The sequence below is a fragment of the Ambystoma mexicanum genome, chromosome 12 (assembly GCF_040938575.1).
Source record: "Ambystoma mexicanum isolate Mex_15411 chromosome 12, UKY_AmexF1_1, whole genome shotgun sequence".
NCBI lineage: Eukaryota > Metazoa > Chordata > Amphibia > Caudata > Ambystomatidae > Ambystoma > Ambystoma mexicanum.
The window spans coordinates 705,460,993-705,533,081 of NC_090936.1; positions in this window are offsets into that span (position 1 = coordinate 705,460,993).

A 72,089-nucleotide genomic window follows, 5' to 3' on the forward strand; every position below is an offset into this window, starting at 1 on the left:
AGCTCATGTCTGTCTGTTCGTGGGAACGGGCTCTCAGCGGAACTGCCAGAGAGCTGTAGCGACAGGGATAATTGAAACTCTCCAAGAGTGGGGGCCGTGCTGCAGTGCACAGGGCTCAAACCATCTTTATTAGACAAAATGGTTTCCAGGGCCTAGCTAAATTCAGCAGGTTTGGTCAATGTCTTCAGCCAGTGGCCCATCCACCACCTGGGCCCTGGTGGCAGGGGGGACCCCTGACAAGCCATGGACCTCACCGTGGGAGAGGATGCAGGGGAGGGGGGTCTCTTGGACCAATCCTCCCATACATTTACCAGGTGAGAATAGATATGAAGTACTTACTTCAATGGGAGATTTCGCTAGCGTTAACAATGCACCTTTAACTATACCACCCTTTACCAATGTGTCTAATGACAACAACTACCATTCCACTTTGATGGTAATAACCCCACATTGTAAATTTATTTTGTGAAATATTGCGGGAATATGCACAAAGTTCCAGCAACATGACCTGACATGCTTCCTCTTGCATTTTGATGCAATCTTACTTCAGGAATCCCTGTCCTTAACACCACCGCCATTGGATGGTTATGCTATGAATGAAAATAAGGCCAAAGTAAATAGAAGGGGAAGAAGTTAATGTAGATTATTAATTTGGCTATCTATGACTTTATACTGTAACATTAAGATTATAGAGTATGACAGCCCAGATGTTATATGTGTTAAACTCACTGCACCATACATTCATAGTAAGACTATATTTAATGATAATAGCCTGGGAAAAACCTGTACCAATAACATTTTGTACGTGGAACAAATCCATGTAGAGAAGTGTGCAAGCAATAAAAGGGCCGAGTTTTAATACACACAGGTGAGTTTAATTTGAAATTGGAGAATAGCCCATCAGAGAGTTATTTTATGACAAACAGGATAGGGTCTGGAATATTCCTGAAGCCATGTTGATCGATCCCCTCTTGGGTTAAAATTGCATTTATTTTGCATGAATGGGTTTTGAGGTCAGTGAATGGAGGGAGAGTCTTGGATTCTCCTGTAAAGTGTACTTATTCGAATCTGAGATCAAGTTCAACCATTGGCTATTTTAAAGTCTAGTGTGATGACTGGTCCCAAATTGATTATCGTGGGGTTATTGTGCAATGGGAAAACTATCACAACCCCCTCAAATTCACTTTATATCTTTATTATTATTTTTTTGTATTTGTAAAGCCCAGAGGCATTGAGGCGCTGTTGCAAGGAAATTACTTATCTTGATTTCAGTATTTCCTTTTCCATAAATTGTACTTCATCAAGTGTGTGTTTGTTTGTTTGTTTATTTGGTGATGCACACCAAATCCTGAGGTAGCTGGGCACAGCAGTTACAAGAATATTTGAGGCTTAGTTATAATCTGAAAGACATTACAATGCATACAAAGTGGGTATAGGGTACAATATACATTATGTATAATTTGGGTATAGGGTAGCATATACAAGGTAAGTACAGTACTAGAGACTATACTGTGTAACATACAGCAACAAGAAGAAGTGTCTAGAGGTCAGAAGCATAGGTTGGTCGAGTAAGTGAGCGACTTGTTAGATGTCCTTGATTCGAAGCCACTTCAGTGTATTGCATCTAAATCTAGAGTATGGCTGTTACGCTCTAAAGGCAGGAAGGAGAGCATTCGAGGCGGGGGTAGCTTTGACTGGGAAACTAGCTCCACCAGCTCTGGATAGTTTAAATTTAGGAATTTCTAGGCAGAGGTGGTTGGATGATCTAGTCTGGTGGGTAGAGATTCTTCTATTCATCCTGGCAGAAAGATAAGGAGGTGCAGTGTTATTGAGGCATTTGAAAGTGAGAGATACCGTTTTATTGTGAGCATTAGTCACAATAACATACATTTTCTTGAATGGGTTGTTTCAAAGTTAAAATAAGGGAAAGTCCTATGTTGAATGTACCAATAACAAACAATATTTGTACACAAAAGGAGAACAGGTACACAATCTTTAGTCTGATAAGTTGCTCATCTGTCTAAATGAAGATGGTTAGTAATGACCCATACCCATTCGTCCTGACAAAATGGACTTGGTGTGCAACACAATTTCATAGATTAGATCATTTCAATTATCATATTCAAATTCAATAAAACATTGTTGAAACAAATTGTTTTAAAACACACTATATAACCCAAGATGTTGGCCCATATGGTGGGTATAACACCAATCTAATGGGGTAAAATATACCACAATTTACAACATATAAAATTCACAGACACATAACAATTACAATCCACTATGCATTTAAACAAAGTGTCAATTAACAACAAACATATCCCGACATGTTTAAGTTCTTTGTTGCTTCTTAATGCTAGAACTTTCTTCAGGGGAGAGACACTTTTTACATCAGTGTTCACCACCATGTAATCCTGAGAAGGGGGTAAGGAGATCCAAAATAGGGCCACCTCTGCAAGTGGTTGTAAGTAGCGCTAATGACACCATCAATCGATTAGCATCCAACTTCTCAAGTCAAGTTTATTTTAGTGGATGGATACTTCAAATCACCCTCCTGGTTCCAAGATCTCCACTATGAGGCTAACACAAGTCTTCACTGTGGGATCTACCTCAGCGTTTACAGAGTAGCTTGTGTGCTGTCAGAAGTGCTAACAACGCTACCTCAAATCTTACACTTGTACGGCACCCGACTCATCTGTAGCCGATCACCGCAGCCCTGACTGAGTGTATCTTATTGCAGATACCAGATATAGCAGTTGCTTGTGCAGTAAACACTTTCTTGAAAGTAGCACTAAGAAAAAGGAGCATAGCCGATGATATTTACATTCAATAAGTGTTCTTTTTTGTATATTTATACGTGGAGAGTTTGGGCATCGTTATGAGTTCGCAGAAAATCAGTGTTAAATCCTCATAAAAAAAAACAGCCCCTCTGGAATTACTGTTACCACCACTTGGCGAGGCAGAATTTCAACTTGATTACAGGTGGTGGTGGCGGTGTGATTCCCCATTTATGTTGGGTCCATTGGAACCAATGGGGCTTTTTTTGTGGAATTCCTGTGGCAGTGTTACTGCTGTGGTAATTCTGCTAATTCTGCCAATTTTTCACATTCAATGGGAAGATTTAGCTCCAGGGTTTTGCTGCAGGTAAATCCTCCACTCAAAACTCAAACCCATAATTTGATGTAGTGATAAAATAAGTGGTAACTCAGTCACTGCCAATTTTACCACTTACCGCCATTGTTGTGATAAGGCTGTTTTTATTTTGACATGGACTTGAACAGGTTTATTTATATGTTTTTCTGTGAATGTTCATTCTAGAATGTGTATTCAATATGTATTCTTTTTACCATCTATATATAAATAATTCCCTAGCATATTGTTGTCGGTGGGTATACCATCAAAGCCCCCATCATATCCAAACATGCTAGTAAAATGGAATTAAACTACATGTCTAGGATTACTGAGTATTCACACTTTAAAATTGATGTTGCTTGTTATTGGATGGCTTTTCTCACGTTATCCTGTAGATATATTAAGGGAGTCAGTAATGGTAACATACCAATGAGAAGATTGATTCCTCTGATCATTTTTCAGAAGGCTTTTAGTTGATATAGAAGTTACCCATACTGATTGGGTAATAGAATGACCAAAAACAGATATTATGTGGGCAGTTGTAATTGTTTTATTTCTAAAATTAAATGTATGAAATAAAGTGTTGTCTGATATGATGTAATGACTTTTGTGCCAAAATAAAGAACATATCGATAAGCTTATATGCAACATTATTTTGGCTGCTCATTAATAATGAAGAAATTATAGACATACAAAACAGATCAATCATCTTTTGGCAAACACATTGCTGGATGGTGTTGCTGCAGTATTTGACATCGCCCAAAATTAGGATGTTTATTTGACAAGTGGAAGATTACATATACAACAAATACAATTTGGAAATTGATAATTTAGTGCAAGTCGTCTGGATTCTTTGGCCCTAGTGGCCAGTCCAAAGCCGCTAGAAAAATGCACTTAGTTATTGGGCAGAAATCTGTTATTGTACATATTTGGGTGGTATCAACACTCATAATATTCCTCTGTTATCGGAAAAAAAGGCATTCTGATCCCATCTACAAGAAGGGGAGTAAAGAAAATCTGCAAAATTACAGCGTAATTGCTATGTGTCTCTGGGCTGGGGAAAATGTTTTACAAATATTGAATGAAACAATCTAGTAAACGTGTTAAATCAAAATGTCAAATTGATTTGCACCTCGAAGACAATATTTTAATATTTACTTAATTGGCTCTTTGAAGTTAATACTTTGCATTGGACAAATGTAAACAAAGATACAACTTAATGCCACACTATTGTAAAACTGACCTCTGTTGTGGTTAATGTTGTCCACTGCTTTTTCTGTATTACACATTCCTGCAGGGGTGGAGCCAGGGTCGGAGGGTGCTCCCCCTTGCTCCCCCCTGGAGCCCACTGTGCCCCCCAGCCACCTACTGGTGCCCTATTATCCGCCCCTTATTATTCGACACTAAAAAGTTGCTCCCACTACTGGCTTGACTGTGACTGAAATGCCATGAGCCTTGAAAATGTAGCTTCTTTCTAAACATCACTCTTAGGGCCAGCACGTAATGCTCCTACAGATGGCTCGATAACATGACATAGAAGACTTTACATATGCTTCATATTCTGCTACCCCAGCTAAAAGCTTTAAAGTGCACAGCATTTATTATGATGTTTGTTCCTGTTTTTACAATTTATGGGGAGAGGATGAAAAGTGTAATGTTTAAGCCCTGACGGAAAGCTAAAATATACTCTCAGTTTGCAAGAAAAATAAAGGGCAACTTCATTTACTTTGGCTGAAAAAAGAAACAAACAAATGACCACAGAGAGGTTGCCTAGATCAAACAAACACTTTGATTTAAACAAAAAAAAATGGCGTCTCTGCCCCTTTAACTGGAAATAGGTGTTTATTTTTTTTGTGAATGCAATTCAAATCAAAATAAAAATTTGAGAAGGACACTGGTCACCACTTGTTTGTGATGCAATGTATGGTTACGTGGATATGGTGGAGATACGTTACTATCAACTCGCATGGTAATGGACTACTGCTCTAACATACTATGTTATTATATGTCAGGAAGCGTTCCTATTTATACATGCTCTGAAGTATCTCTGAAATCTCATTAGCATGTTAGGAAGCAATTGCATTTCAGATTGCAGACACATTAACTTCATGGACTCGAAAGCTAGTTCATCCAATTAGGGTAGTAATTAGTGCTAATTGCTCTGCATTATTTGTGAATAGGACACCCACGACCGTTTATTAGGTGATGATGGCTCTGGAGAACTCCTGCCCGTTATGTTTACAACAAAGGACAAAGAGGTGAAAGATATTGAGCTATTCTACAGTGTGCATCGTTCTATGACAAAATAGAAAGCATTGTACTCAATTATTTCCCAACCTCTAGTTTACTATTCCTTTAAAATATTACCGTAACATTATTTAGCTTGTTGAAGTGTGATTGTGTCACCCTAATATATTGTTTTTTTTCTTTTTTTTCATTTTTTTTCTCAGAAAATGCGCATGCTGAACATTAAACGATGCTTAAACTGCTTTTCATGTATGGCAATTTTTTCTTGGAGTGCTTCAGAATTCACGGTATTTGCATTTTAATTATATTTGAAAAGGAAAAACACAGTAATTACTGCATGGCAGTATTGGTAACATGCGTCTTTACAATTGTTTGTTTTTGTATTTTTTTTGTGAAAGAACTATCCACTAGAGGGTTTTTCAGCAAAGCATTCAGCAGCGTGCAATGATACCGTCTATTTTGGTTAAGGGAGCAATGTCAGGTTTTAGGCCATATGAAGGATAAAGTATTTGGGAAAAGATAGGGTCAGGATTTTAGAAGCCGCTTGAAGGCAATATATATGCTGAGGGACAGGTTTTAAGGTGTAGAATGAACATTAGGATTTTGGTTGATAGACAAGGATCATGAGTTTGGGAAGGGAATAGTCAGAACTTTGGGAAATTTAGAAGAGTTTGGGTTTTTGTAAAGACATATGGGTTATATGTTTTTCAAGGATCAGATGGTTCATTTTTTGAGGGAAAGGGGAGAGTGACAGCTTTGTAGGTGTTAATCTGGGGTTAACTTGTTCGGTTAGTGTAGATTCTTAGATGTGTGTATGATTGCAGATAGTCAAATATTTGGGTGATTCTTTTGATTGACATATGTGAGTCAGGATAGGGTAATGGGGGGGGGGGTTTCCTGTGCATGGGCAAGGGGACAATGTTAGTTTTTTGGGGTGAGGGAGGAGGCTACATTTTTGGTCAACATTGACCTACATGTTAGACAAGGGAGGCTGATCCAAGGTTCAGGAAGGTAAGGGTGACCTGATATTTAGATGGCATGGACTGTTTAATGTATGGCTATTTTCAGTAGAGTGAGATGGTTGGTCGAGGGAAATGGTCATGTTTTATGGGTGAGGAAGAGCGCCAATCATTTTGGTGATGATAAAGGAGTGGCATAACACAAAATGTGAGTGCCCCCATGTGAACCATGCTGAGTGCCCCCACCCCAAGCTCAGCAACAAATCATGGGCTGTGTCACACTTTGTGCTGAACTGAATCACCATGCATGTGCAATGCATTTGATGAACATGCTGCTGCAGGGGCACCCCGTGCACTAAACATGCTGTTGTTGCAGCACAAATGCCTGGCCAACCCCGACACAACAATATTATGATACACTTTATGTCGATGTTTCCCTCAACACCAGTAAAACACGCAATCTTACAGTAAGGATCCATTTCCTTATTTAACTGCACAAACGCCTCCATCCAACATGTAAGAGTTGTCATCGTGTTGGCTTTGCCTTTAGCACCAGTAAATCCTGGAATGCCACAGTGAGAACACATTTACTTCCTGACTGCACAAGTGTTGCCAACCTTCCCATGTCAGAACACACATTATATTTACCTTGCCCATTATATGAGTAAGAAATGCATCCCACAGAAAGAAAATCACAGAAAGAAAATGTCCAGTCCACCTGTCCCACTGTGCTATTAACCCCCCATGCCCAATTCCCCTCCATGTAATACCAGTCATCAAGTTGGCTATGCCAAAATACATCAGTAAAACGTGGAAGAAAACGTCCATGCTCCAATGCTCCTTACCTGCACCCCAGCCTTGTACGCATACAGTCATACCCATTCGCCCATCAGCCACTCACCAAGTGGCGGCTAGTGAATTTCTAAATTGGAGGGGCGTTAACATTTCCCACAAAAATACCAGAGTAACCGAGCATAGTTAGGTTGCCTGAACCAACTAAAAATTAAAAAGGTGTCATGCCCCCCAACCCCAAACAAGAAAGCGTTTTGTATAATGGATTAAAAAGGTAGATTATTGTCATGAGTCAGAATCCCAAGGGCACTTATACCTGTGTTCCCAAGTACCAGCCAGAGAGATAAAATGAACTCCCTAGCCAGTCGTTAGGAACAAAGGTGGAACAGAAAACTACAGCGCTGTGTCCTCTACAGCTGAAAAGGAAACAGCAGTGTTAATACTTAGACCACATGAACCACCCCTGTCAGTGAAATGACAATGGTATCCCCAGCGTAACCTCACCTACCTAATGCTACCAGAAGCCAATGCACCAAGATGTTACTCCAGGGCTAGTGAAAACCAGTTATGGTTGGGACAAGGGTGCATCTACCGGAGCACAGAATAGTAGGAGAATCTACCAAGAGTTCGTAAGAGTCACAGTTCCAGGTGAAGAATGTTAAGAGTTCAAACAAAATCCAATGTCACATAATCCATAAAAACGATCTAGAAGCCAACCAAAAAGAGAAACTTACACAAAAAGGGTCATAAAGAAATGAAAACCAGTTCAACAATGCATCAAGCTAATCCAAGGGCAATCCAGAGGAAAAAGCCAAGTTCAAGCACCAGTTCTCCAGAATCCATAAGAAAAGACCGAAAGCAATCCACTGAAGAAATAGCCAAGGGTACACAATCCAAAGAAGTCAATCAAGGTACACAACAGCACAACAATGAAATGCTAACAACAGGAGTGTTGGGGAGCACTGCTATGTAGGTGCTGTCTCCTTTTATACAGGATGTGATTAGCAGTTTCCTGGTTTGTCATGTGACTCTCAGAGGTCAATTGACCACCTTTGCAATTTTCACGGTCCTGAGTAGGTGCTGACGCACTATATTATCTCCCAGATGCCATGGCAACCCCCAGGGATGGCGTGTTATCAGGGCGACAATGGAGGAACATGGAGCTGCCATGAGCCATGCATGTGTCGTCTCCCATGGGGAAGAACAGGGTGCTGCCACGCCTGCATCTGTGAGTGTTGTGAATACACGACAATTATACAGCACACTTTCTGAGAAAAATTGGGTAAAATGCTAGACAGTTTGCAATTGGCGTTGTTTCCATTCGAAAAATTCAATAGATGCAACTCACCAAAAGTGCATAGGAGTACTTTCCAAATGCATTTTCATGATGTCTTTGTCCACAACATATTCCAGTATAAAAATATGTTCACCCTGGCTGTGGCCACACATGTCCATGATGGCTGTACCAATTTATGCCAGTATTCCCATATGAGAACATACTTGTGTTTGTTTCGTGCAACGTGACAATAATGATACTATACGAAAACATGTCCACGTTGGCTCTGACAATATGTGGCCGTTTCCCCACTTAATGACTTGTTCCTGTTGGCTTTGCCATTGAATTGCCTTGCCTCAGTAAGAGAACATCTCTCAATTGGTTGCACCAAAATGTAGTCTAGCCATAAAATAACACTTATCATAATTACTTTATCACAGAAGCCCAGAAATAAATGCTATGCCACTCTAAGGAATAGCTAGACTAGCTGAACCAAATTGCCAGTCTAGCCACATAATAACACTTATCATGCTTGCTGTATCATGGTTGCCCAGAAGAAATAGCCATGCCATGTCACAAACAGAAATAGCTAGATTCCCTACCCCAAATGCCAGTCTAGCCATGTAATAACGCATACCAATCTTGCTTTGTCATAGATGCCCAGTAATAAATGCTATATCAGATTAAGCCATGGTAAAACGGCTGCTTCCAGATGACAATCTAGTCACATAATAGCACCTAACATGTTTTCCGTATCATGGATGGATGTCCATTAAAAATGAGGCAGTGCTGCATACCACCCCCCATCCCACACCTGCCAAAATCAACTGCTTGGCCCAGCACAAACACACACACTCACACCCATTCACTCACTCACTACTTTTCTCATACATTTGCTCGCTCATTCACATGTGTACCCATACGCTTGCTCATGCACACGCACACCCAGCCACCCATACACCATCCACTCACTCATTCACACACCTTCCATAACATATAACACACTCTTACATGCATACATACATACATACATCATTAATATGCAGCATGCACAGACACACAAATACCTACAAAAAATATGTTTTTTGATACCTGTTATTTACCATCCTGAATCTGCCTTCCCAGAGGGACTCCTCCCCAGGAAAGTCTCTGGCAGCCAGGATCTCATGGTCCAAACTCCACCATGATGACTGGAACCAGGAAGCAGGGGGAACCTCCTGCTTCCTGCCATGTGACGTGGAGTCTGAATGTTGCAACACAATTGGAACATTTCTTCCTGAAGTCAGAGCGCATGCTCCAGTGGGAGGAAGATCATGTATTAGGTCTATCCGTTTTTTTTTTGTGCAAAACGTGTGTAGGACAAGGGCCATGTTTATCATGAGGGTGTTTTTCAGGTTTTGGTTAATGGTAGAAGGCTTGGTTTCTGGTAGATAGAAGTGGATCCCAATTATGAGGAAGCATAGGTAAGTACATACTTTTTGTGGGAGCACACATGGAAGTTTGGTGAGGCGTTTCGGAATTGTCAGTGACATTGGTTTGTTTTTTGGTTAGTTGATGGTTGTGTTTTATATGAGGGAGATTGTATATGAAGGAGGTTGAACATCATGTCTTTAAGTAGATATGGGTATGGTGATTGGGTTAGGACGTGATATGTTTGGGAGGGAAGTGACATGCCTGGGAGTGTCTTTTTGTATGACTGTGTATGGGCAGTGTGTGTGTGTGTGTGTGTGTGTGTGTGTGTGTGTGGGGGGGAGGTGGGGGGGCGGGTGCACGCGGACGGATACATTTTGTTTTTTGTGGAGGGAAGTACAAATACATGGTTACTGTGGATGAATAGATGAATATATAGATCCTTTATGGTGTATGAAAGTGGATGGATGGATGGATGGATGGATGGATGGATGGATGGATGGATGGATGGATGGATGGATGGGGAGTTTGCAAGTGAATACATGGATGGATGATCTGATGGATGCAGCGTGTCTGTGCGGATGGATTGCCAGTTTGTGTGTGATTTGTACCTTTTATGTATGATTAGATTGTGTGTGTGTATATGTGTGTGTGACTGTGCATGTGTTTGTGTGTGTCTGCATTTGTATGTCTGTGTTTTGTGTGAAACCCAATATTTGTGTAAGACAACCTTGTATTATTTTAGTTTGGGAAGCCATTTTCATTTGTGAATCCAGTTTCATTCGGGACACTAGCTGGTTTTGGGAAGGCATGTTCTCTTTTGTTTGGGAAACCTTTTGTTGTGTGATTTTTACTTCAAGAAAGGGGCTGTGTGGGATGATGAAGAAGCTGGGCTGCCCATTAGTGAGCATTCAATCTTGTTATGGGGTTACAGGTGACAGTGTACATTTTGTCTTACTACCACTTATCTGAAGATGGGGAGGAAACATTCTAAAGGCTATTTAGTATGGTGAGGCATACAGATAAGCTGGGCCATCTTCTAACAGATGCATCTTCTGCAGTGGTTCATGGTGGAATTGGTTGTGGCAATGGTGTTGATGCGGTTTTGAGTGGTGGTGGGAATGATGACAATGATGATGTTGAGGGGCAGGATGAGGAGGTGAGAAGTAAGTATCTCTGGTTGTGGTGGTTCCAGAGTTCCTGTCCCAGGGAGCAGGCACACGGAAAAAGTAGCCCGACAGCTTGGAACACACAGCCTTGTGTTTGTGCAGATTATTAGCTAAGATGAAATATTGGAGGTGGCAAGATTGGCTATTTGATGGCAGCATTATAAGATGCCCATACTAACTTCATTCAGATGGAAGTCAATTTATGATATCTACTTTTTATCCCTCCTTTGCTTCTTATAAATGATGACAGAGAAATTCAAAGGATCATAATTTAAAAAATGTAAAAGCCGTGTTGATTGTTGTATTATATAATACAACAAACAATTAGCTAAAGACACTATACATTATGAAATCCATTTTGTTTTTGACATTTCAAAACGCTTTACTCATTTGCTTACCTCTATGCCTTCACGTTTTGAGACAGTGCAATCATTTTCAAGGCTTAGTGAAGTAATCCATAAAATGCAAATGGTATTATTACTTTAACAAAAACACTATTTAAGATAGTTTTTCAGTTCATAACTCAAGAAAGACATGTTTCTCATCATGAAACCGTGCTCCTAAATTATAAAGAAAACAAGATTTGCCTTCAATCAAATAAAATATGATAAATTGAAGTTTCCAACATTACATTCTTCTCATATGAATTCATTCTTCCAATGTACACCTTTTCAGGGTTTACTTCAACTTTCCTTGATATTTCTCATATTTACAAGTTCTGAAGAGCGTCCATTTCAGGTAAATATTTACCATAATGAGGCCCGTTAGCTCGAGTATGTGCACCATTGTAAATGTACAGTGGCCAGAACAACTTTGTTTGACCTAATTAGGAGAAGTAGGGGACTTTTGGATTACCACTTTCACATGGACTCATCAGTAGAAGTCTTAAGATATTAGGGCATTTTTACAACCATTACTAAGCAGAGAGAAGCCAATAATTCCACTTCCTTCTAGTAAGAGATTTGTTATTGTAGTTTGGGTGGATTTATTGTTTTCAGTGATGAATCATAAAGAGACAAATTAGGGGAACATTTGTCAATTGTATTTCAGTGAGCAAAATGACTTTGGCATTGGATAAGAAAGCATGACAAGCATTTTATAGCCTTTTTATCCTCTTTCAGATAGGTGTCCCACCATTTGCAGTCTAAGGAGAGAACCTTTAAATAGGGAGAATTATCTTTCCAAACACTAAAAAGATTAATAGGTATCAGAAGTCAGTGAAGAGGTGCATGACCTACTACTCAATTACTTGTGGCAACATCTTCTCCCCTAGTCCATAACCATAATCATTTCTACTTCATGAGTCCTGGGCCTTTTGGCACACTGCCATTGACAGGGACGATAAGAATGTTGTCAGTTCAAGGACCTGGAAGAATAATGGGAAACAACATCAATATCCTAAGTGGTGTTCCACCCAAATCATTGGTTGAGGGCACTATAGGGCAGTGTCACTCCTTTGCCACTATCTCTTCCAAACCTGGGAATTTCGGGACCAATGTCAGCCAAAGAACAGTGCGCACCACTCTTTGTTTAGGAAGGTTAACCATTACATCTCCAAAAGTATAACTAATTTCTCCCAGAACCCTTGTAATGCACTAAAAGGCATTACATTAATTGCACCACTGCAGTACATCCTGTGGCACTGGGAAATATTTGCAACATCGGTCACTGCTGAGTAGACATGCAATTAACTACAAAATGTTAGCAATAACTCAAACGTATATGCTAAGAAAAATGGTGCAGACCTCGCAGCGGACGTGAGTCTGTGTGCTCCAGAGGGGAAGCAGCAGCACTGAAGCTTTTCTATCTACCTGAGTGTTGAAAGCCGTGTCGCCCGGCAGGATTCATCCCCTGAGGACAGAGCCGCAGCCGGGGGCAGACAAAATGGGACAGATGGATCCTGAAGTGTATTGCGTAGCCCCTTCCAGTGCAATGCTTGTCCCACCTGATGGGCATTGCTGCATCCCTGACACAGCAGAGTATAGCCCATTGTTGTGTTCACCGATGGTGAACCCCTGCAGTGAGAAGGAGCACAGGTGAAGAGGCTTGAGCCATGTTCGGCAGCATTTGGTCTGGGTGGTGCAACAGAGAAGGTGGACGCTGCTTTTCCAAGAACACCTGTAACCCCCAAGGGACCTGGAGTTGGCAAACTGGTTGACTGTGAGTGCTCCCATGATGCAGTAAGCCTGCCGGGATCAGTGGTCAGTGCTGGTGAGCCCCTGGAGGATGGAGGGTTCAAAGAAGTGGGGTTGCGTTACACCCAACATTGCTTGAAAATCTCCGGCAGGCCAGAGGAGTTCGCCATGAAGCACAGAGAAGAGCAGTAAGGAGAAGAAAGCGGAAGGCCAATTGAAGTCACACAATGCATTGTGAAATAGCCTGGTGGGTCAAAGGAGTGCCTCCTGATGCCAGGAGAAGGGACTCATGAGCAGTGAAGGGGGAATCGCGGGAGACCAAGAGCAGTTTGAGGTGGAGCCCAGCCCTGGGCAGGGGGTTTCCCGATTAGTCAAGGGGAAACAAGAGCTACCCGTGGTGGAAGCCCTGAGTAGGGGCTGTGGAACAGCAGTAATCTCTGCGAATGTTAGCACTGAGGAGCAGTGTGATGAGAGGTGCCGTTAAGGTGAGTGCCCCTTGGAGGAGGTGGAGAAGCACATTGAGGAAGCGGCAATAGGAGGCTGTGTGGCTGACCATTGCCAGAAGGGGTCATAAGGCAGTCCTGTGTCACCACAGTAGATAACGAATATTGCACTGTTGGAGGCTCTGGGGATGACTGGAGAGTGGAGCAGCCTTAAGCGATGGGAGGGCACTGCAATACCTTGTGGAGGGCCCACAATGTTTCTGCATTCCTAAGGGCAAGACGAAGGAGAGCGCCACTCACCTAGAGGGCTAGAGGCAGCAAGCTGCACTCCTGGAATCAGGGTGCCACCCCTGAAGGAGGAAACATGGAGAAGTCAGGGGTCGCTGGGACCTGGATTACTAGTACTCCCTGAGCAAACAGGAATGTATGCAATCTCTAGGCTCATTCCAGGATAGATTTATGGATACATTCTAAGAACAATGTGTCTCTCTTAAGGAGGAAATCCAGCAGTCCATTATAGACATCAAAGCTGATGTGGGCTGGGACAATGCAGCATGTGGTGTTGAAGGACTAGGGAGCGGAACCCCCCCCATGGGAGTTCAGTTTCGTGGGTTTTCTTGGAGATGAGGCGGGAGGTAGGGAATTAGAAGAGTGCATTTTCCCCCTGGAGGCGAGGATGGGAGAATCGGTTGCTGTTTATCTCGATTGTGGACGAAAAGGTTCCCAAGGGTTTTTAGAGGGTCAGTTGGTTAACCTTAAACATTAGTTGCTTTGGACTCTATAGGTTTTCCACGACTCAACAGTTTGAGGTTTTGGGGATGTTTTTGGGCAAAGGGTTTCTTTGAAGGGGGGAACAAGGATTCCATGTGGGTACTCATGCAATGAAATGGTTGGCCACTAGAGTGGCTGCAGGGGGCAGCCACAGGGAGGACAGGGAAGGTGACAGCAGGAACAACCCTGTTATAGTAAATGACCATCGGTAGAGGTCTCTAATTAGTAATTTTCTCGCAAAACATTGGGGTCTCAACTACCCAGCCAAACGGAAAAAGTTAGAGCACCATCTCTGTTACCATAACCCTGATCTAGTAACTTTCCAGGAGACGCATATAAAAACGTAGGATAGGCATAGGGTTCAGAAGAAGTATTATCCAACAATTTTCCAAGCTAATAGATCCAACAAAACATGTATGTTTTTGATTTCCCTCAAATATACGGTTGAGTTCAAGCTGTCCAAGATACAGGAGGACAAAGAGGGAGATATGTATTCATTTGCGGCCAGTTAGGGCAGACGGAGAACACGATTGCCACCCTTTACCTCTCAAAACGGGACAAAATGGGTATGCCACCCAGGTATTAGACACACTAGAGGAAGTTGCTGAAAGGGAGGTAATCCTTACAGGGGAATTTTACCTGGCTTGGTAAGGGGACTTAGACAGCAGTGAATCTAGACACGGGGTTTCATGGGTTCCATCTAAATGCCTAGTTGCAGAAATTAACCAGTTAGGGCTCTGAGACTCCTGGAGGGTGGTCCATGGACAGGAGTGTGAATACACCTTCCTTTGTGCAGTCCTTATTACTTTCTACAATATTGACTATATTTGGTTAACCCCAGGGTTAATGGGCCGTGTAGCCACATCAGAGATAGACACCATAGCGGTTTCAGACTATACTCTGGTCGGACTACATTGGAAGTACCAAACTTGATTAATAGGCTGTGGAAATGGAGCTTCCCGAGGGAACTCCAAAAGGATTACATGTTGATAGACGAGATAAGCTAGGAAATCCTGATCTATTTTAAAAACAATCACACTTAACTAACCTCCAAGAGCACCCCATGGGATGCATTTAAGGCAGTGATCAAAGGGAAGCGGGTTGCACTAAAAGCATGGAGCTTTAATCAACTGAGAGGGTTCGGACAAGACTTAGAGGGTCTGTTGAAAAGTACAGGAAGGGAATTAGTGGAACAACCAACCAGAGCTAAGCTTAGGAAGTACAGAAGCGTATTGGACCAACGCAAGCTCCTGCATACTAAAAGACTGAAAAAGCCCTCCTGGGCACAAGACAGTTATTCGTCATAAAGCGGAATAAACCAGGGTGGATGTTAGCTAGGGCATTATGGGAACAGAAGGTCTCAAGGGCAATAAAGGCGATGGAGGACAAAGCAGGTAGGAAGGTGCTACGGAGGCTATACAAGATATATTTGTTGCTTACTAAATCACGTTTTATGTGTCAGACTCCTCTAATGACGAGGCACAATGAAAGTGCTTAAACTTACTTCCCTTCTACACATCTCAGCTGATGGGAAACTTCTTTTGGAGGCTGACATCGCTCTACAGGAGGTGCTCAATGTGAGAAAGGGCTTACCACTGAACAAATCCCCAGGCCCAAATGGTTTCTTCGCCTTATTGTATAAAGACTTTATAACGATCTTAGCCCCTTTCATGGTGCATCACTTTAATTCCTTCCAGACAGGTGAACATGTTGCATTCTCCATGGAGAAGGCCAACATCATACTGCTCCCCAAGCCACAAAAAGACTCTTCCAAATGGGGGTCATGCAGACCAATTGTGCTAATTAACATAGACCAAAAATGTATGCCAAAATTATGTTAAACAGGCTGGAGGGCTTATTTGCGAGGACTAATAGTGGAGGATGAATCGGGATTTGTAAGCATCAGACAAACATAGATAACACCTGTACAGTCTTCCACATCAAAGAAAAAGCACACAAAACAAAGAACCCAATGATTTCATTATCACTTTACACTGAAAAGTCATTTGATAGGGACGAATGGTTGTTCCTTTTCATGACAATGGAGAGGATGGTGTTTGGGATAGGTTTTCTGGTCCTTTCCATTTTGCAGCTGCAAATTTAAAGTCTGCATGTGTCCTGGATTCTATTGGTGCGCTGTCCGCCGGAGATGCTGAGTTTCTCTGTGAGGTACCTGGGTCACTTGAAGGCACTGCCTTATAGATGATGCAGCAAGACTTGAAGGTGATTTGTGCATGCAGTACAAGCCAGTAAAGGTTGATTAGGGCCAGGGTGATGTGGGTGTATCAGCATAGACCCTAGATGAAGTATGCAGCTACATTCAGGATGTTTCTCAGGGGCACCAGGGAGGACGGCAGGAGGCCTTCTAGGAAGGCATTGCCCCCCGTCCAGCTGGGATAGGACAGTGCTTGAACGATGGATCTAGAGCTGTCAGTAGGGAGGAAAGGTTTGACTTTCCACAGGATGAGGAGCTAATACCAAGCTGTCTGAGTTTTCTTAGAATTGTGTGTCTTGAAGGAGAGGTGTTTTTTTATGTGGAACCCAAGGGACTTGACACAGGTGGTGATCTCTGGTGTGAAGCCCTCAGGGTTCATGGTTGATAGCCAGGTCTGTATGTCTGGGTGTTCGGTGTTCTTGGTGAGAAGTAGGAATTCGGTCTTGGAGGGGTTGAACTTCAAGTGTGCACTGGACATCCAAGACTGGATTAGTGAGAGGCAGGTTTTAAGCATGCAATATGTTCCCCAAGGTTCGGACAAAAATAACATGAGCACATTTTCCTGACATCACACAGCTACAAAGTACCTAGCCACTATGCCACCACCGTTTACATTTCAACCCAGTCATCTGTGCCTTTATGGCTCTATCATCATCAAATCCTTGTGTGCACAACATTGCTTACTGGTGGGATAGCATGCTGCTGCAGTGATGACCCTTCTTGCTCCCCAGTGTTGCCACTACACGGAAAGGTGCCCAAATGAAAACCAACTAGTCTGTGTTCAGCTCACTCCTCCAAATGTCTACTGTGAAAATTCTTTTATTCTTTCTCACTGCATGAACTACAATATCATACACCTCTGATTTGACCTTGCATGCAAAATAATTCTAACAAAAAATCTTGCTAATGGGCATCAGCAGCAAAGAAAGGTTTTAGTAATGGCAGGGTAGGAACGGGTATTTGCTAGCAATCTCTCAGTAAATCCTTCAACCGCATCCAGAAATCTTACCATAATCATTCATGAGTATGGCTGATGAATGCAAAGTTATAATGGAGATGATGGCAAGCTAATGATAATAAAAGGATCACTAGTCACCACCTCAACCAACGTGTTTAATGCTCTGATTATGTGTACCCATAGTTGAAGTTCTGCGTATGGTTTCTTCATTTTGCAATACTATGCTGCCACCAATATTCATGCATCCTTACAAATTGCAGCAGCAGCAGTTATTTCTGCAGTAAAGCATTTAATATTTCTACACCTTTTTTTTCCACTCCCAAATGCATTTGAGTATTGCTGCACACAACTCAGACACTGACAGTCTATTGTGCTCTATTCAAGGCTTGGTATTGCTGTGCTGTGCAATCTTGCACTTGGCCTCAGCTACAAAACTGTGCCAAACTTGCCTTTCCTTTGACTTAAAGTGTATTCATACATTTGACAACAACTGCAGGTGCTTATGTTTGTCAGCTATTAGACTCAAACAAGTTGTCTGCGAGCGCACATTGAATCAAGCTGCATGCTGAAATGACGTTTCCCATTCATGCAAAGTGCCATAATGAATTTGGTAAAAAAAGAAGTGATTGTGTGTCTTAGCTACTGCACTCAACCAAGTCCTATGTGAACATGTATTGAATTAAGCAGCCCCATTCACATTCTTTTTCTTTCCAGGAAGGTGCCATGTTGATTCACACACCAAATCACCCTGCCACAAATATCCCAGCGGTATTGATCAGCACAACCATGCAAACTTTTTAACATGCACATCCTGTCAACTTTCCCCCTTTACTTAGTGGGTTCTAATCCATTGACAAGAATACACTTGCTCATTTGTGTCAGCTCATGCAAATTGTGTGTGAATAGGCGTTTTATCAACATCCACAGCCCAATTCCTCCTCCTCTCAGTCAGGTGGCATGTTGCATCGCACACCCAATATCCCTGCCACACAGCACTTTCTGAATGATCAACAAGACCATTGGAACATTTTGTCACAGCACACCCAAAAGATGTTTCCCCTTTGCTCAAAGTGTAATGATGCATTTTATAAGAATATCAAGTGCGTGTCAGCTAAAGCGCTCAGATTTTGTGTGAGCATATGTTCAATTAAGCCAGATGTCCCAAAACATCTTTCCTTTGATCCAAGTGTGATAATAAATTCGAAAAGAAATGTAACATTGTTTGTGTGTATGGGGGCTGGGGGGGTGTGGACCTTTATTCCCCTCAACCAAGTCTTGTGTGAGTGCTCTTTCAATGAAGCTGCATGGGCCAACGCATTTTCCCCTCCACTCAATGCATGCTAATGCAGTTGACAAGAAATTCAAATGCTCATGTGTGTCAGCTATTACACACAACCAAGGCAAGTGTGAGCATGCATACATTCAAGACTCCAGGTCAAATTCCTACATTGTCCAGACAAGTGGTGTGTTGCATCACACACACAAACACCCTGCCACTATTTTCTCTGCCTGAGTGATCAAGCATCTGTTTTACCAGCACAACCCAATGACTTTTCCTCCTTGACAAGAAATGTAAGTGCTAGTGTGTGTCAGCTATTGCCCTAAACCAAGTTGTGTATGAATGCACATTCAATACAGCCCCCTAGTGCAAATTCCTCCTTTGTCCAGTAAGGTTCCATGCTGCATCACTTACCTAATCACTACACGCAGTCCAAATGTATGGAAGACTCAGTGAACCTTTGCAAACATTGTTTTCGTACATCTGCAGCAAAAGGATTATTACTGAAACAAACATGTGCCTATGTCACAGTTTAACAAATAGAAGACTGAAGTTAGTGTGCAAATGGTGATATATGTAATGACCTGTCCAGAAGACCTGACAGATATAATGGGGTCTGCAAGACCCCGCGACACCACTGTTTATATTATTTGTATTGCATGTAGATTCACTTTCTGTATATAGTTCATATGTCGGCCTTTGCAAATGTGTTTTTACCATGGTTATATTTGGCAAATGAAAATGTAAAAGTATATCTGAGTTGAATAGCTAGATAACATTATTTTACGTTGAGAGAAGAAGACTCCTGGTGGAACCGTCTACTGAGCGGAAAGAAAACTAGCTGGACAATCGCAACGGCGAAGATCCTGGAAGCTGCTGTAGCAGAATGTCTCAAAGAAGAAAACTGTACATCTCCGCCTGGAAACACACACACCTAGGAAGAACGCAAAAAAAAGTAATAAAGGAAAAGCAAACAAAGAGAAAGGAACCATTTTGTAAAATCAATAAATTTGATGTACAAAAAAATTATTATTATTTAACTTCATCTGACTGCAATTATTCTTCATTGACTGAATAACGCGTGTGCTTTTTAATCATCACATTCAAAGTTTAAATATTGTAATATTAATCTTTGTATTTTATGTTACTCTCTAGTGCAAATAACGCTTATTAGAATCACTACAACAAACCTTGCCCTGATGTAGCGGTGCACTGGCAGAATATCATTTTTGCACCAATGCCATTTTTGACGTAGTGTGTACTAGTGAACAATGCGTGCATAATTTCACCAGTGCAATGTTTCTGAGGAACATTTTACAAAGATGGTCAAATGAATGTCACGAAGAACACCATAAATGATAGCAACCAGATGCAAGGCTATAACAATATATATATATGTATATATGATCACCACATTAAAATAGTATCACTCTGATGCAGACTATCACAACAACATACAACAACACAAAACTTTCATGACTGTTCAAGAAATGTGGAAGCACCCAGATGCAAATTATAATGTTAACACATGAAATATCAGTGCAATACACATGAAAAGTATAACTAAATCATCGCACATGCTTTAAATAAATACATTTGGGAGAACCCACATTTAAAGTTAAGAGTGGCCACACTTCACCAAGGAAGGGCCTAGCACCTTTGTGAGTATTGATGATGAGATGTAAGAAGCACAGAAAGAAATGTATATCAATGTGAGAGGTAGATCCTGCCGGAGTGTCCACAGCAAACTACACTATTGTTAGGAACACATTTCACAAGCACATTGGTTGTATGTATTGTTGGAGTGTGTCCTGCGGATTGTAGAAATATAATTGCAGTGGTAGAAAACATTTATTTTTGGCAAACAGTTCAGTGTTGGCACACAACATTTAAAGTGTGCCCAATATGCACGGAAGTTAGGTGTCAACACAGCACTATGATCTATTTGTGTGCACCGCAGGGAGCTTACCATTGTCTTGTGATGTTTCATCCTATGATTGTCTTTTGTAACTGCTAAGCAAACTGGTCCCTAACAATCCCACATTGGTAGTGTCCCTGTCCTTATCAATGTCTGTCCTTTTGCAATCATGCCTAGAGAGGGAGAATAAAAGCTTGTTGTTCGTTACTCCATTGTTGGGAATCAACAGAAAAGGCATATGCAAGCTAAACCAATGCAAAAGTCACCCACAAAGTGTGACATATTAACTATTGCATGTATAAATAATTGAAGGAATGAGCCATTAATATAGGAGAGAGCAGTAGGAGCCTGAGCCGAAGGCCCGGTGACAGGAGCCCAATAACCACCTGCTTCCTTGAATTCAAATGAAATTTCCAAAACCGTTCAATTAAATCCGTTTCAATTCAGTAATAGTAATGTCTTGCCAACAAGTTGTATTTTAAACACCCTGTTGTGTTGTATAATGCCTCAGTACACTTACAAGTAAGATACACCCACCCCATACAAACATCTCATGTAAAATGTAAACAGCATATTTGATATAAGGAATACAAGGTTATGAATTATAACTGTGATGTCATGCATGCACCGATATTAATTATACATATATTTGTCTTATATTATTCTTGCTTAAGAAGATAGATGACGAAACAAGTGATTTAATGGCTTTCGTAAAGGAGGGAAGTTAGATCTTGATGAATGTGTTGCTTGCAGTTGAGGCATAACAGTGATCATGCCAATTTTTCTGGGCATGTATTTGGATTGGTCCAGAATGGAGGCCCAGGACAAGACACTTGCAATGGCCTAGTAATAAAGACATTGGTCCTCATTACGAGTCTCCTGGGAATCCAACAATGCTACCGTCGGGTTACCGGCTAACTCGCCTTTCTGTTACTGGCGCCCGATATCTCAGTGTTACTGAAATATTATGTGTGCCGGCAATGGGGATAAGTTCCTATTCGATGGAGTCCAATCGGACTCCATGGAATGGGCTTGCCCCTATCAATGGCACCGGTAGTAGTGGTGCCGGTGATAGGTGCAATTATTTCCTAGTAGCAGCCTGAACTGCTGGCAGGTCAGTCCTGTTGGTAGTTCAATGCCTCTTCTGGCACAGTCGGAGTGAGCCAGTCCAGAAAAAAATACCAGAGTCGTTAATACCAGCATTATTCCTAGCACATTTGTTCTGTACCGGCTTACTCCTATTGGGGCCCATTTTGTTGTTAACAGTTGGAGATTCAATAAGGAATCATTAACTGGAAGAAACAGGAGCTGAGAACAACATTTACTTTACATGTGAGGGAGACATTGCAGTCCATAATGAATCCTAGGTTTTTTATAAAGTTAACTGTTATGGGACATATTCCATTGGGCACTGACACTAATTCCCTCAAACAGAGTGATTCATACCCAACACACATGACCTCCATTTTTGAGGGTTTATTTTGGACCCATTAAATCTCATCAGGAAAGGTATAATGGTGTTTCGTCCTTGGTGTTTTATAAGTCCTTTTGTTTGTCATCAGTGTCCATATTTGGGTAAATCAAGCGAACACATAATGGTTAAAAGTAAATTGAGGTACATGTCAAAAATTAGGGGGATACGGCTGATGTCTTTTAGTCTGACAATTGTAAAAAGATCAGGAGCGTAGAGAAAAGGAGACAGGACAGAGCAGAATCTTTTGATGTTAACCGATAGAGTAGAGTAGATGAGCCAAAGTAATTTAGCGAGAGAGAGAGAAAGAAAGAGAGAGAGGTAGAGAGAGAGAGAGAGAGAGAGAGAGACAGAGACAGAGAGACAGAGACAGAGACACAGAGAGAGAGAGAAGGGTCATAGCCACAGAGGACTGGATTTTCCAAGGAACGTGAATTTCAAATCATTAGCTGGGCCATTATGCACATTTAATCAGATGGCACAGATTTTAGATTGGAAGTAGAGTGCTAGGTCATCCCATAGTTTTAACATGGGGATGTCTGGACCATATGTTTTGAAGGCTCAACACACAGTTTAAAGTGCTAAACATTTTGGAATTACTTAGTCTGGCTGAGTAGCAGATGTTTATTTCCTCATGTAGTGCCGTAGATGTCTTAGGAAATAGGCTCTAGCATCTTTCAAGAGCAGAGAAGAGAAGTCAACCATGATGGTATATGCCTAGCATGACTGTCCAACCTCTATGTGTTATGTGTCAATCCAAACACATGAGAAGAAAACTAGATTTACAGACTCCTAGTATCTAATTCCACCAGGATTATCTCTTGGTGAATGTGGTATAAGCAGTCTTCTAAACGTGGACTTAAGTGTTAACTTTTTTTCGGTCTGCATTTTATTTTTCTCATGAATCCTTTATATTTTAGCCAATATTCAAAAATAAACTTCAGGTTTTCTGGAAAGTAAACCAGTTACTAAAAGCCCTGGATCAGACGTTCTCAAAGGTCGCAAACTTCTGCCAAATCACTTTGCTACTTTCCAGAGTAGACCTGCACCCAGATTGCTAATTGTATAAAAACTCTCTTTTAACACAAGTCAGGCCTGACAAGGAACAAAACATTTAATATTGGTCTACTTCGTCTGAAAAGTGTGTGAATTTCCCAGCCTTATCATTGTTTTTCAATTCTAATTCGGACCCCTGTAATCAGTCTTGTTTTCTGGTCTACATCTCATAAAAAAGCTTACACATGCTGCCAATCCTGGAACAAATCCATCAACGTGCTTTTAGTTTTTTTTGTGTAGTTTTAGCAAGTATCCAACTCTTGTTGACCCCTTTTATGCATCTTTTGGGGAGTCCAATGTAACATGTAGAACATTTTCTTCATCCTCCATCTCATACACACATATTTGGAGCACCAACTGACATTATTATAAACATTTCACAATTATGGTTTACTAATACACGTACAGAGTTTGTCCGTCCATTTGATTTCCCAACCAGGCTTCCGTCATCTATTAGTTTACCAATGGTTTCTCTTATCCATGGCACTTTACAGTTCAGATGGATTTTGAAGGTGGGCAATGTGTTGCACTTATAAGGATAGCTTGTCTATTGCACTAGAAGATATATGATGGTAGCATGTTCTTGCACTTAGAAGATGTATTAGGTTAGCCTGTCTATGGCGCTTGAAGATGAACTAGGATTGCTTGTATTTTGTGATTAGTAGGTTTATTAGGATTGCCTGACTATTGAAGAAGATTCATGAGTTTACCCTGTCTGAGGATAGCCATCAAATTTCACATAGAATCTATATGTGGTAGCCTTTATATTACACTTAGAAGATTTCTAAGGGTAACCTGTCTATTGGGCTTGGAGGACCTCATGAGGGTATCCTGTCTATTATACAGATGATCTGATCACACAGCTACATCAAAGTCAAAGATCCATCTAAGCATCAAGGTCATGTATTCACACAGCACTTGGTGGACATGCATTACAATACAGCGATGAACTATGACATAAATTCAGTCTAGGTGGACACATAATGAGTCTCTTGCACTCGCACACACTCCTGACCACTTCACCACCCATTTACTTGCCTGACCTTCATGGGTACCTTACTTGAGCTCAGTCAGCCCACCTAACACTCTATCCTTGCTAAATGCACACACATACTCTAATCTTTTGACAATTTTCACATAGCTGGACTTGAGTCCCTCAAGGGTGTTCCCACCACAAGCGTGTTGGGACCATACTGTTGGGATAAGTGTGCTATATAAATGACAAACTACTACTACTGCTAATACTACTACTACTCTTTCTGGAGGTAATATGCTCTGCTGATGGCATCATTGGGTTCAAGTATGTTAAGTACACATTATCTGCTTCTCTTAATATGTCCTATTGCATAATTTCATTTTGATATGGAAAATGTATCTGTGCTCTCATTTCATTAAACGATGTGCCGATGATGCATCTGTATGGCCTGTTCAGTCATTTGTGGCACCATATCTGTACCATAGGATTGTACATAGACATTACATTATTTGTGTAATCATCACAAACCTTTTTTTCCAAGTCAAATACTGTACGTAGCATTATTTTATTCAAACATCTCTCCATATACAAGGTTAGCCCAGGTGGTAGTGGGGAAATAATCACTATTGCTAATTCCTTCTTCAGTGCAGCATTTAGATACTCTTAATTTGACATGTTGTTGCTAATGACCACATAAAACTGTCTACAAAACCCTGGTCTCTTAAGTTAACAAACCCATTTCTCTTTCGAGGTGACATTACTGCCTTGGAGCATTTGACATCCCCAGAAGAATTATTAATAGTCCCCCAATAAGTTACTCAGAATCTAATTATTAGACATGTGATCAAATAGTGCAGTTTGGAGTAGAAACCTATTTTGAGAGAGTCCAACCTGCCCCAAAGTGACAAAGATAGCATAGACCACCTACCTATCTTCGATTTGATCTTTGCTGTTAACGTGCCTAATGTAGTTGGATGTTTTTTTCCACTACCTCAGAGAAAATGAAATAATAAGGAGATTGGAGAAGAGTAATTTAATCACATTGTAGATTAAAAAAAAGAAACTGTGTCTTTTTACATTCCCTTAAAAATGTGAATGAATCCAGACTTCTGACAATTCACGTTGCACCCAGCGTGCAATGGATACTGGTAGGCAGTAGATCAGATCTTGAAAAATTCAGATTTTCCATTTGCAGAATTTTATGGAAGGTGTTATGGTGGCTTAGAGGTGAGCAGGGGAGTGGGATTGTGACTGGTATGGTGAGGTGCTCATACTGTGCAATAGAAATAGGCTTGGCAATGATTTGTCTATCCTGTGCGAATGTGAAGACAGGGCAGGGACCAAGGGAGTGTGCAGGTAAGGCGACAAGTTGGATTAGTGAAAGGGAGTCCATGTTTCATATAAAGTCAAGAGTAGCTGGGGTATCCTTTTGGTCTTACCATGTGTTTATGTCACCAACAATGCAAGTATTTCAATAGTTAGCGAGAAGTTGTACCATAAGGACCACCATGTAATTTGGGAATGTGTGATTGGGTTTGGGTGAGAGTGGATGCAGAGGATGATGCTGAATACATTGTTGAGCAAGCATTGATCACAGAAGTATGCAAAGGTCGGGTGGGTGTTAAATTGTATAATTTTGAAAGTTATAGAGGATCAATAAAGACACCTCCGCCACCATAAGCCAACATTATATCATTGAATATTCTATAAGCCTGGGGTACTAGGTCAGGAAGGACATTGGCCAAGAGGTATCACAGCTGCTGGAAACACACCATGAAAAATCATAAATGCTGAAGAGGTACCTGGATTGTCTCTGAGCATGTAGACACAGCCCAGCAATACATAGCATGTTGTGCAACGTCCACGCATCCAAACCTTTAAGAACTGAGGATCACACCCTCTGTAGCAAAGCCCTCGCAGGACAAGGCTGCAGTGTTGTGTGACGCAGGTGTGCAGGAGACCCTGCACTGTGATACGTAGAACTTTGCGCTACGTTTACACCCAAACATTAAGAACCAAGGATCAGACCCTTAGTGGCAAAACCCTTACAGGACCAGGCCACAGTGTTGTGCAATGCAGGTGCACAGGAGACGCTGCCGGCGATATGTAGCACGATGCACTACATCCACCCATCCAAACCTTTAAGAACCGTGGATTGGACCTCTGCGGCAAAACCCTCCAGGACAAGGCCACGATGTTGTGCAATGCCAATGTTTGGCGACGAAGGGGTCAAAACGCAGAGTACGAGCATGCAGCACAACTGTCGACCAGCAGTGACTGCAAGGTAATACAGGTGAGGGCAGAGGGCACAACCATTACTGTGTTAGGGGGAATGCTCCAGAATGGATAATTTCCCTTACCTACTGAGTCCCTCAGCAGCTTTGCTGGATTTATAGGACTTTTTCACCTGGTAAGAGTGTGAGTGTTTTTTCTCACTCTTTTTTATGTTTATGTGTTCATGGACTGTGGAGCGTCACTTACTCCACAGGCATCATCTTTTTACTGTGTGTCACAAAGCACCTTTAGTGCAGTGACACAGGGTTCTCTTTTTAGACTTCCCAACTCAGACTCCATTTTCTGGGACTGACTACTGTCTCCCAGAACATGTAAAGTTGCTATTGACTTTATTAGTCTTTTTAAATTCACAGACCCAGTACAAACTATCTTACATAGAGTTCTGGAAAGGGTTAATAGTCATCCCTTTTTGTCTGTTTCTCGTGGAACATTATTTTGTTCCCTTTCTTTAAGAGTTGGCTGGTGGCAGTGGTATCTACCCTATTCTTCCTACCGCGGTCTATTTAAATAGCCTTGGTACTGTTTTAAGTTAGTAGCCTCGAACTTAAACCTGCTGGACCCCATTGACTTTTATTTGGTTCTAGCTGGGTTTATTCGCCATGTATTTTTGTAAAGGTCTTTCTCGTGCATGCCAAACCAGTCTTGGTTCCTTTGTTCGCCATCCTTTGGCGGGCTTCTGCACAGAAGCCCTCCTTAGGCGCCTGAATGTCTTAGGGGGACAAGTTGTGAGGGAGGGGTTTGAGACTCCCTGCACAGGATCTCCTTGGAGACCCATGTTGCACTCTGTATGAGTTGCTGTGGTGACTGCCGGGACAGCCACCCTGCTGTGTGATTGACAGCCAGGCTATGAATGGGGGAAAACTGCATAAAAAGCAGATCTCTGGGTCTGAGAAGGCAGAGTCTCCACTGGATAGAGAGAACCAAAGAGAAGCTGACAGAAGAGGACCTCTATCACGACTGAACTTCCCGGTGAAGCCCTGCTGCGGGTCCGAATCTCCAAACTTCGATGACGGGGAACCAACCAGTACGCCAAACTACAAGCCAGGCCTCCCTCCTCTGGTCGAATTTGCTGTGCACAGCTACAGTGAACCGGATAGCCAGGAGGACTGGACCCTGCTTGGGTTTTATGGAGCGCACCTTTTATTTGTTGCTTTGCTCTGCTGCTGGTTTCTTCCCTGGGCAGTGCAGGACCCTCCAGTCTTCCTACTTCATGTCAGTCCGACAGTCACTTCAGGAGCAGTGAGCCTAAAGGAACTGCCAGGAACGTCCGCCTCAGCTACAGCCTTCTTCTTCATTTAAAGTACTGTTCAAACCCGGTTCTTCGTTCCGTCCGACCGTGGTGAAAGTGTTTGAAACCTTTCACCAATCCGATGGCTTGTCCTTCTCTATTCTTTAAAGTAACTTTTCATCCGACCAACTTCGTTCTGAACTCTTGGCAAAGGCTTAACCACAAACCCTGAACTGTGTGATCCTCTGCAATGACTCTGGGCCATTGATTTTGGCCCAGGCCTCTTGATTTGATTTCCTCACTGTAGTTACTTTTTCTAGATTGCCCTGCCTACTTACTTGTTGGTGCTGCTCAACTTTTGTCTAACCTTGTCTTTCCCTCCATTTTAAATTGCTGGAGTGCCATTTTGCTCACACTTCATTTTGAGCTTAACTTGTCCAGAATCTATTGGGCAGGGTGTAGTATATTAAGAGTGTGATTTTTCTACTGCTTTACTTTGATGAATTGTTTTACAACTGATGTGTAAATAAATGTATATTATTTTACTCAGAAACCTTGAGTCAGTGTTTGTTTCAACCATAGCAACTGCTTTGTGTAACTATTGGTACTGCTCACTTTACTCTTGAGATAGTTCTGGCTGCTCAGCCATCGCTACTCCTTTACTGTGTAGTACAGGCTTGTACCAATGCTGAAACTGCACTGTCACTTCTATTCTAAATTGTGTGTGGTGTTCCCAAAGGGTACTGTATATGATTCTGCCTAACATACTGCATCCTACTAATCTGCCCTACCTCACGCTTACTTCCATTTCAATGCAAATATCACACAACAATGTCTCTACGTACTCATTAGGCTGCCCATCTCATGGGTAGCAGTACTTTGTTTTCTTTGTCTCTGCAACTGTTTCCCTCAATTTCTCTTGTGTCTTCCACATGTGTTACCCTCTAGGCCAATGTTTTTGGCCTCCATCACTGGTTATCTGGGTTCCCCTGCATTTTTCTGCATTTTTCCTGCTAGGTGAATGTATTGGCCTCTATCACTGTTCTTTGTATTTCTCCTGCATTCTCTGCATTTCTCCTCTAAGCAAGTGTTCCTGCATGTGCTTTTACATGGCATGCTGTGTCCACTAGGTCATTTGTCCTTTCTGTAGGTTCCCTCTTACTCTGTGATCACTATTGTTAGCAACAGGCCTTTTTCCTCTCTAGGTTGATCTGAGCCCAGTTGGCTCCCACGGCTGTTACGACTCACTGCCTGTTGCTGACCTTGTTTACTTGTCTCCATCTGCACTGTGTTTTTGCACATTGTCCCTCAGTTTGCCCCCCTTTCTTTCTCCAAAATTCCCTCCTTGCACACCCTGTGTGGTGCAGCTCTGTGCAGTGTTCTCTTTCTATTCTCCTCCTCTCGTCTGCCCTTTCTCTTTCCTCTATCACACCCACCATGGTGCTCTTAATTTCCCCCATCTTTTCAAACTGCTTTTCTATTTTCTTTCGTTCTCTTCTCACTAAGCCAGGAAGAAGATGCTCAAAAACGACACCCAGGTATCCAATGCAGGCCTTCTCATCATTGACATCTATGTCAGCACTTCCTCTAGACAAACCGACATCCTCTTTGACATTCCTTCTCACAACCTATGGACCCTTCATATGGTCACACTTCTCTCTCCTTCCTCCTTTTCTTCCATTAATGGTGGCTCCCGGTGGGAAGTCCTCTTGGCCTCTGTCCAGTCCTGCAGAGTCATCATGAATATCTATCTAAATGGCACTGTCATGGTTCAAGGCCATCAGCCCAATCTCCTGTTATTAGTCACCTCCCTCTCCTCATCAACTTCCTTCCTTCTCCTGCTATTCCTTGTACTGCTTCTCTGGCTCTGCTGCCACCTCCTTCCTCTACTGCTCCAGTTCCTATGCCATCTACCACCTCTCTGGCTCCTTGGCCACCTCTGTCCTCACCGCTCTGGCTCCCTTGCAATCCGCTACTTCTCTACCTCCTCTGCTGCCTCCGCCTTCCACCTCTCTGGCTCCTTTGTCACTTTCAATGGGTACTCCTCTCCCCTGTACCCTCCACGGAAGTCTTTCAAAAGTGCCAACCTGGTCCACGTTGCAACTCTCAATTCTCGCTCCGCTGTCAAACACTCCCCTGACATCTGCCACCTCCCTGAACTCCTGGACCTGGATGTTTTCGCTCTTACCAAGACATGATTCAAAGCCAGCTCTGTCACAAGTTTTGACACACTCCTCCCTAAGGGCTACAAGATCCTATCCCAGCACAGGCCCAACAGGCCCAGATATTGATCTTTCAATAGTGGATCCCTGCTTCCATCTTCCCCACTCAGAGCTATTCCTCCTTTGAATGCCTGGTCTGCAGGCTCACTATCTCGCATGGCCTCTCTCTGACCTCGGCCACCATCTACAGGCCACCTGGTGAGATCACCCCCTTCCTCTCTGAATGTGCTCACCTCACTTCCTCTCTCCTTTCCTCTGCCTCCAACGTTCTCCTCCTTGCGGATCTCAACATCTACCTGGATCCCCAGACACCTGTGGGCTTTTCTGCAACTGATGCGACTCCCTTTCCCTCTCTATTCTACCCTCTGGTCTGACCCACTCTGCTGGACACACCTTGGATGTTATCATCTCTTCAGATATCCCCCTCTCTAGACCTCTCACTAATCCTCTCTCCTTAACTGACCACTTTCTTCTTTCTTCTACACCTACCCAGGCACTCTACATGGCTCTGGCTTCTCATTTCAGTTGGCTATCTCTCAGATAAACCTCCAAACTGAATATGTTGGTTGTCTCCATGACAATCAGTCTGGTTTCAGAGCAGCCAGAGGCATGGAAAATGCAATCTTGAACACCCATGAACACCCGTGAACACCCGTGAGGATCTGCTCTCCAATAATGTCTCTAGCTCTCTATCTGTCCTTATTATCCTCGATCTTCCTTCTGCATGTGAAATGATCAAACACAACATTCTGATTACTCGTTTCCATGAAACCCTGGGCATAATGGATCAGGCTCTGGCATGGCTGACCTCCTTCCTCCTGGACTGACCGTCACATGTTCAGCTTGGGTCCTTTCACTCCACCACCTCTCCTGCCATATGTGGTGTTCCCCAGGGCTCTATTCTCTCCATCTGGCCCTTCCATGTTTATCTGGCTCCTTTGGCCCATCTGATCTCTAACTTTTCCTCTAACTTTCAATGTTATGCAGATGACAAGCAGCTCTCTCCCTCCCCCTTACTCATCTCTGACTGTCTTTCTGCTAGTCAGACATGGTGTGCCTCTAGCAATCTCTACCCTTGTGTCATTAAGATTGAGATCCTTCCCATTGGAGCCCTGTGTCTGAATTTCCAAACTCACTCTGGCCGCCCTCTTTGGGCCCTCTGCCCTCAACCTGTGATGCAAAAACCCCTGGGGTCATCTTTGACTGAACTCTCTCCTTCTCTCCACACATCACAGACCTTGCCCAAGAGGACCATTTCCAGCTGCACCTCCTTAGACATATTCTCCCTTTCTTACCTTCCCCCAGAAGTTTACTGTCTTCAGAGCCCTGGTTATCTCTAGGCTGGACTACTGCAACAGCCTCTTTCTCAATCTGCATAGCTCTACTCTTCACCCTCTTCAACTCATCAGAACAGGACCACAAGACTTATCCTTGGCCTCAAGGCAAGGGACTGCATCTCTCTGGCCCTGAAATCCCTTCACTGGTTCTCTGTGGATACAAGGATCCAGTTTAAGACCCTCTGCATCATCCACAAGGCTTACTGGGGCCATGGCTCTCACTACCTTAAAAACTTTCTTCCTAAGTAACTTCCTTCTAAAGCCCTCCGCTCTTCTACTAACAACTCTCTGCGGGTGAGTCTCTTCTCCAATCAGAGAATGGGGGTAGATCCCTCACCTCTGCAGGTAAGTCCCTCTGGAATACCCTCCCTGCCTTTCTCCATCTTGCACCAGATCTCCTTAAATTGTGGAAGCTCATCAAGACCCTCCTTTTCTCCTCCACCTTCTCACTCCCTCTCCCATGTTAATCTTCCCTTGCTCCTGCTCCATCTGCTGGCTGGCTTCTCAATGTCCTCTGAGTCTTACATGACATCAGGCCCCCCTGACCATTGCCCCTGCACTTGCTGCCTGGCCCACCTTGTACTGCCGCCTAGCTAACCTTGCACTTCTGGGCTGGAATTGCCCCCTTTTGTCCCAGCCTTCCTTGCACTTTACTCAGGGCTCTGTTGCTCTGGGTGCACTTATCTCATTACCCTCTCCCCTGCACTTCTTGTTGCACACTTGGATGATCTAAATGACACTAGGCTTAATAAGACTGTTTGTCTTGTCTTCCCTTTGTTCCCCCTCCCTTGCATTGTTGCGCCTTGAAACACTTGCACATAGGCGCATAAAAAATAACATATCAATCAATCTCCCCTCTTTCCCACCCAATCTCCATATTCTCCCCTAATTTCCAGTGTTGGGCAGATGACACACAGGTGTTTTTCAAGCTGCCTTCCCCTACCTCCTCCTCCTCCTCCTCCTCCTCCCTCATACCTGACTGCCTGACTGCTATTCTGGCATGGTGCTATGCCAATGATCTCTGACTTAATGCCAGTAAGACAGAGATCCTTCTCATTGGGACAGCTGCTGCTTGTTTCCCCCCACTCCCTGGCCAGATTCCTTGGGTCCTCTCCCCTCACCCACTTGTGAGATAAAAAAAACCTTCAGGATCATCTTTGACTCCTCTTTCTATTTCTCTCCACATCATGGACCTTGCCAAGAAGTAAATTGTTCAGCTTCACCTCCTCAGGGGCATTCTACCTTTCCTCACCTTCCCCCAGAAGCTCAATGTCTCCATAGCCCTGGTTCTCTCTAGGCTGGACTACTGCAACATCATCTTCCTCAACCCGCCTCTTTCATCCCTTCGCCTCCTTTGACTAAATCAGAATAAGACTGCAAGATTTATCCTTGGCCTCGAGTCCAGGGATCGCATCTCTCCAGCCCTAAAATCTCTCTAATGGCTCCCGGTGTCCACAAGGATCGAATTCTAGACCCTTTGCATCATCCACAAGGCTGTTTGGGGCCCAGAATCTCTTGTAACCAGATCAACCTCCCTAAATACCTCCCTTCCAGAGTTCTTCAATCTTCTGTCTCCAACTCTATGCAGGTCAAACATTTCTCCAAGAAGAGAGTGGCAGGTAGATCCCTTTCCTCGGCTGTCTCCTCCCTCTGTGATGGCATTCCTCCCCCCTCAGTCTTGAGCCTGATCTTAAGTTCCAGAAACATCTCAAGACTTTCCTTTCTCCTCTTCCTTCCCTCTCCCCCTCCCTTGCTAACTCCCCATCTGCTTCTGCGGCTTGGGCCTGTTCCCTTAAGAGTCATACAGGAACCAGACCACCCCTACCTGTCCCTCCAGCATCCTTTGCCAGCACTTTACCTCAAACTCCCTTCCCTGGACTAGCCCAACTTGGTCCTCCCTGTCCACCACCCTCATCCTACCTCCCCCCTCTTCACCTGGCACTTGCCACCTTGGCCCACCCAGCACCTGCTGCCCCCTCCCTGGGGGTACCCCACTCCTGGACTACTCCGTCTACCCCCTCCCCCTTGCACTTACCACCTAGTCATGCACTTGCAGGGTAGGATTGTCACAAGGCCAATATAACCATTTTGTTGTTCTAATTTTGTATTCCCATTCACTCCACATCTGCTCCTCGCCCCAATAGTGTCTTGTGGCACATGGAAACAGCTGTGTATAGGCCCCATACAAATGTCCAATAAATAAATAAATAAATAAAATCATGAATGTATTATGAAAATCACAATAGAGTTCAGAAATCTGTGTTACATTATTTGATGCACAAACAAAGGGGGTCATGGGAGTGTCTCTTTGCCGGCCTATATCCCGGGTTAGGCTCTCAACCAGACTCTTTAGCTCACCATCCTTTCACAGAAAAGAAATGTCCACAACATATCAGTCTTTGCCCTGCCCAAGGGCAGTCCTGCACCGAAATGGTAGGCAATTCTGTTCTGAACAAGAGTACCAACAGCAACCCCAGGCACGTGTTTCGGCCTGGTTGGGCCTCGTCAGTGAGGTGGAGCTGTGCCTCTCTAAGAACAGTGAGCAAGGGTTCCACATCTGAATTACCCCAGTAACTGAGGGTGAAAACCCAAAGCTACTTAATAAATTATTTGATATCATATTCTGCATGTTTTCCTGTGAACATCACCATTTGTAGTCTGTAATACTATAACAGTAATGCATGATACACAAAGCAATGGGGAACCAGAATATTTGGCTCGCAATTGAATGATGCATTCATGATTACCTAATAACTTCATGTGTGTGTGCGGGGAGTTTTGTGGTGTTTGGGAGACACACTACATGTTTGCACTAATAATTGGATGGTCGTATAAATCCTGCTATGTGCTATTTTCACTGTCTGCTGCTGCGTGCTGGAAAACCAAACTTGCTCCAGTCTTTTTACGCTCTCCATTCCCACTGCAGCCCTGTGGAGGAGGGCCTTTCTACAAAAACACCTTTAGGCCTGGAGTAGCAGAGTGCTGGGAATGTTATGGTCTTTGGGTGTGCAGGTGGAGAGGGGCGAGCTACAGCTTTTGCCCTGTCAAGTTTGCTTTTTAGGATCAGTGGGCCGAGGTGGTTTTTATACCGATTTCCTCACCCCCATTGCCCCCATCTTCCTCTTGCAAGCATATTATGCTGGGTGCTGGACAGTGAGAATACACAATTCTACCAAGTAATAGGTAAGAGTTGGTTTGTGAGGACAATATTGTTGGAACTTTGGTGCTTGTTGGCGGGATGCACAACGGCCGAGGAGGCACTCTGGGTAAAATCTTTTTGATATAACTGTTTCTATAAATCTGCATGCATATGAAGGGCCTGGGACACAGTAAATATGGACTTCGTAGTAAATTATTGTTATCTGGCAAGTGGGCACGCAGTTCTGTAAGGAGTCATGGTGTGTAAAAGGTGCAGCTCATGCAAAGAAGGGAGCAACATACAAATGTTTGACTAAAATGAGCTTCGCTACACAATCTAAATTACTACATTTGTATCAACTGTGCCTCGACCCTTGTCCCCTCTTCACCTTGAATGCAAATGATCTCCTTCCCTTGATGGATACAGTGGTGGAACTAGTTACTAATCCTGATTTGTCGAATTTTAACAATGTGTTCTTAATAGACAATAAAGGTTCATTATTGAACCTATGTTATTGGTTAAAGAGGAACCCATTGTGTATACCAGCTGCTCATACTGATAGAATAATGGGTTCAAACTTGTCAGCCAGTCCAAATTGTGCACCCATAATATCTAGCTCTGAAGAATCCTTCAAGGGAGATGTTTCAGGGGGAAAAAGATACTGTTAAACTACAGGCGGACACGTTACAGATTATGAAAGACATGTCTTCTAATATTTTGGCCATAGTATTGAGTGGATGCCATATTTTCACTATACACTAACATTGCGCTTGGCCAGCATGCCACAAAGGAGATTGTTGCTAAGGTTGTGGCGTCATCCTGCCGAATAATACCTCATTACAGGTTTCTTTGGATGCAGCTCAGGAGTGCACTGGCCCCAATATTTGTGTCATTCAGGAAGGGGGATTGGTACCCTCATTGAGGGATAAAGCGGAAGGAAGCTTTGATGGAGCCAGAATATGATTATTCATAAAACCAAGATGCCATATTGATTGATTCATTGTATAATGATTCATGGTGCATCACAGCAGAAACTGAAGAAGATGCCCTGGAGTCACTTTGTGAGGAAATATCCTTATTGAATAGCTCTCCTAAGAAAAAGAAGAACAGACAACAATCCTACTAGGCCAGGTGTCATTCAGATCACGCAAGTGCGTGGGAAGGGGGCAGGGACATTGCAGTACAAGATGATAACAATAAGAAAGTAACGGCCAGCAGGTGGTAAGTGCATGGGTAAGTGCGGACATCAGGTGTCAAGGGCTGGTAGGGGGGCTGTTGGGGTACAGAAACAGTCCCCGAGTGCGGGGTCTTCCCAGTGGGCAGTGCAGGTGTGAGACGATGGCTGGGGAGGGACCTGGGCCCGAGATCGGAGGGTCTCCAGGAAGCCAGTGTAGTTCAGGTTTCAGCCATGTGGTCAGCAGAGGAGAGGAGGTGAAAAAGCAGAAGCAAAGAGAAAGGTCTTGCGGTGCTTCCGGAACCGGAGATGGTTCTCCTTAAGTTTAAGGGAGGCAGGAAGGCTGTTCCAGAGGGAGGCACCAGCTGAAGGAAGAGATCTACCACCAACTTGTTGCTTGGAGAAGCGGCTGACCATGAGGGAGTTGGAGGCGGATGAGCGGAGAGCTCGAGAAGGAAGATATTTAGGAAGGGAGAGTTGAAGGTATTGAGGACCCAGGCCCCAGAAGGGATTGTGAATGATGCAGAGGGTTTTGAACGTAATCCCCGAAGCCACTGGGAGCCAGTGCAGAGATTTCAGTCCTGGAGAGATACGATCCCTAGGCTTGGGGCCAAGGACAAGTCTTGCAGTCCTGTTTTGGGTAAGTTGCAGAGGGCGGAGAGTAGAAGCAGGCAGATTTAAAAAGAGGCTGTTGCAATAGTCCAGCCTAGAGAGACCAGAGCTCTCGAGACAGTGAGCTTCTGAGGGAAGGAGAGGAAAGGCCCTGTGGTACAGGAACAATTGGAAGGCGGGATCCTGAAAAATGCCATTTTTGATACTTGGAGGACTAATCAGAGGGTTCTAACAGATAACAATGTGAGGTTGCCCCCTGGAAAGCTGGGCTCTTTGGTTAGGCTAGAAGAACTCCATCCGACGATCCATAGCTCCTTCTTAAATAGGACTAGATTGTTGAATATCTGTGGGAAAATCCCTGGTCTTGCCTTGTTTAAATACAGTGAAATGTGCTGTGTTGAATTACCAAAGTGGGAATGGGTCACTAGTTGGGTTCTTATAAAGTTGATATCCCTGGCTATTTCATCATTATTGTACATGCGCTCGATTGGTATAAGTGAGGCAGGGGTGCAATACTACTCCGGGACATAAACAGTGCTTATATTAACCCAATGAGCCTTATGGCGAACAAGAGAGTGATGGGAGAAACAATGAAAGTTATTGATATTTTTGCACACTTGAAGAGATAAATAGAACAGGAGGGGTCATGGGACTTTCCTGTCTCACTCTAAGGGAGCAATGATCATTGATCAGAGTAAATTATTCCTATTATAAGAGACTTGGTTGGTGAAGGATGTATTTATCGATGGCTATACTACTGTATCAAGACAGGAGGTTGGTGGGAAACAAGGCTGCCCTTCTTGCGGATTAGCATCGGTGCATGTACCCATATGAATCTGACTCCTTCATGTCTGAGCTTACTGGAATATATGGAATTGTTGATTTAATTGTATGTTTTATTATTTTTTTCTATTCTATTTTATTCATGCAGTTTATCCATATGTATTTGTATATGTACTCGTATTATGTATTGATTAAATGTGTGTAAGGTTTATATTAAAGAAATCTGCACAACAAAAAAAAACAATTTAAAAAAAATAATCTCATGTGATGGGTAGCTGAGAAATATTGGTGTCAATTTAATCAACGTGATATGACATGAGTATATTGCTTGCCACATTCGATTTACGTGGTGGCTTTTTTGGTAATGGAACCATATTGATGTTTTAATTCATCAACTACACAAAACGTTTCCTGTTTTTCTTTGAAGATAAAGCAAAACTTGTTTGGCAAACTGAATATCCAAATGCTACCCATGTATTAGGCCCTCTGCCTTGGAAAACGTATGACATGCATGGAAGACAAGACACGTCTTCACGTACGCGTTTCACTTCTGCCACGTTTATGCTTTTGGATTGCCCAGCGCCTCCATAAAGAACCACGACGCTGACCACTTCCTTAAATGGCCGCCTCATTCACCTAAGAGTATGTCCCTGCCTAATACCCCCATCTGCCACCATCCTGAGTTTGGATTGGCCCCGTCTGCATATTTTTGGACCAATCACGCACCATCAGGTGCACGCCGTCCCACCGCACAAAGGCACAAGCACAAAGCCTTGTTACCTGTCCCGAGCCTCATCAGAATAAGCGCGAGCCCATAAGGAGCAGGAGCTCCCTACAGCACTGCCGGAGAAGTGCACCATCAGCTGCATCTCCCATCCACTGCAAGGTAAGCCTGCAGGCTATTTGTAGTAGCCACTGCAACGGCTGTCTGCAGTACGGAAGAACGAGATGACTTTTATGTAGAGAATTACATAAATAGTTTCCATCCAGGAAATAACGCGGGAAAGCATCCACGTTTCACTTCTGCCACAGTTATGCATTTGGATTGCCCAGCGCCGCCATAAAGAACCACGAGTCTGACCACTTCCTAAAATGGCCGCCTCATTCATCCAAGAGTGTGTCCCTGCCTAATACCCCCAATAGCCACCATCCTGAGTTTGGATTAGCCCAGTCTGCATACTTGTGGACCAATCACGCGCTGTCAGGCGCACACCGTCCCACAAGCACAAAGGCATGTTACCTGTCCCGAGCCTGTCCAGACAGTGACCAGAAGTCAAGGCCAGAAACCCTGCTCCTCGGTCTTCACCTTTGTCTACTGATCCCTTTGTATTGCCCAGGAAGCTGTGAAATCACTTTCGGATGACCTGGAAAGCACCACAAATACTCTCCTGATGCATACTCACCCCATGCTTTTCACAATACCCTCTGGCCAACATAAAAGACTAGAAAGTGATGCCTATCTCACCAACTACAGCCTGACACATCCACCTCCCACTACTCCCCGTAACATTATATCTTGGTGTCAACATCTGCAGCCACCTATGCCTACATTATACCAAACTGCTCAGGAGTAACCGTCAACTATAATCTTCTGTCACCAGTGTTCCCTACTCCAGTAAAAAAAAAAAAAAAAAAAACTTGCATGCCTGTTTTGGAGTATTCTCCACCAAGAATGTCCTGGCATTTAGAATCAATGCCAGAATCTCGCTGCCACCTGCCTTAACACAATGTTTGCCTAGGAGCACCCTTTGCATTTGAAATTTCTTCCACTTTGTTCCTTTGGTTGGTTATTGCTTTAGCATACCATAATAGACCTAAGAGTTGCCGTGCTATGCCTACCCCAAACTTCTGACCTACCTGAGACTTCTGTACCACTTGTACTGTACGTGATAATGCCCTGTACTCTAGCCTGATAGAATGCCTATTGCTGTTAATGCCCGTTAATTGCCGGCTGCACCATGCTAATCATTACCATAGCCTATACTAAAGAAACTGAACCTAGGTATACTATAAAGTGACCCACCCCACACTGTTGATTTGTACTCATTGATCCCAGTTTTAAACATTGGTTGGAATTACACCCACCGGTTTGCACATTGCATTTTTAGCCTATACTGTGATTTTTGAATTTAGGTGAGCCCCTATTGTTACAATTGCACCTACCTGTTTGCACATTGCATTTTTAGCCCATACTGTGATTTTTGAATTTAGGTGAACCCCTATTGTTACAATTGCACCTACCTGTTTGCACATTGCATTGTTAGTCCATACCATGATTTTTGAATTTAGGTGAACCCCTATTGCTACAGTTGCACCTACCTGTTTGCACATTGCATTTTGGCCTATACCGTGATTTTTGAATTTAGATGAACCCCTATTGTTACAATTGCACCTACATGTTTGCACATTGCATTTTAGCGTATACTGTGATTTTTGAATTTAGATGAACCCCTATTGCTACAGTTACACCTACCTGTTTGCACATTGCATCTTAGCCTATACTGTGATTTTTGAATTTAGGTGAACACCTATTGCTACAATTGCACCTATCTGTTTCCACATTGCATTTTAGCCTATATTGTGATTTTTGAAGTTAGGTGAACCCCTATTGATACAATTGTTCCTACCTGTTTGCACATTGCTTTTTTAGCCCATACTGCGATGTTTTAATTTAGGTGACCCCCCAGTCCTAAAAACTGCACCTAAAACTGCAACTATCTGTTTGCACATTGCATTTTAGCCCATACTGTGACTCTTGAATTTAGGTGAACCCCTAGTTCTGTACCTACCTACTTGTTTGCACATTGCTTTTTTGCCTTCAATGTGACTCCTGAAACTAGATGAACCCCATTGTCGAAACTGCACCAGCCATTTGTATATCACTCTCCTCAGACCACACAGCGACCTTTGAACCTAGGCACTGCCCCTCAGGGACACCTAACACCAACTGTAACTAACTGTTAGAGTCAGCGCAGCATTCATTACTTACTACCTCTTTGCCTACCATGAGTAAAAACATAATTACCCAGATCGTCCTACTTACGATTGGCCTCTTCGCTCTCATGGCCTTTGCTACCTCGAACACAAGCCCACCCATAGACAGAAATGTGAGATTTAGGGCAAGACTATCCTGCATCTACGAACCTAAAAGAAATAACATATAAACAATACCACTGGACTCCGCGCTACCCATGACTATTTGGCTAAGCATGCACAGGCAACTAAAACAGACACCCCAAACCTTGTGCCTACCCAATCTCACACTAAGAAGCACCCGAGTCAAAATAGACACATATTTAAACCCTCACACAATCCTAATCCTAAGAGTACCCTGATATTAACTGGGTCACTCATCAACGCCAGATCCATGGTAGCCCATGCCACCGAAATTGCAGACATTCTAAGTAACGATAGTCTGGACCTACTTGCCATAAGAGAGACCTTATGTTCAAGAATGTGTCAGTGTTGATGCATTTGTTAATTTAACACACCCCTCTATGTTGGGCCTCACTATGTGTACATTTATTTTCCTTTTTCCACTTTCTTTGCAATTGTAACATGTTAAATGATATTTATTTATTCTTCTGTTCTTTATATGATGGTATTTTCAATAATATCATTTTGATTTTTGAAAACTTGGGGCTAACAATGTGTAATTTGTTCTATATGATTGAATTTAGTAGTAACAACCTTTGTGGTTAAACAGGATTGAACCAGGTAATTGTTTCAAATAATCCACAACGCACCAGTACCGCCTTTTGTTGATATCAGGTATTCTCTCCCCAGACTGTTGCGTCTCCCAAGGGGCAGACCATTGCCACTGGATAGTGGCCCCTTTGTTTGTATATACTGGCTCCATGAGGCGGCAGGACCTACTCTGATGTTAGCTGTACCTAACAGCCCCCATATCCTCAGAGTAAATAGACCTAATGCCAAAGGCGGGGGTCTAGCCATCATCTCCAAAATTACCTTGCCCGTTAGGCTTGCCACCTCACCTCCTTGCTCATCCTGTGAAATACTCACAGCTAAACTGTTGTTATCCAATAACCGTACACTGACCATCCATCTGATTTGCAGACCCCCAGGACCATTAGGAACTTTCGAAGATGACCTCACTAGCCTCATAGCGAATAATACTCACAAGCATTCCCAGACCCTGCTGTTGTGCGATTTCAACATCGACCTTAATGACCCAGACAACAAGCATGCCCACTCAATTACAGCCCAATTGTGGGGAATGCCCAGGAGGTAGTGTATGGGTTCGACTGGTGGCTCAGAGGACTGTGTCAGAGATCAGAGTGTGGCCAGGTGACTAGTGCATTCTCTCAGTCATCCAGGACTCCCGCAGGGAAGAGGAGGAGAGAACGCACAACACATGAGGAAGCATCAGATGTGCCTACAGACCCAGAGAATGTTCACCTCCAGTTCCATTGAGGCAAGGAGGCTGTACCAGAGGGAGGCCCCAGCCGAAGATAGACATTAACCACCAACTCATTGCGAGGAGAAGCTATTTAAGACGATGAGAAGGAAGTGAATATGCAAGATGGAGTAGAAGGAATTGCGGACCCAGGACCCATATGGTCTTGTGGACAATGGACAGGGTTTGGAACTGAACAGTCGTCAACACTCAGATCCAGTGCCATCATCACATTCCTGGGGAGATACAATTCCTGGCCCCAAGGCAAAAGAACAATTCTCACAAACCTGTACTGGATGAGTTGCAGAGGGAAGAGAGTAGAAGCACAGAAATCTTGGTAGAGGCTGTTGCAGTAGGCCGACATATGAATGACCAGTCCTCTGGAACAGTGAGCTGCTGGGGGAAGTAGAGGAAATAAAGAATACCTCTGAAGAGGTGGAGCTGGTAGGGTGACCTCTCAGAGACGTCAGAGATGTGAGGAGAGAAGATGAGTGTGGAGTGGAAGATTATCCCAGGCTATTTGCCATCACAGGTAGGAGCCGAAAGAGGTCCACGAGAGGCTGGACAGAGAGTCACAGGAACGGAGGGAGCAGGTGGCGTGATGAGGATTGTTATGGTGTGTAGCACATTGTTTGTATGCAGTCTGCAGGACAACAAGCCCATGTTAGTCCACCATGACATTGTTCACCCATGTCAGTCATGCAAATGCAGGCATAAGTGCCAGACATCCGTAACACTTCATTCAATCAACGTACACATGTCCTGGATGCACAAGCTTCACCACTCAATGGACATTTCCTCATACATTGGCAGGTCCCCCATTCCTTGGATCTGCTCCACATCATTCATAACACTGATGGCCTCCTCATGTGGAGTAAGTTCATCGTCCCCTCGTGGTGGCCCACCTCCAGTCACTAGAGGCGAAGTTGGCACCCAGCTTCTCTTTGGCTTGGTGCCAGAGGTCATTTCAATGCTTCACTACCTCAGGCGCAGTGTACCTCTCATTGCCCAAGGCGTTGATTCTATCCGTGACATGCTGCCAGTGGGCCATACGCTGAGCAGGCATATGTGTGCTTCCTGCGTGCACAAGTATGTCATAGTCCGTGAGGATCTGGAGTTCTTCATCACTGAAGCTCCTCTTCCTCGACGTGTGGGTCTCCTGTGCCATGCCTTGGGTTTGAGACTGTTCTGCTACTGCACGCTTCGCCTTCTTGGAAGGTCATGCAGACCCTTTGTGGCTGGGACCACTTGGGTCAGTAGGGACTGGAGCACTGGTGGATGGGGCTCTGGCATCACACACTAATGCTGGGACAGTAGGTTGCCTTGCAGGTAGCCATACCTGAGTGCTGGAGCCAGGCCGTTTCACTGGACGTCCCTTCCCCTTGGACACAATGACATCTGGCCCTGCATCCCTGTGGACCAAGGCTGTGACCACTACAGGCCTGGCTGTGGGGACCCTGAGCCTGGGTGGGTGGTGCTGCAGCTGCCCCTGCAGCTCCCTAACCCTGGCTGTGGACAGCAGATGACCCTGCTGCTCCAGGACCCCAGGTGTTGGGGACTGCCGATGACCCTGCTGTGCTGCTCCGGGAACCTGGGCACTGGGGACGTCAGCATCTGCTGCCTCTCCCTGGCCCTGTTGGGTGGGGGGCATGTCTCTCTGCGCATGGCCCTGGGGACCTCGGACACCTCAGACACCTCATCCAACTCCACCTCCTAGGCCACCTCTGCCACCCTTCCCACTTGTTGCCCTCCCTCTCATGGCACTGATGGATTGGTTCTATGAGAGGCGCCTCTATCAATTGTACTGGGCAATTTCAGTGAGGGGGCAGTGTACGTGATGTTAAACGTACCAGTGTGCTCCAGCAAGCCTCAATATAACCCATGGGAAAAAATAAATCAGGACGCATAATGCACAGGCACCCAAAAAAAAAAGTACGTGTACGCGACCCCTCGCTAGCCCACGTGAAAAGAACAAACATTACGCAGTATGCTGTGGCACCCAGCAACACAAAAGATGCGTAAGCGAAGGACTGTGATGTTAAGAATGGGGTACGTGACACACAGGGGCACCCACAGTATGAAAAATGCCTACTCAACTCACTGTTAGCCTCACCAAAAAGGGAAAAGAACATGTGCGTGTGCGCGCAGGCAAATCCCCCACCAAAAGAAAAAGCTTGCACTGTCGCAGTAGTGAAGAGATTGCGTGGAAATGCTATTATGACCGAAGTACACACGTCCATCGGCTATAACTCACACAAGCGTGTGATGTCTCCTACGAATTTTTGTTATCCCAATACTGTACGCAACACCCAACGTTCAGCGCGTGTCACATAACTTATATGCTTAGGCCCTTTCCTCTGATTTCAAGCTAATGCGCTGTTTCCGCACGTGCAGAGTCACTCTGTTTCCGTCTGCCCACGCGAGTACCATGGAAGATCTTTGCTCCTGCCTACCAGCCACTGTACCTGCCTCCAACTGCACTGAGCTGCCTCCTATGAGCCATTTGCTGCTGCCTGCCCACTGTGTGTGCCTGCTGCCCACGTGCCCTACAATTTTGGTGCCTGCTGTACAGCCATTGCCAGTGCTCCTGTCGTTGGACCTGTGACCACTTCTGCTGATCCAGAAGACTCCCAATGTGCCAGGCCACCGCTCCACATCCCAGCCCCAGGACCACCTTGCCCACCTACACCTGCCTCAGGGGTTGCCATGTTTGGACAAACATCATCTGAGGAAGTGGCAACCCCCCCCCCGGCAGCGAGGCAGAGGGCTGTCAGCTTCAGTGCCAAAGAAGTTGACATCCTGATGGAGCAAGTCCTGGGGCATTATGATGCCCTCTTCCGCGGACCAAAGAATGTCGGCAAAAAAGGACAGAGGATGATCTCGGATCACATCGTGGGTGCCATCCACGCAGAGGGGCTGGCACCCCGGGATTTCAACCACATGCACAAGCGCTAGGAGGACCTGAAATCCAGGACATGCAACAAGGCCCAGTGCTTTCTCAGGGCTGGTTTCGAGCAAGGGGGGCACCGGGGCCAGTTGAACACCGCGGGAGTCATCTAGGTTGGTCGGGGTGGAGGCCGAATCAGACCAGTTCATGGGGCCCGGTGGGGGGTGATGAGGTATGTGTAACTATTGCAGTCTAGACTCAGGGGCTTGAGGCAGTGCAGGTTGCCGTTGACGTGCCTGTTCCTTATCCTGCCCCTGGGCCTGTGCCTGCACCAGTATGCACCTGCGGGCATGCCCCAGGCCAGACCCATCCACAGGTGGCGGATGTTTGCACACAAACGGAATCACCAATACCTGCAGATCTCGCCATTCGAGACATGGAGCAACCGGTACTAGCCGGTATCTCGAGGCATACAGACACCATTCGTGATGATGTGCAGGCTTACGGTGGTGGGCTTGCACATCATCACAAGGAGGTCTGACATCTCCAGAACTGGCTAGCTCAGTTACTGGTTTCAAATTGGTTGTGTGGGCTGGACACTTCTGCAACCCCCTCCTTGTCTTCCTCCTCTGTGTGTCAGTCATCTTCCCTGGTGCCTTCCGGCCCAGATACCACCAAGGCCCCTTGTGTACCTCTCCCACACCCGGCGGCCCGTCTGGTGGAGATCACATCCCTGCCAAAGTCAGGAATTGACGTAGGATCAGCCGAGGTGGTCACCACGCCAATCCAGCCGACGACAGGAGCTATGACAATGGAGGAAGAGCTGGCACCAAGTAGCAGGGCATGTGCATGAAGTCACTGTGGGATTTCATCAGCCTGCAGCCTATCCTTAAGGAGCAGGCACCGGGCAATTTGGGAGCAGCAGGCTCGGAGTAGGAGGCTACAGTACTCAGGGCATACCATCTCAGGGAGGTAGGTATCGGGCATCGAGCAGGATGCAAACGTGGACCTTTGCCAAAGGATGTCTTCCATGTTGTAGTGTATGGAGCAGCAAATTGGGGTAGAGCGGCAGCGGGCATGGGAGACAAAACTCACCATGGCCTGGGTGGAGATTTCCCTGCATCTGGCAGAGAGGCGGGCTGAGGTCCTCGAGGAGACTTGCAGGGAGTGGGAGGGGATGGAGAGGATCATGTTGGAGTCCCTGCAAACACTTGAGGAGAGAGTGGAGGCCCGCCTAGAGGAATTGGACACAGTGTTCGATGATGCCCTGGCTGAAACATTGAGGGAGAATGGTGAGAAGGACTAGCCCGCTGCCTTTGTAAATTGTTAATTAGGGATAGATTTACATTTGTTTACTTTTTAATTTGGAGTTTTGGACTATACTCCACTTTTTGTACATAGTAGTTTGTGTGTGATTTCACTTTTCTTGATTTTATGATTTGGAGTGCTCCATGTTTATTTGTACATAGTTTACTTGTGTTTTGTATTTTTGGGATCAAAATAGCGGAATGGATTTTTTTTCTCATTTTGATTATTATTTTGGAACCCGTTTATGGACATGGACCTGTTTTTCAGACTTTTATTTTTTTCATGTACATGATTCGAAGTTTAGTTATGGACAACTGAACATTATATTCATTTGTTATTGTACATATTTTTATTTATGATTTGCAGTGTGTATAGCTCAATACAACTGTATAATATAATTTATTTTGATTACTCACAGTAATAGCTTTTCTAAATGTTCTTTTGCAAAATGTACTGATTTGTTTTCTTGGTTTGGTGTCCCTGGTAAGGACCATTGTTGGTCTTGTCTGTGCTTACTTGCATGCATGTGTCATGTTTACTATCCATTTGCATGGGGCATACATGTGGATGATCAGTGGATGTGTGTGAATGGGGAGTTTGTGTGTGCATGGTGAAGTGTTATTTGCTTTCACTTTTGCAGCATCACTGTGTATTGGTCCTCACTGTGTTTTGGGTGGGTTTGGGGCGGTTGACTGTCGTGTAAAATGTTTGACAAAATCATGCTCATGTTCAAAGGGTTTCTCCTGTGATTTGTCACAACAGTTCTTGAAACAAAAACCTTTGGTATCTTTTCATGAGCAGGGCGCTGCAATCTTTTCTCATGCACTCAAGGTAATAGGTCAGAGGAACCACCTGCGCAAGTGCAGTATGTGTGCACTCGATCCACCATATCTCCCAAACTTTGTGGATTCTCCCTCATTCGAAGCTTCATAATCGGGCCACTCTCATATGAAATGGCAGGGATATCTTCTGACCTCTCACGCTTTATATTGGCATTATTCTCGGCAGGCAATAGTTGTTTACTGGCTGCATTTGAATTAGTTAGGTTTTCTCAGTTGCACTGACCAGCTTCCCCCGGTGTCTTTTGAGGCTTCAGTACATTGTTTGCCTCTAAAAAATATTGGAGCAATCTTAAGGGGATCACATGGAGCCTGAGTCTGACTCCCCAATGTTGTTTTCATTCTCACTATGTTGGAACTTTCCTTAGCAGTAGGTTGTACAGCTTATGCCTTTTTCTTTCTTTTCCCTGTGACAGTGGGTGGGACTGGCCTCTCCTTCTTTAGAGAATCTGTGGCATCAGATTCCACCTGCTTAAGCTTTCGAATAAACTGGTTTGTGTCTGTACTCGTTTTGTTTTGTTTTACTGGTGTTTTGTTTTCTTATTTTCCCCTGTCTGGTTGTATCTCCATATTGGAGTCCACAAGACGTTTCTTCTGTCTCCTTTTGGTTTTGCCATTAGGTCTATTAGCTTTATTACAAGGTTCCCTCACCTTCGAGGTCGACCTTATGCAGGATTGGCTGACATTCTGTATACTTATTTCTGGTTCATCAGCCATCTGGGCTAAAGGAACAAACTCTTCCAAGGCTGAAGCGGTGTGTCATCCAGAGGGATGATTGAGGATTCTTGGTCGAAATTTCTTGGCCATGCAGGTGGCTCACCTTGTGGCCACATCAGGCTCCCCTCCTATCTTCAGCCAGATTTCAATTAAACAGCACCAGTTCCTCCTTAACCTCTTCCCATTGCTTTTGTAGGAGGTCTGTTTTTTTCCGGTTGATTTGCCCACAGAGCCATTCATCGCTGATTTCAGGGCAACCAGAGATGTTTCATTGATCTCCATGTCCTTTGTAATTTCCAGGAGTATTCCTGAGTGCTGATACAGCGCTGTTTTTAAGGTTTCAAAAACCTTAACCGATTATGTAAGAACAAAGTTAAGTGCTGTAAGCGTTGGAACTGTATCCACTGGGGTCATATTGGTTTGGGAGGTCTTGTGGATTGGGGAAAGCCTGTCTTCCCTTAATTTAGATGGATCACGGTTCTCAGCTGCCAATTTTGAAACCTCCAATAAAGCAGATATTGCATTTAATTCAAATGAGGAGGCACCAAAACACACCCCTTCCCTTCAATTCCTTGTACATTGCTGCCATAGATCGTATTGTGCATGCCGCCCTCCTTTGGTTGAATTGAGGAACTTGCAATCTCTGCCAAAGGTAATTCATCGAGGACGGACAGGATTCTTGATGGAAAGAATTTTGCAATAGTATTTTTTAAAGTGCCCACGGTAAGTGTGTATTCCAAGTTTGAAGATAGAACACATGTCATAAATGAATGAGTGGGTTTAGAAGCAGCAGAAAACCTTCCCTCAATGTTAGTAAGGTCACTGGTCCCCGACCCTGTGGGTACTTGATTGTCCACCACAAAAAGGTCCTTTGGTGGGAAAAAAAACAGCCCCCGCCCACCAGTTAGGGTTTAACGATTGATATTTCCGGCAATTTCAAATTTCTGTTCCCCATCCGGAGGGACTTTCATATTTGGGTGCTTTGTGATCATCAGCCAATACTGTGCTGTGTAAATTATATGCATGCGACATGGCCTTCTTTCTGATAGAAGGTATATATCTTCATTACTCCCTCCCCACCTCAATCGTTGGAGGGATGCTGAGGCAGGGAAAAACCTTTATTTCCAAGAATCAATTTCTTGATGTCCTTATAGGCCGCTAATCGCTATTCTGCACCCTCCACGACAACTGCACAACTGCAGTGGCTTGACCTGACTTGCGCATGCTTCGTGCATGCGTGGTGCCTCTATGGAAGTCAGGAGGAGCCTCACACGGCAAGCAGAGCAACCAATGCTCCCAGGCTGTAGAAAGGATCACTGCACCCACAGCAAATGGATTGTTGAAACAACAATGAATTACAATGTAACAGCCACTATCAAAGTCAGTAATGCAACAGCACCCTGCACAACTGCAGTGACTTGACCCGACTATGTATGTGTGTCTATTTGAAATGCTCAGCATACTTCCCAACATGCTACAAACCTGAAATGTGGCATGTGGGTAGGTTCTATGGTGTGCGTGTGAACAATGTAAACAGCTTTTCTAAGCAGTCTGCAATGCTTGGGTGTGTGTGTGTCTGTTTGAAATGTTCAGCATACTTCCCAACATGCTACAAACCGGAAATGTGTCATGTGGGTAGGTTCCATGGTGTAGACAAAGTAACATGTTTAGATATATATTTTTCTGATTTTCTTTTTTTTAAGGGTTCTGCATTCCTTACCCCTGCCATATGGCTCTTTGCGCTGTAGTTCTGCCACAGTTCTTTGTTAATTTTTCCTAAAGTTCAGAAGTTCATGAAAGCGTCAGCAGTTAATTGTTCCTAAACTTTCCACACTATCAGCATTCTAGCTGACATTAACAACACTCCCTTTGGAAGTCATGTGGGTGACACAATACAGTGTTTTTGTAGTAATTTGTGTGACAGGAAACAGTGCATGCCTCTTCAATAGTGTCTGAAATGACATTGTCAGTCACATTGTGGCAAATCTCTAATGATAATTACAGAAACTTAATTTCCCACAAAAGTTGATGAATGTATGCAATCTCAACAGTACAAAGCTTACATGCTTCAGCCATACACGTACGGTTACGGCACTTCAAGATTTCACGCTTCAGCCCTACATGTACAGCACTTATGTTGAGGTTGCTGCTGCCTCGTCTGTAGATTGGGATACCAATAATGTTGCTGCACAATCTCAACGCTCCAACTCAAACGTAACTCGAACTGATTTATGGGATTCATGTCTCTTTCATGTTCTTCTCATTGTCAGATTTATGTGTCTTGCTCCAGAGTTGGAAACAAAGACAATTTGTTCACACTAGCTCCTACTGGACAGACTAGCAATATTGTCTAAAAAGAAGCATTGGTTTAGTTAAATAAACTTCAAACTACGACCGAAGTAGGAATTAACGTGCAAAGCATCAGTACACCTGCTAGTGAATTATAAACCTAGGACTTGGCCATCTTGTTTTAATGCTAACAATTGACTTTCTCCAGACTGTATTAATATCTATCTATCTATAGATTTCTTACACGACCAAAGGCCTCAGTATATATATATATATATATATATATATATATATATATATATATATATATATATATATATATATATATATATATATATATATATATATATATATATATACATATATATATATAATGGCTTCTTGAACGCATTGTAAGCACTAACTGGATTTCACTACCAGTTCTCCACGATTCACCAGCCAAACAGATGCTCATCCACAGCTTTGCACACGTATACAGAGTATGGCATTCTTTAACAACATTTCACAGGTGCTACTAAACAGGAGTTCCAACAACATCTCCACAATTCGCCCACCAAGCAGCCGCTGCTGCACAGCCATTGTAACTATTCTAGCTGTTTCTCAATAAGCATGTTACCTGTATACATGCAGCAGTATGGACACTGTGACTTATTGCATGAATGGCTAACATGCTAGAATTACGAGCGATTGTTTTCAATAAGAAACGAACCGAGCCGAAAGTGTTATGTATTCCAAAGCAACCTTTTCCTCAGTATCTAATCCACTTTCTGCTGTGGGTGCAGGTGGATTTTTTAACAAATTAATCCCTTTTTGAGTTTTGTCTACACAAGGGAACTGGAGCGAGTGCCATATGTAATTCTTCATATGGATAACAGTAAATAAGGACCTCTATCCTGCCTTATTTAATAGATCCCATCTATGTACGGAAACCGCAACAGTCGTTTACCTCAACTCAAACCATATATTACTTTTGCCCTTGAACTCCTCCCGTGGCCTTTGTCCGTCCTCCTTGCCCCTCTATAAGCCATATTCTCTTCTGCTTCACGTCATACTTGAGGATTCTAGAAGCTTCTCAGTAAGAAATAAGGTGCTCTTGTGGCAGTTAATTAATGATATAATATTTGATTTCAATCTATCTGAAAAGTGCAGGCAATTGTGGGGGAATGTATGTTGCTTTTGAATTAGAATGGATGTCCTTTGCTAATTGGTGGTCACTTTGTGCAGGACTAAGGCATTTGTGATAGTGTATAGTTATTTACACAAAATGTAATTTATGGTAGGAAATGTTCTCATTTGCCATTAATGTTTGGTGTGGCATTTTTGTATTTGTATTATTATGTTGGATTGTGTGTATGTTTCATGTAGTTATGGTATATTTTATATAATAAGAAATAATGTAAACGTTTTATTGGTTGAAGAAGTGTATTTATATTTGTAAAGTTTTATTTTAAGCTAACACACAATAATACAAATTAATATGAATCTTCAATATTGGTTTCATGGAGCAAATTAACGTAAATTCATGCTAATAGTTCTTGTAAAGGGCTGTTGGTCATGTAATTAATTTCTGTTCAATAGGTGTTGCCCTTTTTCAATCACCTCGTTCTTGGCGTACTTCCTTTGAGACTAAAATGAAATACCAGAGGCCAATTCTATAAAGTGGGGCTGAGTCTCTTTGAAAGAACAACAAGCCATTAGCGGGCTCAAAGAGGTGAAGGCAAGATCAATTTTTGCTGACGTTACCTAATAAGTCATATAGGCCTGCATTAGCATGCTCCCATTGTGTTTCTGTCATTGCAATCAATTCCGTCTCACAAGTGGTGGTGCAGTGATTACGGAGGTGGGACAGGACCTGTCCCAGAAGCACAAGGCGATCAGAAATAGCAGTTCATCTGGACGAGGAGCCAGGGGCAGATGTTAATTATCATGCACGAGCACGCAGTACATATTGATTAATCAAAGCACGATAAGAGCCGGCTACCTGACCTTTTTAAGCTAAGAATCAAACATGTTCCATTCGTAGTCAGAGAGTTTTACGTACTTCAGTGACAGTATTCTAATGTTGCATTACGATTAAAAAACATATTTTAATAGCAGCCTTCCATAGAAATAAAGGTCCTGTCAGTGAATAACATGTTGTTAATTCGAATTCACATGCATTTGTACTGAATATATCCGTTCTCTTTCAGAATAGCTTATGACGATGCATTTCAAGCATGGCCTACATCTATGTGCTATATCTAGATAGGTGCTGCAAGAGCTGCTAAAACAGTTCAGTTAGCAACTGATTTGAGACTAGTACAGTAAGGAAAGCATTGTTCGTCAACTGCCAAGAAAGCAAATGTGAATTAGTGAAAATACTATGACAAAAAATAGCACACTTTCGCCTATCTACAGTTGAACAATACAATCCTTGCTTTTTGCTTTCTTCCTCTACACTCTGCTCTCTGTCTATTGGAATACACCAATGGATTGCAGCAGTCTGGATTTCAGCAATTTTACGACACATAGGGCCTCATTCCGAGTATGGCGGTAAGGGATAGCGGCCACCGGTAACGAGACCGGTGGCGGTAATCCCTTACTGCCATACTCCGAGTTCCCTTTGCGCCCTCGCCCTTAACGCCTGCTTTGAGCAGGTGTTAAAGTCGAGGGCGCAAAGGGGCCTCCAAGCCAATAACGGTGACCGTAATGAACGGTCACCGTTATTTGCATCTTCCCCATTCCCATTGAGCCCTATGGGGGCTCATTTGGGAATGGGGAAGAGCCATGGTGAATGGGGAATTACCGCCCCGCCAACCTTGGAATGGGGCGGTAATTCCGCCATCCACCAAGGCGCTGCCGGTCCGTGTACAGCGTCAACCAAGGCGTTAATAGCGCCATTGGTTAGCGCCGAACTCGGAGTGAGGCCCATACTCAGTAAAGTGCATATTATTATAACATAGTAATCTAGTTCATCTCGATGTGTCTGTGGACATGGATCAAAGGCAATGAGAAACAAGCCTGCTTCTCCTTCCTTAGACGCCCGAATGATTGCATGGGTAAAACATTAAAATCAATGTTTTTTTTATAATTATGTCTAATGCTAATTATAAGGGATGTTTACATTAAAACAAGTTGCTGATGGGGAACGAGCGTGCAAAGGAAAGTGTTTGAACAAAGAGTACACTAATATATTTGATGTAGTTATCCGGGATGTCAAGCCTAAGCTAAGAAGAGCATTGAGCAAAATTAGAAACCCGCCTGATACTATGAAGGAGAAACAATCCTGTGTAAGAATAGACAAATTTGGGTATCGCAACTGGCTTAGGCGCTGGAAGGTATTCTTCAAGAATGCACAGTGCCAGCGAATGCTACGGGTACTCAGAAGTAGGAATACTCAGTCTATATGGCAAATATTACCAGAAGCCAAGAGAAACAAACTTAAGAGGATAGTAAATACTATTAAAGAGGAAGTTTGGATGAGTCACATAAGAAAGTCCAAAGGCTATGGTAAACATCCTCCTTTAGTTGAGCCTGTTGTAGAAGGGCAGTGGCCGATTAAGTTCACTTGTGAGGTCTTAGTAGCATCTATTGAGAATCACAAGAGCTCCAGGCCCCAGGACCCAACGACCTGGCTAATATAGTGCTCAAGAAGGCCCCAGAGCGCTGGGCTAAGATGCTCTTCATGCTATTTGAAAGAGTCTGCATTGACCACCCAATCCTGTGTTCATGGCTGCAGTTTATTCTGGTACCTGTCTTTAAGAAGGATGACAGAAATATATCAGAAAATATAGACTGATGTCCATGTTGCATGTCAGGGTGAAGCTCTTTGCCTCCTTTGTATTGAAGGAATTACAGGCATTGATGAAGGCAGGGGAGGTACTCTATGCATATCCGATGGGCTTTTGTCTGTGTCTGTCTACCATACACACCATAAGATTGTTGGATAGCTTTATGAAGGGGGCCTCCGGTAGAGTCAGACCTCTGTTATAAATGTCTTATGTCAATTCTCAGTCTGCATTGGATCAGGTCAAACGAGCGATACTATGGCACAAGTTACTGTGCATGGGGTGCCCAGGTTGGTTGGTATTCACAATTCAACTCCTCCACAAGAATATCACGGCCTGCGTGTGACTGGACAATGGAGGTGGAATGTCTGCACAGATTTTGGTACACAGGGGAGTCAAGCAAGGTTGTGTGCTGGCTCCCCTGTTGTGGTACATGTATCTGGTAAGATCGCTCAAGACATGATAATTGAAAGATGCTATAAATGCCCAAAAGCTGCTAATTTAAGAAGAGGGGAGCTGTGCATTAATCCAGTTATGTTCAGAACAACCTTTGGTAACGTGCCGTCCAAAATAATTGTCATTATGTTCAAACTATAGAGGAACAGTGGTAAAATAAAGTTTCACTGACAAACCAATTGTCTGCTATTGGCAGGGAAAACCTGGATGAGTTTCTTGTTAGGAGTGATTTCACTGCACCAAATAAAGATGAAAATTGGGCAAGGAAAATATGAGGATGTTTTGCTTGTAGCTCTTGTGTATGTCACTTGACTCTTGAAATACATTGGATTTAACTCTTAGGTGTACAATGGAGTCATAATGACATAAATCACATTAATTGAAACAATGGATTTGTAGTGTAGTTTGATCTGCCCTGTCTAATATTGTTTATTATAAGAACTATTGATAAGTTTAAGCTTAGAATTGTTGAACACATTTGTGCACTTGGGAATACTGACTCACAACTACACTGTAGCTCAGCGTATTATAGAGTACCATATTGATGACCACAAACCACCAACATGGGTTGGTCTTGTTATAGAAAGAACACATGTTACAAAAAGAAATTGAGTAAGGCCCTTTGGTAACTACAGGCTTATCCTACATAGTTTCAAGTGGAAAGTTCTGTTAGAACTCAACCCAGGTGTAGGAAATCACCTTGTTCAATAATTGTGCTACGGCAGAGTTCTCTTAGCTTTGTATCTTTGTCTCTGGGATATTCTGTGCTACTATGTACGTTTCAGGTTGATCTTCCTTCCTCTTAGTTGAGCACACTTTATTTATGTCTTTGATGTGTTTTTCATAAATCTGTAATGTTTTTACATTTAACCTAATGTTCTTTTATATTATGTGAATCTCTTTTCATTAAGTGAAGTAAGTAAGCCACATGCCCTAAACTTGATAACATTTGGAGACCATTCGGACAATGGACCCAACACCTTTTGTTTTGTTTGTATCAATACCCTTGAATAGAACGCACGTTTAAATGGATTTATAATTCGAATCATACACATTATGTTCTCAACATATTTTTGTATAGTGCACAATACGTTGCAATAGTGTTACTATTTGTGCATACATTGTTGTTTTTTAATGGCAAGCAACTATGATATCAACTAGGAATGATGATGCACATATTGTTGACCTTTTGCCATTGATTGCATTCAGTATTTTGCCATTTTTAAGTATTTGCATTTTAGAATTGATTTATCTGCCCGTATATCACTCAAACATTTTGTGAAAACATGTTTAACAACGGTTGGCATTTTATTTTATTACTGGCTATTATTTTGGCTTTCATATAAGTTTGTGTTATCATGCATTATCATGCAACCAGCACCTGCAACGGCTTGGGCACTAATAGTTTAGTATTTGTTTATATTTTTTTATGGAACAGTACTCTCAGTCTGAGACTTTAAACACGTGCAATGTAGGATTTAGTAAATTGTATGACATTCCGGTCAGAAGGAAGTTAATAAGGGAAATGTAGTTTGTTTGACTGTGCATCCATTTCTCATGAATAAGCTGGAGCAGGCGACAAAATGTTGACTTTTGGTTCTGTCTCAGTGAAGGACATTTAATTAATAAAGACATGCATGGGACACATCAAAATCTGGGATCATGTACCTTCTACTTAATGGATATGAACTTTCCTGCCCATTTCAAAGAGTAAACCTCACTCACCCTCTTTTGCAGCAACTGAATGGTGGTATGTTACTAACCATATGCATGCATACACACCCACGCCCATCTCTGCACACACACACTGTGTAGGATTGGCATTGTCAATCTGGCAAGGACATAGGAGCTCTCCCTTTTTTGTTTATTATTCATTAATACAAGTATATGAGTAAAACATCCCAGAAAGTGTGGTCTCCTAAAACAACCCCCTTTCAGAAAGCTGCATGCCAAAGGCATATTGTAAACCTGAGCTATGCTTCCTCAGTCTCCTCTTCAGTGGCACAGAGCTTTATGAAAGGTCACAGGTGCCCTGTTTTGCAGCTGCTGTGATAGCTATGTCATTGCAGAAAGAGGTTGCATTTACATCTCCTCCTCAGATTCAAAATCAGAATACTTATAGTGAACCATCTCTCTGGTGGCAAGGTAATCTTTTATAATAAGTCACGCCTGGGTTTTGGTGTAGTGACTGATAGGTTACACAATTAATAAAGCTACATCAAATTTGTCTCATAGGCTATGTGTACTTTTAGAGGGATAATAGGCAGGAAGGATGGGTGTCTTTTGATCCCATGGGAGGTTGGGTAACATGACTAGGGAACACACCACACCCCCCCATCAGGCCCCCAAGTGCCCGGAACAAGAGCATAGGCAGACACTTTCCAACTTTCACATTTCAGGTTAAAGTGTTTTTTCAATCCTTTTTAAACCCACCCTAACTTTGTGAGTGTTCTGTATATATGCCCCAGTGCTCCAACCACAATGTGCAACCAGAAACACAAATTAAAAAAAAATAATAATAATAGACATTTGGATTAATTTGCATACCCAAAATGCCTTGTTGATGTGGCTCAGAACTGGAGGTAAAATTCCAGTGATGGCTGCTAGGTGGCATTATGCATTGTGTGACATCACTCAAAATGACTCTCCTACTTTCACATTTCAGGTGAGAGGTTATTTTCAAGCCTTTTAAAATCCATTATAATTTGTTTTGGTGTTATGTAATAGTGTGTGCTGTGATGATTCAAGGGTATTCATCCCCTCTACCCAAGGGTTGGGCCTCCCTCTTTGAGGATGGGGAGGTTAGCCTGCTCTGCAAGAACCACCCAAGAGGTCTGGGCAAGTGGTGCCTCTCTGGGAGAGACTCCACCTTAGGGTACAATGACTCTCATTCCTGTGAGGAACTCCCTATGCCACATAGTAGCATATTTTGGAGTGCTGCAAAGATTGTTTAGCTAAAAGCCAGGCTGATATAAACCAACCGGAAAAAAGAAGATTTCTATTTAATGAGAGATGATTACTTAGCTGACACAAGTGGAGTACCATGGAGGAGGAGGGAGAATTGTATGCAGAGGAAGCCCCCTGACGTGACGACGTCTTGGAGAGGTATACCTGAGATGAGCTGCAAAGCCTGCGACTTTCTAGAAGGCACAGAATGCCAGTTTGATAGGCCGGACACACATCACATCCTACAACAGAGAAGCCCTTGCAAAGTAGGAGAGCAGAATCCTGTAACAGGTGGTGACAGGACAATGTCCATATCTTGGTGGTAAAGACACCCAACAAACCATGACCAAACCATCAGAGAAGGAAGCACAAACAACGTCCTAATGCCAGCACCCATATGTGGTTGAAGCCAAAAGGAATTCCAAGAACGGCAAACCGGCGACAAATGAGAAATGAGAAGGCTAACACTGAAGGGGAATACCCAAACGAAGGCCATGCATTCTCTTGAATCGAGAGAGTACCGGGGCGAATGGGAGAAGAGAGAAGCCACCGGGACAACAGATAAAGAGAAGTGTGATTAACCAAGTGTGGGAAGTACATAAAGAAAAGACTGTGAACAAAGAAAAGTGGAAGAAGGAAAATTACCCTGTGAGTTCAAAATTGAAGAGTGAAGTAAGTATGGGACCAAATTCTGTAATAACGGAGAGGAGATACGACAATCTAGTGAACAAGATAGTTACAGAGAGAGAACCCAGGGAAAGGGGAATACCAAATTAGGGCAAACCACATCCAAGCTAAGAACGCCTGGATTAACAGACTATGAGATATCTATACGTTTAGATAAGAATTTGATCAAATATCACAAGGAAGTTGTCACAGATGCATCATTAAAGAGAGTACAATAGCCAATAATATTGTGGAGCCAATACAGGAATTAATCAAATAGACACCCAGACACTACTATAGAAGATTGTGTTAAGAAACAAAGACAAGAAAGAGAGACATTGAAATAAAGGGACAATCAGAAGATAGCAGAATTCCCCAGGTCTATTAAGCCATGCTCCAGGCCTTGTTTAACTTGATTATATTAGTGGTAGGATCAGGTAGAACCAAATTTGGACGGACAACATTTCTTTATTTCTTGACTTCCTGACAATAGACAAACAAGTTCATTAAAAGCAAGTTAGAATGTCTTCATTGATTTGATTTGATTTGATTTGTTTATTTGTATACTGCTCCTAGCCGTGGGCATCTGGGCAAATTTCTTACATAGGAAGTTACAGAAGGTGCATTAACAATAATAAGAAGCATTAATAAATGTATCACTTACATGATTACAGGTGAAGGTGATACAATTATGGAGAGCAGATAACAAACTTAAAACTGAGAACTTAAATTTACAAGTATATAAAGGGCAGTAAATAATTACATATAGCAGAGATCATAAATTTACAAAAATATACAGAGCAGCAAACAATTACAATGTCGGTCGAGTGGCCGAGAGGCAGAACAATATCTATGGATCTTGCGCAAGAAGCCACATGTTGGCGTTCCTTCTGAATAGATGGAAGGCATGTTCAGTTCTTAGTGAGTGTGGTAGAGAGTTCCATAACCAGGCTGCAAGTACCGGGAAACTGCTCTCTCCAGCCTTTTGAAGATTGAAGCCAGGTACTTTGAGACAGTGTGCCTGCAACAATCTCGTAGGACGGCCTGAGGTATTGTGTGTGAAGTTTTTGGTCAGATAGCTAGATGCTAGGGTGGCGAGATATTTGTGGGTGAGAGAGTTATGTAGGCAATCCTTTGCTTGACCGAGAGTCACATTAAGTTCCGTCTGGACTCCGATATATGATGTGATCTAGGAATATTCAGCGCAGCCCTGATGTCATTATTTTGGTGAACTTGCATTTTTCTCAAATTCTGTTGACCTGATCCAAGATAGAGTATGTTGCAGTAATCTAACTTGGATAGTGATAATGCTCTAGCTAAGGTGATGCAGTTAGGTGTGAAGAGAAAAGGTCTGCAAGCAGTAATTAACTTACAGGTGTAAGCGATGGATGAGGCTGATGCATTAACCTGTCTTGATAGGTTTAACGAGTCGATGTATATGCCAAGAGTTTTCACATCTTTGGAGACCTTAATGGATTTGCCATCAATGTTGAAAGCGTCAAAGTGTTTACTTAGTTTATTGAGTTTGAACTTAGATTCTAGAAGGAGGAGCTCAGTCTTCTCGTCGCTTAGACACATTCCTTGTTTGGTCATCCAGGCTTGAATGATACTGTAGATATTGTTAAGAATGTTGGCATCTGCTCATAGTCACCAGTAATATGTATGAGTATCTGGGTGTCATCTGCATAGTTACTGTAGGTGACACCAAGATGGTCAAGGTCGTCAAACAATGGCTTGGGAAAATTATTATATTGAGTGGGAGATACTCAGGAGCCTTGAGGGACACTGCATGTGACTGGCGCAGGGTTGACTGATGCCGTGGGAGAGAAGAATCCCATTGATCTATTGTCTAAGAAGGATTGTATCCACGTTGTGGCTTTGTGGGAGAAGAGTGCATCTGATATGAGGTGCGAGCAGAGGACTTAATGTTCTACTAAGTCAAACACTGCCGACAGCTCTAATAGTAGGGGGAGGGCTAGTTTGCCTTTGTATTTTAGCTCCTCAATTTGAGTCTTTAAGTCAATTAAGGCAGTTTCTGTGCTGTGCCTAGGCCTAAAGCCTGATTGCCTGAGGCCGAGGAGGTTGTTAGTTTCTAAATGCTCCTGGATCTGCAAATAGGCCGCTCTAGCAATGATTTAGAGAAGCAATGGGACCACGGTGATCGGTCTGTAATTCGTAGGGGTGGAGGGGTCTAGAGTTGGGTTTTTGAGTAATGGGCGGACCCAAGCGTCTTTGGGGTTATTAGGCACAATGCCTGTTTCGAAAGGATGTACTAATTAAGGAGATGATGAAGGGCGCAAGTTCTTTGGCAGCCTCCTTGATGATGGGTGCTGGGCAGATGTCACCTTGGCATCTTGAGGGTTTTAACTTAGACAAAGAGAGGAGAAGTTGAAGAGAGGGCAGGTTTGAGTAACTAGCATTGAGGCCATGGGCTTAGAGGTAGTGTCTACGATGAAACGTTTTTTGGACTCTATTTTGTTTTGCAACAAGGTAATTTTGTTTAATAGGGCTGCTTGTATGTTGGAGCACCAAGAAGCATTGTTAATGCAAGTGAATGGAGGTGGTGCAGGTGATTGCAACTCTCTAAGGACCTTGAAAAGTTCCTTAGTGTTAGATTTGGCTTGCACTATGCAGCCATAATTGATTTTTGCTATTTCAATATGTTATTTCAATTTTGATACATGTTTGATATCTGAAGTATATGTAAGTAAAAGTGAAATCATGTTTGAATTAGGAGGATTTATGTAAATCGTATGCAATTGAAGACGTGTTTTTTAATTTGTGCATTATACGTTTTAAGTGCCAAGGGCGAGTATGCTCGTCCTTTTTGCATATACTTGCATAATAGCCTGGCACTTAAGAGGTTCTTTTATGAAGGCACACATGAACATTGGGTGTACAGATTTAAGACAACATGATTTTGGAGGTCCTCACGGTGTTAGTTTATCATATCAGTAGTAGGTTACAGCTCACCATTCATACCTGGAGGGTTTACATGGGCACTACAGACTTTTAACAGATATATATTGATTCCCTACTGCATGGTATTAGGAAAACATGTTGTGCAAATATATTTGAGCATGCAACCATGAGGTCCTATACAGATAATTGCAGTAAGTGTCTTTGTCCACTGAGCTGCAGATCTGGCCTGCAAACATATGTTCTTATTTACAATGACTTGTTATTATGTTAATTTGTTAAAATATGAATGTTTATTCATTTGTAATTTGCTTCATTAAATATTTTGGTTTGGGATCAGTTTTAGAAAATGTCACTGAAGGAGATAGTATGGGCCCCGGCCTCAGACGGCCTTGTGGGCAATACAGAGGGTCCTGAACGTGGTCCTTGCAGCCAACGGGAGCCAGTGGAGGGTTTTCAGAACCGCAAGATGTGGTCCCTGGACTTGAGGCCAAGGATAAGTCTCACAGTCCTTTTTTGGATGAGTTGCAGAGGGCAGAGGGTAGACTTAGGTAGAATACCACTGAGGAGATGCCGTTGGAAATGGGACTTTTTGGTGATGTCCATGATGTGTGGAGAGAAGGAGAAAATGGAGTCAAAGATGACCCTGAACGTTTTTGCCTCACAAGTGGGTGAGGGCACAGGGACAAGGGAGACCGGCCAGAGTGAAAGAGGAAAAGTGGGAGCAGGGGTCCCAATGAGAAGGAACTCAGTCTTACTGGCATTAAGGCAAAGTCATTGGAGGGACATCATGCCTGAATAGTGTAGAGACAGTCAGGGATGAGCAAGGAGGAGGAGGAGGCCGAGGGTAGCCTGGAAGAGAGTTGCATGTCATCAGCATAACACTGGAAGTTAGAGGAAAAGGTATACATCAGGTTGGCCAAGGGGGCCACATAAACATTGAAAAACCAGGGCAACAGGATACATCCCTGGGGAAGGCCACATGTGGAGAGTGTGATGTAGGAGAGGAAGGACCCAAGTTCAACCTTGCAAGGTCGGTCCAAGAGGAAAGAGAATAGCCATGCCAGAGCCTGATCCATGATGCTCAGGGTGTCTCAGAGACGGATGATCAGGATGTTGTGGCTCACTGTGTCAAAAGCAGATGAAAGGTTGAGGAAGTTGAAGAATGAGGGAGAGTTAGAGTGAAGGTTAGAGAGCAAATCTTCATGGGTGTTCAGAAGAGTAGTTTCCATGCCACTGGCGGCTCTGAAGCCAGACTGATGATCATGGAGACAAACAAACAATTCAGTATGGAGGGTTAACTGGCAGTTTGAGTGATAGTTTGCTGGGTTTGAGGGGCTGGCAGAGGGCTTTTTGAGCAGGTGGTGCACAAGGGAGTGCTTGCGAGGCGAGGGGAAAACTCCTTTGGCAAAGGAGTGGTTGCAGAGATCAGCCAAGGCTGGAGCAAGAGAGTCAATGTTGTCCTTCATGGTTCTGGAGGCGCAGGGAGACACCTGTTTGGATGAGACTTTCATGGATGGGACTTGTCTGGAAATCTCATCAGGTGTGACAGGAGAGAGGGCAGAGAGGAGAAGGGGAGAAGGGGCAACCAAGGGGGGCATGAGCAAGGTAGAGGGACTGAGGGGGCAGATGAGATTGAGGACAGGATGTCCTGAGTTTTTTTGGTGAAATAAGAGGCCAGGTCCGAGCAGAGGGCCTGGGTGGGTGTGGTAGAAGAAGATACTCCAGTAGGAATGGACAGTTCCTTGCAGATTTTAAAAAGTTGGTCCATGTTGTTAGATGCCGCGCAGATGCATGCTTGCATATAGACTTTGTTTTTAGAGAGGATGCAGAGTCTACATTGCCTTTGAAGTAGGCAGCAGGCCAGTGTCTCGGAGGGTGTACCTGAAGCTCTCCATTTCTGTTCAGCTGCACTGCACATGCATTTCACGGTGACCAGGTCAGAGTCATACCAAGAATTGCACTTTTTTGCAGGCCTCAGGTGGATCCTCATGACAGGGCAAGGGTGTCAAGAGTGTTAGATATAGAAAGGTGAACGTTGGAAAGGGCTATCTCAGCATGGGAGTCAGCTGCAGGAGTAGGTGCAGGAGAGTGGGTGGAGGCAAAGTCTGCCACTGACACTCTCTTCATGGGTTGGATGACCGAGAAGGCAGGTGGCAGTGCTGGGTAGGCCATTACCAGGGGAACTGGAAGCTTAAAGTGAGAAGAGAGAAGTGGTCAGTCCAAGTGAGTGGAGCAGTGCGAGTGTTAGAGGGATGTCATAAGAGATGAGGGCATCATGGGTGTGTCTGGCAGAATGGGTCAGATCTGAGGATAAAATGGAAAGGGAGAGAGAGTTGCAGAAAAGCCTCTATGAATCAGGAGATTCAAGGGTATCAGGTAATATTATCCCAATAAATAATGTCCCCATATAAACGGTAGCTGGGAAACAGCATAGGCAACATTATTTATGAGGATAATTTATGGGGTAAATGGGAGCAGAGGTTGTGGGGGTGTCCGACGCTCCCTTAAAAAAATATGAGGGTTGCGGGGGTGACCCTGAAGGTTCCATGGTGTAATATTGCCGCAGAAAATGACGCCATTCTTGTATGGCAAAATTTTTTGCTGAGATATTACCACATGGAAACAAGTCCAGGTTGATGTTCAGATCCACAAGGAGGAGAAGCTGGGAGGCAGAGGACAGGAGAGAAGAAATGAGGTTAGCCCATTCAGAGAGGAATAGGGTGGTTGGCCAGGTGGCCCGCAGAAGGTGACCAGGGTCAGAGAGGAGCCAGGAGAAATAGAGAGCCTGCAGACCAGGCATTCACCGGAGGAGTAGGTCGTGGTTCGAATGATGGATACAGAAATTCACTCAGGAAAGATCAGGGCCACTGCAAATCCAGGCCTGTTGGGCCTGGGATCGGAGAGTATCTTGTAGTCCACAGGGAGTATTGTGTCAAAACTTGTGACAGAGCTGGCGTAAAGCCATGTCTCTGTAAGAGCGAGAACAACTAAATCCAGCAGTTCAAGGAGGTTGCAAATGTCAGAGGAGTGTTTGACAGCAGTTAATAGGACTCTGGTGACCCATATGCAGTTGCGCAGAGACACAACATTAGAAAGGAATTCGGCCAACCATGCAGCTAATAATATATGGCGTTCCCCACAGCCACAAAGTAAAACAGAGTATACAATTACTTTTAGCATTTCACGCTTCAGCCAAAATAGTAATCTACTTTTCTAAATTCTCGAATAGAGTATCAGTGATAATGAAAATGAGTAATAAGCAGAGGAGCCAGAGAGTTAGAGGATGAGGGATGCAAGGGAGCAAAGAGAGCCAGTGCTGGCAAGGGAGCCGGAGTAGTGGAGTGTCGGAATCGAAATAATATTATACCTCCTATTGCATTGTTTGAATGTGTGTTGGCCTACGCCAAGTTGTCTAAAACATCGTGTAAATAGATTCTGCGGCAAGGTCTTGACCTTAATGTACTGTGTAAATCGCCATCTTGGATTTAGCCGCCATTTTAGGTTCTCTTGCAATGTGGAAGTCACCCTGAACACCAAAATGGAGGCCGAATGACATTTCGAGTGGGATTCTGGCCGTTGTGACCTCCACACACATGAATAAGTAATATGCCTGCAGGCCACTTGTTGGGGTCGCGAACTGAGACCTTATCCTATCCCTGACCTATGTGTAAATGAACAACTGTATCAGCGGAACTCATCAAAATGCATACATTATGGGATTGACCTGGCAAGGAACCCTAGGCCTGGTCCTAAGAATGGTTAACCCGCGAGGGGGTTGGCCAGAGCTGGACAAAGAGTATAAAAGCACGAGTATCCCAATGTACGGTCTCTCACACTAACGCAGTGAACTCTCGTTGAAGTTTGTTCTGTTACTCTGAGAGCCGAATAGCTATCCGTTTGTCAATTGACGTTTTGGTAATTGTTGTAGCTTTTGAATAAAGCACTTTGTATGTTCTTTGTAGCCTGTGTTGGTGTGTTTCCTTTGGGCTTCCCGGCCTCATATCAATTTCTTTGTTTTCACAGAGGGAGGGGGTGATAAAGGAGCCAGAGTAGTGGAGGGAATGGTTGGCAAGGGAGCCATGAAGGAAGATGGCAAGGGAGCCAGGGTGGTGGATGAAGGAGGCCGAGGGCACAGCACAGAGGTTGCCGGGTTGGCGGATGGAAGAACCTTGATGAGGCGAGGGAGACACCTATTGAAAAGTAGAAGGTTTGGCTGAGGCCCTTGTACCAGGATGGTACCATTGAGATAGACATCTGGAGGAATGGAAGGAGGCTAAGAGGACCTCCCAGCATTCACCAGCATTAATTGGTGGATAGGAGTAAGGAGAGAGCCGAGCAACCATATGAAGGGCCCATAGGTTGGGTGAAAGAATGACAAAGAGGATGTTGGTAGGAGTCTCTCTAGGGGAAGCACTGCCATAGGTGTTAGTGATGGGAAGGCCTGGACGGAGACCAGTGTGTCCTTCTTAAACTACCTGACTTAGTGAGAGGAGAAGGATAGGAGATAGAGAAACAGTTAGAGAAGATGGGGGAAATAGAGGGCACCATAGTGGGTGCGGGAGGGTGGAGAGGAGGCACATCGCAAGGCTGAGCAACTGTGGTGCAAGGAAGGGGAACGATGGGAGGGGGAGGGAGTAGACAGTACACTGGGATCCACAGATAAAGGGGACAGGCTAATAACAGTAGGTTACAGTACAGTTATAACTTCTACAACAGAGTGCAGGGAAAAACAGAACTTCTACAACAGAGTACAGAGAACAACAGAACAGCCACAGACAATGAATACCAACCATGAGAGCCAGCTCAGAGCACCCCAGGGGGAGAGCAGGAAGCCAGAGAAGAGGAGAAAGGCATATTGGAAAAACCAAATCATGAGAACAGAGCCGTGGCCTAATACAAAGTGAAGGGGAAAATAGTTTCAGGAGTTCACCTAAAAGGAAATACAAGCAGGAGATGCAAAAGAAGTGCAAGAAAACAGTAGTGGTAGTGAAAAATTGGAACGGAAAGTATGTGTGAGGTAAGGCGATTTAGTAGGACACAGTAATGGCTGCGACCCCTGCCCGCACCTTTCCTACCTTGCGGTTGCTGCTGGTCGACAGCTGTGCTGCATGCTCGCACTGTTCGATTCCCCAATCCGTTCTGACCCCTTCATCGCAAAAACACATTAGTCGCTCAACACCACAGCCTTGTCCTGTGAGGGCTTTGCCGCAGAGGGTCAGATCCTTGGTTCTTAAAGGCTCGGAAGCATGGAAGTTGCGCTGCTTGCTACGTATCATCTGGCAGCGTGTCCTGCGAACCTGGGTTGCTCAACTCCATGGCCTTGTCCTGCAAGGGCTATGCTGCAGAGGGTCCAATCCTTGGTTCTCAAAGGCTCGGCAGCATGGAAGTTGCATTGCGTGCTACGTATCATCTTGCAGCGTCTTCTGCATACCAGCGTCATTCAACACCATAGCCTTGTCCTGCGACAGCTTTGCCCCAGAGGGTACGATACTTGTTTCTTAAAGGCTTGGAAGCGTGGAAGTTACATTGCCTGCTACGTATCATCAAGCAGCGTCAACATTCAACAGCACTATGACAATGTGGACTTTATCTTTGTACAATGCCCACATCCGCATTCAGGCTTCCTGATTTCATTTGAACTCACAAGAGAGATTTACTTGTTGCAATATTTTGGACAGCTCCCCCATATTAACCATAATATGGCAATTGCGCTGACATAGTTTCTCAGGGAACGTTTGTATAAATTTGACTAGGCATAATCAAAAACATACATTTTCCCCCTTTTGAGGAAAGTGTCTTTGTCTTAGAGAGTAGCCCAATTTTGAACATAGCTTTATCCACCCAAGACAGTCAGCTATCAAATATTCAGACAACCACATGAAAGTTTGCATTATATGGCTGGTCGGTGTGGTTCATTCTCATGTCATTGCGACTGAAATATTGGTGCATGCTTACCAAACAACATCAAATGTAAACCTTTGCAACTGATCCCATCAACTCGACATTGTCAAGCAGAACTATTAATTTCTATACATTTTTGAAAAACCAACCATAACTTTGATGATGTTAGATAATGAAGAGATACACTTCCTCAGCAAGCCAGCAGTCAACATTTATACCTGCTTAACACTAGTCTCTCAAGCAGTACTTGAAGAATTCTGCTAAAATTGAAGCATTATTATTCATATTATTATTAATAACATTATTATTATTATTATAATTATTATTATGACTATTATTATTATTATTATTATTATTATTATTATTATTATTATTATTATTATATTAATTGAGCACTGACCTAGTTCCGAGAAGGAATGGACTGCTTTACAGAGGTATGCAACAAGACACATACACAACAGAGTTCTTTTCAGGGGTATACAACAGTGCAGATGCATAATGGAGCACTTTTCAGAGGTAACAACAGAACATATATACAGCATGGGTAGGATACAAACAGACACAGAGGAGGGGTACAACTGTACAGGGTGGCAGGGAGGAGAGGCACAGGCGGCATCTTGCAAGTCGGGTGCTGCAGGGGGTGACGTGATGGCCTAGGTGTTGAGGTGAAGAGACTACTTCTGGTCCTTTCATTTTGCAACAGTGGATTTCCACTTTGCACCTGTCCTGAATTCTGGTGGTGCCTCGTCCGCCGGAGATGCTGTCTTTCTCTGCAAGGTAACTTGGTGACTCGAGGGCCATCTGCCTTATAGATGTTGCAGCAACACTTGAAGGTGATTAATGTGTGCAGTGGGAGCCAGTAAAAGTCAATGAGGGCCGGGGTGATGTGGTCGTATCTGCGTAGAACCTTGATGTAGTGTGCAGCATACAGGAGACTTCTCAGTGGCACAATGCAGGATGACGGGAGGCCTTCAAGGAGGGCATTGCCCCCATCCAGGTGGGATAGGACCAGTGCTTGAACAGTGGCTCTAAAGATGTCCTGAGGGAGGAAGGGCTTGACATTACACAGGGGGAGAGCTGATACCAAACTGTTTCAGTTTTCATAGCTATGTGTGTCTTGGAGGAGAGGTATTTGTCAATGTGGAACTGGAGGGACTTGGCGCAGGAGCCAAACTTGGGTGTGAAGTCCTCAGGATTCATGGTTGATAGCCAGGTCTGTATATTTGGGTGTTCGGTGTTGATGGGGAGGAGTTGGAATTCAGTCATGGATGGGTTGAGCTTCAAGTATGCACTGGATATCCTACTGTGACGAATCGTGGCATTCCATCACTTCTTCCTAGCGTGGAGCCTTCACTGTCAGCCCAGGGAGAAGAGCCCGCTCTGCAATAGCCTCCCTAGGGGTAAGGCAGGTGGGACTTCACCGGGAGAGTCAAGGACTCCAATGAGGATCTCCTTAAGGAACATATCACCATCACACCTTCAAAAACATCCAATGAAGAAAGATATGAAGAACAAACCAGTATCTGTTACTGTCTTCCAAACACTCTAATTATACCTGTGAAGGAAAACATATGAAGGGGAGGAAAAGACAACCACTGGACTAATACAGAATATGAATCAAACAGAGAAGGACTTTGACATTACACCAGGGAAGTCCCATGGCAGCATCATAAAACATAGAGGTGGAAACATTGTGGGAGAGAGAACCCGTGAGTTTTGAATCAGCTGGCACAGGTACGCTGAAGGAAACTTGAACATGTGCAGCTTCCAATGTGTTGCATTGTAAAGGAGAGGAGACACAAGAAATTTAGGTAAACACAAGGCGTCCTGAGCATAAGCGTGAGATAAGTTGTGGCGTGACCGCAAACTAGTCGTGGCAAACAACACTGTGTCCTTCTGACCCGTGATACTACTTTGTTGGTTTCCACCTTGAAACAATAAGGGGATAATTATAATGATAATTGTTCTTTTATAACATTTCTAATACCAGAGACCAGTTTCTAAGCGCGAAACCGGGATTTGTGTCTATGCGTTGTCTTGCTTCCAAGACAAACAAGTTGCCCCTGAGCTTTATTCCTAGCCCAGTAGCCTACTCTTACAGAGTGTCAACTCAGGCAGCTATTTCATGAATCATCAGAGAGGGGCCAGTAGGCAGAGAGAATGGACAATGGTGCACTACATTGAAGCACAGCAGATAAACAGTGATGCCTCATGAACAGTGGCACTCCACCACTGCATTTTTGTAACTGTGCCCCTTTGTAGGTGACATCATTGTTTTTCCGCTTGAAGTCAATATCTACTTATGCTTGATTCTTTGTGTTGTTCATGTTGCTTAGGAATATATATGTGAGGAATTGACATCTGGCAAGTGTGTATGAGCCCTGTATTTGTTTTGATTATTTTTTTTTTTTAAACTTTTATTTTTGGCGGCAGAGGTTACGTGCTACATACATCAAGGCATCAAGTACAAGTGAGAAACATTAGGTGGAGCAATGCATGTGCAGTTGTACAAAATCACAATAATGTCAGACAATAATCATACAAAATGCATATGAGTACGAGTTTATGTTGTAGCAGTGGACACTGACGGGGTGGGGGACGATCCAGAGCCGGGTGTGTCTTCACTACGACTGTTAAGGTACGAATTAAATTCTACCCAGATATTCTTGGGTCGAGAGGTGACGGGGAGCATGGATATAAATTCCTCCTCACAGTTCCGTGCCCAAGTAAGCATATGGAGCCATTTCTGGTGGACCGGGGGGATGGGACTTTTCCAGTTCTGAAGTATGCATTTTTTGGCAATTATGCACCCAATATTAAGAAACTTGGCCAAACGTCTGGTGTCATCTGTTTTCCAGGCTCCAAAGAGGACGGCTAAAGGATCAGGGTCAATCATTGGGTGTGTCTGGCAGAATGGGTCAGATCCGAGGATAAAATGGAAAGGGAGAGAGAGTTGCAGAAAAGCCTCTATGAATCAGGAGATTCAAGGGTATCAGGTAATATTATCCCAATAAATAATGTCCCCATATAAACGGTAGCTGGGAAACAGCATAGGCAACATTATTTATGAGGATAATTTATGGGGTAAATGGGAGCAGAGGTTGTGGGGGTGTCCGACGCTCCCTTAAAAAAAATATGAGGGTTGCGGGGGTGACCCTGAAGGTTCCATGGTGTAATATTGCCGCAGAAAATGACGCCATTCTTGTATGGCAACATTTTTTGCTGAGATATTACCACATGGAAACAAGTCCAGGTTGATGTTCAGATCCACAAGGAGGAGAAGCTGGGAGGCAGAGGACAGGAGAGAAGAAATGAGGTTAGCCCATTCAGAGAGGAATAGGGTGGTTGGCCAGGTGGCCCGCAGAAGTTGACCAGGGTCAGAGAGGAGCCAGGAGAAATAGAGAGCCTGCAGACCAGGCATTCACCGGAGGAGTAGGTTGTGGTTCGAATGATGGATACAGAAATTCACTCAGGAAAGATCAGGGCCACTGCAAATCCAGGCCTGTTGGGCCTGGGATCGGAGAGTATCTTGTAGTCCACAGGGAGTATTGTGTCAAAACTTGTGACAGAGCTGGCGTAAAGCCATGTCTCTGTAAGAGCGAGAACAACTAAATCCAGCAGTTCAAGGAGGTTGCAAATGTCAGAGGAGTGTTTGACAGCAGTTAATAGGACTCTGGTGACCCATATGCAGTTGCGCAGAGACACAACATTAGAAAGGAATTCGGCCAACCATGCAGCTAATAATATATGGCGTTCCCCACAGCCACAAAGTAAAACAGAGTATACAATTACTTTTAGCATTTCACGCTTCAGCCAAAATAGTAATCTACTTTTCTAAATTCTCGAATGGAGTATCAGTGATAATGAAAATGAGTAATAAGCAGAGGAGCCAGAGAGTTAGAGGATGAGGGATGCAAGGGAGCAAAGAGAGCCAGTGCTGGCAAGGGAGCCGGAGTAGTGGAGTGTCGGAATCGAAATAATATTATACCTCCTATTGCATTGTTTGAATGTGTGTTGGCCTACGCCAAGTTGTCTAAAACATTGTGTAAATAGATTCTGCGGCAAGGTCTTGACCTTAATGTACTGTGTAAATCGCCATCTTGGATTTAGCCGCCATTTTAGGTTCTCTTGCAATGTGGAAGTCACCCTGAACACCAAAATGGAGGCCGAATGACATTTCGAGTGGGATTCTGGCCGTTGTGACCTCCACACACATGAATAAGTAATATGCCTGCAGGCCACTTGTTGGGGTCGCGAACTGAGACCTTATCCTATCCCTGACCTATGTGTAAATGAACAACTGTATCAGCGGAACTCATCAAAATGCATACATTATGGGATTGACCTGGCAAGGAACCCTAGGCCTGGTCCTAAGAATGGTTAACCCGCGAGGGGGTTGGCCAGAGCTGGACAAAGAGTATAAAAGCACGAGTATCCCAATGTACGGTCTCTCACACTAACGCAGTGAACTCTCGTTGAAGTTCGTTCTGTTACTCTGAGAGCCGAATAGCTATCCGTTTGTCAATTGACGTTTTGGTAATTGTTGTAGCTTTTGAATAAAGCACTTTGTATGTTCTTTGTAGCCTGTGTTGGTGTGTTTCCTTTGGGCTTCCCGGCCTCATATCAATTTCTTTGTTTTCACAGAGGGAGGGGGTGATAAAGGAGCCAGAGTAGTGGAGGGAATGGTTGGCAAGGGAGCCATGAAGGAAGATGGCAAGGGAGCCAGGGTGGTGGATGAAGGAGGCCGAGGGCACAGCACAGAGGTTGCCGGGTTGGCTGATGGAAGAACCTTGATGAGGCGAGGGAGACACCTATTGAAAAGTAGAAGGTTTGGCTGAGGCCCTTGTACCAGGATGGTACCATTGAGATAGACATCTGGAGGAATGGAAGGAGGCTAAGAGGACCTCCCAGCATTCACCAGCATTAATTGGTGGATAGGAGTAAGGAGAGAGCCGAGCAACCATATGAAGGGCCCATAGGTTGGGTGAAAGAATGACAAAGAGGATGTTGGTAGGAGTCTCTCTAGGGGAAGCACTGCCATAGGTGTTAGTGATGGGAAGGCCTGGACGGAGACCAGTGTGTCCTTCTTAAACTACCTGACTTAGTGAGAGGAGAAGGATAGGAGATAGAGAAACAGTTAGAGAAGATGGGGGAAATAGAGGGCACCATAGTGGGTGCGGGAGGGTGGAGAGGAGGCACATCGCAAGGCTGAGCAACTGTGGTGCAAGGAAGGGGAACGATGGGAGGGGGAGGGAGTAGACAGTACACTGGGATCCACAGATAAAGGGAACAGGCTAATAACAGTAGGTTACAGTACAGTTATAACTTCTACAACAGAGTGCAGGGAAAAACAGAAATTCTACAACAGAGTACAGAGAACAACAGAACAGCCACAGACAATGAATACCAACCGTGAGAGCCAGCTCAGAGCACCCCAGGGGGAGAGCAGGAAGCCAGAGAAGAGGAGAAAGGCATATTGGAAAAACCAAATCATGAGAACAGAGCCGTGGCCTAATACAAAGTGAAGGGGAAAATAGTTTCAGGAGTTCACCTAAAAGGAAATACAAGCAGGAGATGCAAAAGAAGTGCAAGAAAACAGTAGTGGTAGTGAAAAATTGGAACGGAAAGTATGTGTGAGGTAAGGCGATTTAGTAGGACACAGTAATGGCTGCGACCCCTGCCCGCACCTTTCCTACCTTGCGGTTGCTGCTGGTCGACAGCTGTGCTGCATTCTCGCACTGTTCGATTCCCCAATCCGTTCTGACCCCTTCATCGCAAAAACACATTAGTCGCTCAACACCACAGCCTTGTCCTGTGAGGGCTTTGCCGCAGAGGGTCAGATCCTTGGTTCTTAAAGGCTCGGAAGCGTGGAAGTTGCGCTGCTTGCTACGTATCATCTGGCAGCGTGTCCTGCGAACCTGGGTTGCTCAACTCCATGGCCTTGTCCTGCAAGGGCTATGCTGCAGAGGGTCCAATC